The following is a 72,089-nucleotide window of genomic DNA, read 5'->3' on the forward strand; positions in this document are numbered from 1 at the left end:
CATGATATTCTTCACTTTAAGCTAGAACTTGAATTGAAAACAAGTGCTAAATAATGCAGAAATTTATAATTTGTTATATAGAAGATGTACTTTTTTATGGAAAATGCAAACGTCTCTTGAGACAAATTATTGGTTTGAAAGTCTCTTTATAAAATGGACTAGCATATCACCCGCTACTTCGTTAGCATATATTTTGATATTAAAAAAAAGTATATCAGTGTACAATTAAAAAATGTGTTATTTATGTAGCATGAAACATCTTAACATACCAAATTATTTGATTAGCAAATAACGTTTGTATATAATTTTCAAAATATCTAATAAAAGTAATGAAAAAGTTCTATAAACCCCCACTTGTGGATTCCCACTCGGTAAGGTACATAGCAGCTTTATTGCACTCGATCGAGTCCATATAAGCTTTATTTTATGTTACCGGGTTCGTTGGTGAAGAAAATACAGAAATAGAATAACGAAAAAGTACCAAACATTTTAAGAAAAATAAAAAATTACCGTTATAATAAACAAAAAGTTCCATATTGTCAATTCTTCTAGATTTGGGTCCATATAAACTAAGCATAATGTTTCTAAGTTCATTGGTGAAGAAAATATAAAAAGGACTATAAAGTCCCCCTTTAAATTCTCACTCATTTAGAACCATATATGCTTAATTTTATGTTTACAGGATCATTATTATAGAAAATTCAAAAAAATACCATTGAATAAAGAAAAAGTACTATGAAGTATCCACTTGAATTTTCACTCACATTGGGCCACATACGATTTATTTCATATTTATATGTCCATTGTTACGGAAAATGTTTCTAAGTCCATTGTTATAGAAAATCCAAAAAATACCATTGAATAAAAAAAGTACCATGAAGTATCCGCTGGAATTTTCACTCACATAGGACCATACGCTTAATTTCATATTTCTAGGTTCATTATTATAGAAAATTCAAAATGTACCATTAGAATATAAAATAAGTACCAAAAAGCAGCCACTTGTGGATTCCCACTCACTTGGGTCCAGCTTAATTTCATGTTTCTAGGTTCATTGGTGAAGAAATTATAAAAAGTACCATCCGAATAAAAAAAGGACCAAAAAGTCTCCACCTAGAATTCTCACTCACTTAGGTACAAATATGCGTAATTTCATGTTTCAAAGTCCATTGTTATAAAAAATTTAAAAAGTACCATAAAGTCCCCGCCTTGATTTCTCACTCACTTATGACCATATATGCTTAATTTCATGTTTCTAGGGCCATTATTATAGAAAAATCAAAAAGTACCATTCGAATAAGAAAAAGTACCAAAAAGTCTCTCCCTAGAATCCTCATGTTATTAATTTCATTGTTATAGAAAATTCAAAAAAGTACCATTCGAATAAAGAAAAAGTACCAAAAAGTCTCTCCCTAGAATCCTCACTCACTTAGGACCATATATGCTTACTTTCATGTTTCTAAGTCCATTGTTATAGAAAATTCAAAAAGTAACATTAGAAGAATAAAAAAGTACTAAATATTATCCCCTATTCCCAACACTAACTTCACTCAGATACATAATAGCTAACTTTAATGACGATAAGTGAAATAATTTAAAATATTAAAAATATACCATTAGGGGAAATGTACCAATTTCCATTTTCCTCCTTGAACACCCCTCAAGTTTGAAATTTTAAAATATTCTATTTCTCCAAAATTGCTTACGCTACAGACATGTCTCAAATCTAAAATCTGTGTTAATGTGCCCCAGAAAAAATATGTTTTAAAAAAGTACCAATCTGTTTACCCGGATTTGGCTTAATATACACCTTGGCACTCGAGTACCAAATAGCACCCTGTTAGTTAATTTTTGTATGAATCAAGGAACCAATGTTAAACAAATTATCAAAATTGGCTTAAAGTTTCAAATAAAAATTATTTTCCCGATTTTATCCTCTTTTTGGTACCTTTTTTATCCCCATTGCGGTGGTAAAATTTTATTCAAATAAATTTCTGTATCGTGGTGGGAGCTCATAATAAAATATTCGTATGTCTATGTCAAATTATAGAAAAACATGTTTTATGAAAAAGTACCAAAAATAAACACAATTTGTATCCCTTAAAAAATACATAGGGTGCCAAAAAAGTACCAAAATACAGTTTTTACCCGTTTTCTCCCCTAAAAGGTTCGAATTTCGAAAAAGTAGGAAACACCTAGCAGCTTATTTTTTAATTGGAGTAACATGCAATTTTAAGTTTTTTTGTATCTTTAATAGTTTTGAAGATATAAGGTTACCGAATTTACCCGTTTTTACTATTTATTACCCCCTAAACGATCGTATTTCCAAAAATCCCTACTTATCGGATCGTTTTGTGGAGGGAGGAACCCACTGTTAAAATTTCATAATTCTAGCTTCAGTCGTTTGGGCTGTGCGATGATGAATCAGTCAGTAAGTCAGTCAATCAGTAACGTTACTATTTTATATATATATAGATAATACTTCTAATGTTTATAAACCGATTAACCGAAATGTCGGGTTTTCTCAATAATTTTGGTTTTTCACCGGTTTTATTATTATTAACTTTACGCACTGCGATCCATAGGATCTTTTGTGCAGCCTTAGATTTTTCATTCTAACAGATTCAGGTTACATATAAATCCAACTATTATATTTGGTGAAAGATAAATTACGTCCTCCGGGGCCATAAATATCCTTCCGATCCATTTAGTTCTGCACATTGCCAGCATTGGGCACTCGCATAAAACATGTTCAGAAGTTTAGGCATGAAGTTTAAAAAACCGGCACTGTTCATTAAAATAAATTGGTGATACTTTAAACCACAGTGTCCGGTGAATAAACCAGTTAGTATTCTCAGGTCACCCTTTCCTAGCGAAAGCAATGACTGGGATCTACGTCTACTTCATGACCAGGTACACAGCACAGTGCGAGTCCATTGTGTGCATCGAGTTCATTCAAGCATCATTTTGGACATGCAAAATTGTCATTCAATATCTTTCGGCTTCAATGGTACCCAAATTCCCTCTTGTTGAGTTTTGCAACAATCTTCGTGGAGTAATGCCTCAAATTCTTGATCTTCAAACTTTTTTGGCCGGCCTAGGTGATCCTTGTCGTTCGTGTCAAAATAACTATTTCTGAACCACACATCTCGTACACTGACACCTATGAAAAATATTCACCATAAGCTTTAGGTTAGCAATCGGTGTATAAAGCTAAACTTCCCGCATATGATGATTCGTTGGAACATATGATGATTCGTTTTTCGAAGCAAAACCCTTCAAAATGAAATATAGGTTATTAAAAACAATAACCGCATTCAAAAGATACCGCATTTTTAAGTCATACACCTAATATTTCGGGTCCTTTAAACATTTTAAGACAATCTAGCGATGTCTGTCCGTAAATTTTTTGCACGATAGGACTTCGAGGATTGGACGAACAAAAAATGCAAATCCAATGTTATGGACCAACATATGAGACAGCTCCAATTTCCATTTGATATTTTTCAGCAATGTTTTGCAATTCTCTTTAAAGAGAGAAGATTCTATTCGTGCAATATCTACCTATCTAATGCCAGTAAATGAAAATTGGCGTATGGCCTTACACTGAGTAAATGAGAAAAAATATTTTTCTTTTAAAATTTGAATAATTTTTATTCGTGAGTGATCTTCGGATGTGAGCCATAGTATGGACCGATCGCTATGAGATTTGGCAGAAATTGTTCTTGAATTCTATGTCGATACCGACATTTTTAAGAGATTTATGCTCGTTAAATTGATTTTCGGAAGTGGGTCTATTGGAGTTGTGGCTAATTATGGATTGATCATCATTAAATTAGTCGACATGACTTCACTATATAAAAAACTTATTTTTAGCCAAATTTATGAAGGATAAAGTCCTATTTCGGGAGGACATTTATAAGGAGTCTAGGTGAAATAATAGACTGATTTTTAGCTATTTTCAATAGACTTTGTCTTTGGAAAGAAATGCCAATTTTGATCTCCTTAAAATTTATTTAATTCCTAGATTACATATAAAACTACTTTATTCATTGTCAAAAATTTGAATATCCTGCACACTTTAGTGTAAACACAATCTTCTTCCGAATATCAGCCGCAATGCTCAAAATATTTTAATTACTTTTTCCAATGAAACAATTTCAAATGACTATAGTTATTCATGTGTTCATGTACTAACATTCCGTTTCCAAGGAGCAACTTAAATTACATCCATAATCGGTGAAAGAAAAGAAGAAAAAAAAAAACGAAAACAAGTTGTCATCCAATTTGTACAAGTTTTAAGTATGTACTTCCTGGCAAAATATGTCAATAACAATAATAAAATATAATTTAAATATACTTTTATCTTTTTTGCTACATCTTCTTTTGAAATTTGACATATAAAATAAATTTTAAATACAAGTGCCGCAAACACTTACACTCAAACATTTTTAGGCCTAAACTTGTGTAGGTATGAAAATGATTATAACAAGTGTTTATGAACAGGAAGATAAAAAAAAACGCAAATAATTTAGAATTATTGCAAATACCTACATATACATACATATATACTTATGAACGTACATATGTAGGTACATAATAATTATGTATAAATCTAAAAGAGAGGGAAGTAAAAAAAAGTGGAAATACACACCAATTTTACAACTGCCGCGGATGCAATTAAGGAATTTACAAGTATGTGTGTCGCCACACTTGTAGTCGTACAGTAAGGGCCAAAAGAATTCACATGGTTGTAAATTAAATTTAGAGAATTTTCATTTGCTAAATTTTGCTATGCTGAAAATCGCACAGTCAGTTTTTGAAATATTTTCACTTTAAATTTTCACAAAATTATACAAAATAGATGTTTTGCATGAGGTGCCCTTTTTGGCTAAATCTTTAAATTTAAATAAAACTATTAAAAAAATAAAAAATATTAGATATCATAGACATATTTTATTCATTTCAAAGGCCTCTCGACGCCCTTTTATATATGGAATATAACATCCAAAATGTCAAATATTTCATGACTCTAGCGCATAAGTCAGGTTCAATTTGACAGATTGCATGCGTTATGTTTGCCACTGTGGTTTATGGCTTATTCGCATAGACCTGTGACTTATGAAATTTCACCAAGAAAAAATGTAGCTGCTCAAATCGCACGAAATCGGTTTGTTTGTTAACATATCCATCTAGCGAAAATGGCTCTCGCCATAAAATGCCAGAGGCTTCGGAACGTTGCCCGAAATGAACAAATATTTCAATAAAACAATTTTATCATTTGCATGCGTTACTGAACACTATATCCGTCCATAGTGATATAGCGAAAGAAACTGAATATATTACAGCCATATTGAAAAATTCTTTATAAAGCAGAATTGTTCTTAAAAATTTACCAAATTACCAAGAAGGTATCGTAATCTGTTTAACGAGACCATGAGCACAGAAAAAATATCATATCTCTCATTTATTACACTAGTTTACAAGGTTTTTGCTCATGAATTAAAGCATATGGGGATTTGTGTATTTAGGTCTTCTAACTTCGGAAAAAATATTAAAAAAATTCCAGGACGTCAAACTTTTGAGATATTTATTAAAAACGAAACATATAAAAATGTACATTAAATTAGGACAACAAAATTAAAAGTGAAGTGTTTAGTCCTCTTTTTATAATTATTTTCATTTGTCTCCCTCACGACACTTCAACAGTAGTCTCCTAGCATATTCTGATACCAAAAACCTTGATAATTCCTCTCGAAAAACTTCAAATCTTGATGGAAACGCTCTCCATGTTCGTCACTCATGTGTCCGAGGTTTTCCGAGAAAAAATCCACATGAGAATATAAAAAGTGAATTTTGAGGGATATATTTGCACCCATCAGTTCGAAATTATGTAATAAATTCGCAACAATATCTTTGTAATTTTGACTTTTCTTATTCCCCAAAAATTCTTGAACAACAAGTTTAAAAGAATTCCATGCTGCATTTTCAACATCGGTTAATAGGCACTCAAATTTGGTATCAACCAAATTTTTTCTTCTTTGAGGACCCGCAAATATCCCTTCTTTTAGTTTAGCCTCAGAAAGACTCGGAAACACGCTGCATAAATATTGAAATGCTGGTTTTGTCTTATTTAAAGCTTTTACGAAATTTTTTAATGTAAATAAGTGTTTTGCAGTGTTTGTGTTATAGGAAAACCTCGATTTGACTGAATAATTTTTCCGCAAATAACACAAAAATCGTCTGGGTTTATTTTACAATTCCTAGAAGACATTTTAAAATAGTTTTTACTTTAGAGTTTTGTATTTAATAGCGATTTATTAACCTTTATCTACAGGAAAGACGTACTTTTAAACAGTATTTATTTTTTTCCCGTTAATTTTTTGGAATTCGTCAAAAGAATACAACTCTGAAAGTATCTAGTAGCTTCGCCAGAGTGTTGAGTACCCAAAAACTATGTAAATACTTAATTACTACAATTCGGTACACTACAGTATGTATTAGTAGTACTCAGGGCAGGTGAAAAATAAAAACCTATATATCTCAAAATTTTGACGTATAGGTGGGAAACAAAAAATGGTCAATTAACTAGCATCCCTAGCTCTTCTCAAAAATATAAGTTTCATTCCATGAGCAAACAAAAATGTCTGATTTGTAAACTAGTGTTATCACTTAGTTATTGAACATTTTGGGAAGTTATACTTTACTTATTTAATTTGAAAAAAGTGCAGCTGAAGTGCCATACATTTCGAAGTTCGAAAGATGGTTTGTTTGTACGGTTCAGAAATGGTAATTTTGACACGGAATAAAAAAATCGCCGGGACCAGCCAAAAAAGTTTGAAGACAAAGAATTGGAGCACTACTCCACAAGGATTGTTGTAAAACTCAAAAAGAGCATACAAAATTATTGGAAGAAACTCAACCAGCAATTTTAAAATGTTTGCGAGCAGTAGGATTCATACAAAATCAAGAAAATTGTGTACCATACGAATTGAAACCGAGAGATCTTGAAAGACGACTTTGCATGTCCGAAATCAAGCTCGAACATTATAAACGTAAATCATTTTTGCACCGAATAATTACTTGCAATGAAAAATTGATCCATTGCAATAACCCGAATTGTAATAGATCTAGAGTATCCAAACCGAAACCGGTCAACCGGTTTTTTCATCTTTGTAAACTACACCGGTTTCGGTTTTTTTAATTTTTCGGTTTTTTGACAAACCGGTTAACTGGCTTTAATGAAATATATTTTCTAAAGCTCATTCAAATATATTTATGTATGTAAAACTTTGATACCATTTTGAAAAATATTGATTTATTTAATAGAAAATTATAGCATTTGACAATATTTCGTAAAAGATATAAAATAATTGCATAAAGATCCTTAGAATTAAAAAATGCAAAATTTCCGAAGATTTAGTACACATTTCCTATTAGCTTCCACAAATAAAAATAAATTTAAGGAGACATTTTCATTTTAAACAATAAAATTTATATAAACCGGTTAACCGGGTTTTTTGAAGACAAAAACCGAAACCGTTTAACCGTTTTTTATAAATACAATAATCAAAACCGGTTTTTTTAAAAACAAAAATTTTCGGTTAAATCGGAAACCGGTTTTTCACATTTGCCAGTTTTTTGGACACTCCGTGGCCATGGCGCTATGTATTTGATGGGAGCAAAGGGGTCATATCTATTATGAAGCTAGTATTGGCCGAACAACTCCCAGATTATGCTGCCAGATATGAAACCGTAATATTCCATCATGACAACATTCGGCCATATGTTGTAAAGTGATTGCTAAAAAGTATTTCCCAAATATCTAAGCTCTAATTCTTACATTTTATATGATAGGCATAAGTAACTGGATTAAAATTGGATTGATTTTCATGCATTTATTATTGGAAAATATGCGCCTAAAATATGCTTCAAAAAAATCAAAATATGACCTAAAAATTTAAAAAATATGCACTTATATTTTTGTGCAGAAACATAAAATAATTAAGTATGGATTTCGAAATATCCAAAAAATACACAACACTGTTGCCAGCAGTTAGAACTCTTCAAATTATACCATGAATTAAACAATTACAGTTCTAAAACTATTTTTAAAATAATGTTTGTTCTAAAAAAACGATGGATATTTTAATTGGTATGAAGACTTGTTTAAAGCCATAATCTTTAGAGCTTCTATATTGTGACTTTCCTTTTAAAATCATCAATATTTTGTTCGTACTGTAGAGTAGCATCCAACCTTAATATTTATCTCGTAATAACCCAGCAATTAATCAATTAGTAAATGTATCCCTTATAGATGGAAATTGTTAATAATACCTAATCACTTGGCTGACTCCAATTTATATATTTTGGTTCATTTGACGTGCTATTTGTAATGCAGATAGAAATCAATTGGTTACTTTATACATCCCATGTAATCTAGCATAAAGTTTGTCACTTACATAAGTGTCTCTATGTAATCTATAGTGTAGGGAATTTAAACGTTAATTGTGTAGTTCATTTGGGTCTAAGTTATCCAAAATCACTAGTTTACGACAGTCTAGTAGAACTGCTTGGAAATTACTGTCAGGAGCGGTAACTGTTTATGTGTTACAAAATCTCTTATAAATCGAATTTGCAATGAAAACAAATATGAATGTTTTTCGATACATTTAATAAATTTTTGATACTTAAAAAAACTAAACTTTTTTGAAGAAAAACGTTTTGAAATGATAATTTTCAATTACTGATAGAGAAATGAAGAACTTAATGCCAGTTTCTCGATGTCGAAAGAAGTTAGTCGATAACATTTACTGCAATTTCTATAACAAATTCGACAAACAATTTTTTGTCGAAACAATGTATGGCCCATTAACGACAAAAAATTATATTTTTATTAAAAATTGGCATTATATGCATATAAATATGCATTTTGAAGTAAAATATAACAAAATATGCATTATCAATAAAATATGCAAAAATATGCACTAACAAATCGATGCCATTTTGCAGCAAAATTTGCGATTCGGATAGATAATTATTCTACATTGTATTTGGACGTTCGAGAAAAAACATGCATTTGCATATAAATCCGCCCCCTAGTTATCAGTTAATTTGTATCTTTCAGAAATATATCATCTGAAATGATATGTATAGAAGCAGAAAGTTTTACAACCTAAAGTTTTGTTCATCCAGACATCCTTTATGTTTAGAGCTTCATGCATTTAAATGTTTCATCCATTTTTCCTTTCACTGTACATTTATTATAATATAATTGTAAAATCAAATTAAGAAAAAACACAAATTTTTCTCACTAAATATTCACTGTTCTTGATGTATATCATTCCAAATAACTACATAATCATGTTTAAAACTAGATACAATAGGGTGGCCCTATTTATACCCTACATCACCATAGGTGGGGAGGGTATAATGCGAATGTTTGTAACGCCCAAAAATTAGTCTAACACCCACCTTAAGGTATAGCGTCGCAATTTTGAAGATATTTCGATCATAGTTAGTACATATAATTTTTTTTTGGCACAAAGACAAAGCCTATTGACTCTGGCTGAAAGCGGTCCCATACAATTGTTATCCCGAAATTGTACTTTATCGGTCATAAATGTTCAATTTATATATGTATCTACAATAGTTTCGTTCCGAATAAGTTTTATATATACAAAATTCATATAAGCAAATTTTGTTGCAATCGGTCCATAATAAGTCATAGCTCCCATATAGAGCCGCTTCCGAAAATCACTTTAGCGTGCATAGATCTCTTAAAAATATTGGTATACATACAAAATTCAACATAAATAACTGTCATACAGACATAAATTATACGACTTAATGATCGGTCCATAATTGGTCATAGCTCCCATATAAGGCCCACTTCCGAAAATCACTCACTAATATTAATTACACTCTGCTACAAAATGACACTTTTTGTCTGAACTTGAAAAGCCACCTAGTGGAGGTTGTAGGCCTAGGTGAGGACATACTAAAACCGTTTTCAAAGATTTTGAAACACCCTCAAAATTTTTAGTTATTTTGAAAAAACTGTTTTAGGGTAGGTCGAAGTACTTTAGTACCTCTAACTCACACATTTTTAGACCGTTTTCAAAATTTTAAACAATTATAGTTAGGTAAAGAATTAGTCTTTCATAAAATGTATGTATAAGATCTATATTCCTAGAAATTGTTTAAGTTCTTATAAATAGTTTGGATTTTTTTTTTATTTTTTTTTCCAAATTTTTCAAATTCAACAATATTTATTTTAAATTTTGTCTATGAAACCCTATTTTTTTGCACAGTAATTTATAGACAATTTTATGTAGACAAAAACGGGATATTAGTTGTTAAAATCGGTTTATACTTGCAAAAGTTATTAAACTTTATCGAAAAAAGTTCCACAAAATTTACCTTGTAAATTAAAAATTGTAGAAAAAATTGTTTTATAGTTTTTTGTTTCTTTTTATTCATATGGGCTGGGGGCGAAAATACTAAAAAAGGTGTTAATGAAAAGTTGAATAACTTTTACAATTTTCACCCGATTTGAATTATTAAAACGATGGTTTGTTAAGAACTAAATTTCCTTAATACATTGGTATAAATTTGTATAAGCTTCCATATCAAAATAAGCAATGAAAAGCGATTAAAATCAAAAGAAGTTGATAAATTTTGTTTTTCTCCTCCATTTACGCGGTACTTTATTTACACGAATTCGATATAACGCGAACTCAAATTAGCAACGATTTTTTTAAATAACGACTTTTTTTTGCACGATTTTTATATAACGCGGCAACAATGATGAGTCTACCGAATATGAAAGCACAAATGTCACAACCGATACTTTTGATTCTACTAAATTAAGGCAACGTTTCAAATGGCTCAAGAGTTGATTGAATTTTCTGCTGAAAATGATCCTTAAGGATCAAATCAATAATAGTTCAAATTCATTTGAATATGCAGTTAAAAAATTCATTGCATTGTATGAAGAGCTTTTCAAACAACAAGAAGCGAAAAATAACAGAAACGAATAACAGATTTCTTTTTGAAAACTAAATGCACTTTTTTATTATTTTTAAATTACTTTGTTAATATTCATGAATTTTTTGTTAAGTTTTGATCTTTTTTATGTATTAGATAATATTTTGTTTTTTTAATAGACATTTTTTTCATAATTTTCGATAAAAAATTATTTTTTAGTTGCGTTTTTTAACTTTACTTTTGTTTTAAGTTTTTAAAATAAATTTACTTATTTACTAACTTACGATTTACAGCGACATTTAGGTCCCAATTTCTTTTTTGTTATGTGACTAAATTGTCCAGGGGTTCTGAGGAAGTGGCTGAGGAGGTAAACGCTGAAGCCACATAGTGCGGAGGAACTCGTCTTTGACACCACCGTTGGCTAGACTACGCATTTCTCGTAATAAAAAGCTTGGTTTCTTGTCACCAATTGGTAATTCATTTAGCAGAGTTTTTATGCGCTTCTTTTCAGAAATGGAGAAATGGTCAATGAGGCGCTGTTTTATTTTGGTGTAGGCATCGTTTGGGCGTTCAGTAATTATGTCACTGACTTGGGAGAGAACTTCTGGATCTAGTTCCGGTAAAACTGCAAAATACTTCGAGTTTTCATTGACTATGTTATGGTTCTCAAATTGTGCCTCCAACTGGGCAAACCAAATTGCTGGATTTTCTTTCCAAAATCGTGGAATACGGAGTGTTACCGTTGATGTAGTTACAACAGGTTCTGCTGCGGAATCTTGAGCATGTCTAGGCATCTTGCGTGAAGAATTCGGGGTCACCAATTTAAAAAAATGTTTTTTCTAAATTTTTTTTTAAAAACTAAAAATTTTTTTTTATTTTTTCATATTTTCTACAAAAAGTTATTAATAAATTCAATGAAACTATTTTTATATTTTATTTTTTAAAACAAGTAGTTTTATGGTAGAGTAGTAGTTGCTACAGATGTATTGTTTTACGCGAAATAAAAAATTATTGGCCCCACAGAAGCATTTCGTTCTAAATTAGAACCTCGTAAATGGAGGCTTAACTGTACTTATACCTAACAGCACGTCATTTTAAAGCGTAATCAGTTTTCTTTTTAAGCCCGTTAAAAAAATTAAAGTCGGACAGAGACTGACTGAGTTACAGATCGATAAGTTCACGGACATAACTGAAAACGGTTTTTTCAGAATAACTTCTGAATTTGAGGGTGTTTTGGGAATTTTTTGACACAATTTCTAATGTACTCAGCAAGCCCTATAACCTACAATATGGATATCTAATGATAGATATTTCAAAGAACTTTGCAATGACGTATATAAGACTTACAATGGATCAAAATCGGAAAAAATATTTTTTCGATTTTTTTCCCAAAAAAAAAAATTTTAAAAACAAAATAATTTTTTTATAAATTAAAAAAATAAAATTTAAATAACAATTCGAAAAAAAAATTTTCTAAAAAATTAAAAAAACTAATTTGGAAAATGCAAATTTGTTTACCTAAAAATATATAAAATTGGTTGTTTTTGAAAACAGTCTTCTGTTAATATTACGTTTTGCCTGCAGAAATTTGAACCAGTCTATTGCTCACATATACCTATATGCATATTCTAAACAGGAAACCATATGTTTTAAGTGTAATAAAATCAAAATGAGGATGATTATGATGTTATAAAAATACAAGTGTATACGGGAAATTAATTTTTGCGTAATGTTAACATTTGAGTACACAAATATACAAAGATAGATTTTGTTGACACACACTGCCATTAATATATGTGCACAAACGCCCATAAACATAGCTACAAAGTACCCAGCAGTTTTATGATACTGTCCTGAACTATCATTTAGGGTGACAACTAGTTACATTATTTTAAAATGCGCTTGACGGAAGTTTCATTGTAATACCCTTTTGGATTACAATGAGACCCTCCGATAGCTGGTCCAAAGTAGTCAACTTATTGAATTCACATTACGTTGCAGTTACCTTACTAGCAACGTAATTATTTACTTGGTCAGCTACATAATTAGTTTTTTTTAATATGTTCGGGTTCTAATTGACCCTAAATAGTCAGTTAAAAAGACATCTCATAGATAGTCTCTAATAGATTATTTCTGGTGGGTAAAATAACTACTTTCTAAACTACTTTAGATTACTTAGAGACATTAAATTTACAATTTATTTAATTCTAGGTTACATGGGATATCAGTATACTTAAGCAAAAAGAAAATAAACTGTATAAGAATTATATCAACACAATTGTATACAACCAGTTTGTACGAACTACTCACAAAAAAAGTGCAGTGAAAAATAAACGTTTAAAGTGACTACAATTGTCATAATGTCAGATTACATGGGATGTGTAAAGTAACCAATTAATTTTTCTCTGCACAACAAAGAGCATGTGCTTGTCAAATTACACAAAATATATAAATTGGAGTCAGCCAAGTGATCACATATTAGTGACAATTATTGTCTATAAGGGTCTATGTACTACTTGCTTAACTGCCGGGTATGTGGTAGAAAACTGATAAAGCCCTTACATATTTACGCCTGAATAAATGAAAATAATTAGAGATTTAATTATTAAAAATGATGCACATATACATATTTTGGAAATGATATACAAATGTTTTTAGTTTAGGAAATAAATATTAGAGTTGATTTTCATTAAAGGAAATAAGTACTTAGAAAATGTTCTTTATAAACGCAATAACTTTGAGTGTAAGCAGCCAAATGAAGTATAGGCTAAGAAAGTTATGCTATGATAGCATAAATGCATTTTAAAACGTCTATATACTTAAGAGTTCTTAGGCTTTTTTAAATGTGGGAACTTTGGAAATTTTGGCACCAAACAGAAACCAAGTTGAAACTGCCAAAACAATAAAATACAAATCGTATTTTTTAATTCATTGGAACCAGCCGGAGTGTCACCACATGTATTAACATTGAAGGTTGGATCACCGACTTTGTCCGACACTGTATATTAAAACAGAGATAAGGGCCAGCAACGCGGACTGGGTTCCGCTAGTGGTTTATAATAAAGAAAGCAAAATATGTTTCATTATAGAAACAATATATAGGAATTATTGCAAAATCAATCAAGTTTGAGTTTAAAAAAAAGTTTTTTTTTAGTCCTTATTTTGTAATTCAATTTTGAATGTCCTATATATCATCTTTTGAGGGAAGACAGAGTAGAATAAGAATCTCATCATTTAGAATGTGTATACAGGTCTTTTAAAAGGCATACAAAGTGAAGAACTAGCAACTTTTCCCGCGGAATAAAGTACTAATGGGATTGGCAAAACTTAATCATCTATTTTTCCACTAAGAATGAGATGTATTTAAAAAAATATTTTTTAAGTAAAGGTTCATAAAGCTCCAAATAAAATACTTTTTATTTAAATTGTTTTGACAAACTCATGTTAAATCCTTTTTGACGATTCAAAAAGATAATCATAATGATGCTTTCATGATGATGAAATGTGACTGTTGGTGCTAACATTACAAGTTACAATTTTGATTTGGTATACATATGAGAAAAATCAAAATTTTTTGTGGAATTGTTCAAACTGAATTCAGTTGGTTTGTATTTCTTTTCGGTTTCGAATTGAAAAATTCGGTGACACATATCGATGGACAATAGAAAAAAAAATTGGAAATCTTAATCGTTGACTTCTTAAAGTTATTCTCATTTAAAAGTTTAAAGTATAGTAATGTGCTTTCAGTCAATTTATATTTCAATTTTTAAAATTGCACAAAATTTGAAACATCTCACGCAAATTTACGCATTTGCACAATGCTTTCTGTATCTACATTTACCTTTAAATACTAAAATTAACTTTTAGTCGCTATAGTTTTCTCATCCTCTTTAAATGTTGTGGGTACTAATTAGTTATATGTTAAGAATTGTATAATAAATCCTCGAAAATTTTACATTTTGGAAAAATATTGTCAAATGCTATAATTTTCTATAATAAAAGTCAATATTTTTAAGAATGTATCAACGTATTTCAAAAATATGTTCAAATATGCTTTGAAAATATATTTCGTTTAAACCGGTTAGACATCCAAAAAAAAGGTTTGCAAAAAATCGACTAGCTAGGGAAAATCGAATTCGATCGATATTAAAGCAAAGAAATTTCGGTTTTCGGTTTTGGGTTTAACAAATTTGTCATTACATTTGTAATTTCTAAGGTTTTGATTTGCGACCCCATAAAGTATATACATTAGATAGCGGATTCGATATACATGGCTAAATAGAATCCGTCTGTCTTTTTAAAACAAAATAACTTTCATGCATGATTGATATATCAGTATATCTGCTGTTGTCCAACTTAGGCTGCTTTTTAAAATGTTTAAAATCAGCCCACAAATGGCTAAGATATAAACAAAAAAACTCGATTACCTCAATTTGTTTATAAATTTTTATACCCTACACCACCATAGTGGGGAGGGTATTATGCGTTTGTGCAGATGTTTGTAACGCCCAAAAATATTAGTCTAACACCCACCTTAAAGTATACCGATCGACTTAGAATCAATTTCTGAGTCGATTAAGCGATGTCCGTCCGTCCGTCTGGTCGGCTGGCTGCCTGGCTGGCTGGTTGTCCATGTAAACCTTGTGCGCAGAGTACAGGTCGCAATGTTCAAGATATTTCGATCAAATTTGGTACATATTATTTTTTCGGCTCAAGGACCAACCCTATTGAATCTGGCTGAAATCGGTCCACTATTTCACCTAGCCCCCATACAAATGTCCTCCCGAAATTGGACTTTATCGGTCATAAATGTTTAATTTATATATGTATCTCCACAAATTCCGCTCCAAATAAGTTTTATATACACAAAATTCATGTCACCAAATTACGATCGGTCCATAATTAGTCATAGCTCACATATAGACCCGCTTCCGAAAATCACTTTAACGTGCATAAATCGCTTAAAAATGTTGGTAAACACACAAAATTCAACATAGTTAACTTTAATATAGACATAAATCACACGACCTAATTTCATGGTGATCGGTCCATAATTGGTCATAGCCCCCATAAAACCCCACTTCCGAAAATCACTCAAAAATATAAATTATTGAAATTTTAAAAGAAAAATTTTTTTGCTCTTTTACTTAGTGTAGGGAATTATATGGTCGGGCTTGACCGACCATACTTTCGTACTTGTTTTCTATTGCGAACGAGTACTTTGAGTGAAAATTTAACATGTGTTTAGTTATTGTAACAAAAACAAAATACATGTGAAACGTCCACTCAAAGCGCTCGTTCGCTATAGAAAAACAGCACATTAGAATCACTTTCTGAGTCGATTAAGCGACGTCCGTCTGGTCGGCTGGCTGGTTGTCCATGTAAACCTTTTGCGCAGAGTATAGGTCGCAATTTTGAAGATATTTCGATGACATTTGATACATATTATTTTTTCGGCTCAAGGACCATGCCTATTGAAACTGGCTGAAATCGGTCCATTATTTCACCTAGCCCCCATACAAATGTCCTCCAGAAATTGGACTTTATCGGTCATAAATGTTTAATTTATATATGTATCTCCACAAATTCCGCTCCAAATAAGTTTTATATACACAAATTCATGTCACCAAATTTTGTTACGATCGATCCATAATTAGTCATAACTCCCATATAGACCCGCTTCCGAAAATCACTTTAACGTGCATAAATCGCTTAAAAATGTTGGTAATCACACAAAATTCAACATAGTTAACTTTAATATAGACATAAATCGCACGACCTAATTTCATGGTGATCGGTCCATAATTGGTCATAGCCCCCATATAAGGCCCACTTCCGAAAATCACTCAAAAATATAAATTAATGAAATTTTAAAAGAAAAATTTTTTTTGCTCTTTTACTTAGTGTAGGGTATTATATGGTCGGGCTTGACCGACCATACTTTCTTACTTGTTTACCAAGTTACGATATTTTTAATTCTGCATGCCCTCCAACCAAAGCAAAATATGCTATTTTATAGAAAGAAGAACACACAGGCATATGTATGATAAAACCGAAAAAGTCGAAAAACATATTATCACAACAAATAGGAATTTTTTAAATTTTTTAGCTTTTATTTTGAAAATTTTTTACAATATAAATTCAGTCAAGGTATTGGGCATTGTTAGCTATGACCTCTTCATATCTTTCTGGCACAATATGGATTCCGAACGAAAAGAACTGCTAATCGTTTAAGGCCAAGAAGGAATCAAGCCCCATACAATTGGCCTATTTGGAAATTGTTAAGTTCTCATAAATATCTTAATTATAAACATATTCAAACCAAATTCAGCACAATTAAGTTTTATGTAATCCGAACTCTCACGACCAAATTTCGTGACGATCGTTCAACAATATTCCATAGCTCCCATATAAGCAACATTTTCGAAAATGTCATTAATATACATAAATCTCTGAAATATGTCAGTATCCAAACAAAATTCAACTCAAATATATTTCATATATTCACAATTCATCTCACCAAATTTTGTGACGATCGGTCCATAATTAGTCATGGCTCCCATATAAGGCCCACTACCGAAAATGGTACCGTGAAATAGCTCCCAAATGAAATAACTCCCAATGAAATAACTTCCAATGAAATAATTCCCATAAAAAAAGAAATAATTCCCAAACTTGAAAAATGAAATAACTACCAAAGGGTAAAATGAAATTACTTCCAATAATCGGCGATTTCATAATTTTAAAAATATTACTCCCAAAAAAGCGAAATAACTCCCAATGAAATAATTCCCAACCCGAAGCAATTTATTTATGTAATCTAAAAAAAGGAACTACAAAAGTGAAATTATTATTCGCTTACCAAACATTTTTTACATTGCGGGCCTATAGCGTAGCGCAATGTTTTACTCCTCTGGGATGTATCAAAAACTGGCTTCATTCAAAAAATTTGTTTTGCATTGCTAAGGTTTTCTCCTTCGGGGTGTATCAAAATATGGCTTCGCTCAGAAAAGATTTCTTTCATTGCAGAAAGGTTTTATAAGCCGATTTTCATTTCGCACCATATTAAGAAATCGTTGCAACCCGACAAAGGCCGACGATGTAAAAAGAATCTTTTCTGAGCGAAGCCGGTTTTTGATACACCCCAGAGGAGAAAACCTTTGCTCCCGGCCGAAGGCGGGAATGCAAAAAACTTTTCTGAGTAAAGCCAGTTTTTGATAGTTACGGGTTCTGCTTTTGCAAAAGAAAATTAAATAACTCCCAATACAGTGAAATAACTCCTTATTTCCGAAAACAAAATGAAATAAAACCCAACAAACATTTCATTGGGAGTTGTTTCATTGGGAGTTATTGCATTATGAAATAAATCCCAACAAAAAATTATGAAATAACTCCCTATGCGTTAGGAGTTGTTTCATAATGAAATAAGTTCTAAGTTGTATGAAAAATTTGTTGGGTGTTATTTCATCTTTTCGTGGGGAGTTATTTCATTTGGCAGTTATTTCACGGTACCACCGAAAATGTGTGTATTCAAATAAGATTCAACACAAATAAGTTTCATATCAAAAGAAAACTCTTTATAATCATATTCCCGGTGTAGGGTATCATAAGGTCGGGCTTGCCCGACTATACCATTTTACTTGTTTATTAAAAAGTCTTCTTCGTTGCTTTTCGCATGAAATATTAAAATCAAATAATTCAAATTTAAACTATTTTTTAACACTTAAGTAGTTAAGATAGAGGGAAGAAATTTGTCATGTGGTATTCAATATCTGGATCTTTAACTCACTATTTTTAAAAAAAAAAATTATTGGAAATCTAAAAGGATATTCAAGGATAAAAATTTGAAAGGACATTTTTGAGCCTTACAGGATAAAATAAAAATAATACGATCTTCTTGATCATTTGACACCAAATTTGACATTGTAGGATGATCAGAAGTATTTTAAAACATTTTTTTAAAAAGTACTCCTCTGAAAATTTGAAGTCCTTTTAAAAGGAAACAGGATCACGAAATGAAAAACTGAAAACGCAGTATTTCTCCATTTAATTTATTGTTTCAGATGTATATCATCCGTTTCGTGTCTAATATTGAGTGTCGGAAGGGGGCGTTATATGGGAGCTATGACCAATTATGTACCGATCACCATGAAATTAGGTTGTGTGATTTATGTCTATATGAAAGTTTACTATGTTGAATTTTGTGTGTATACCAACATTTTAAGCGATTTATGCACGTTAAAGTGATTTTCGGAAGCGGGTCTATATGGGAGCTATGACTAATTATGGACCGATCGTAACAAAATTGTGAAATAATTGACCGATTTCAGCCAGTTTCAATAGGCTTGGTTTTTGTGCCGAAAAAATAATATGTACCAAATTTGATTGAAATATCTTCAAAATTGCGACCTGTACTCTGCGCACAAGGTTTACATGGACAGCCAGCCAGCCAAACAGATGGACGGACATCGTTTAATCGACTCAGAAAGTGATTCTAAGTCGATCGGTCTACTTTAAGGTGGGTGTTAGTCTAAAATTTTTGTTAGTTACAAACATCTGCACAAACGCATAATACCCCCCACACTATGGTGGTGTAGGGTATAAAAAGATAACTCAGTTTGCGAATAAAAAAAGTTAAATTAAGTTAAGTCAAATTTTCAAAAATTTTTGATTTTCCTCATATGCAACATACGCAGTATGTATATTAAAACATCTTCACATATATAGGTACATATGTATGGTAATCTGTTAAGATAACTTTCTTAATATTTTGTGTCATATGCACAAGCACAAAAGACACAAGGGTTTTTTCGGTTTTTTCTTATATGTAATCTCAAAAAGTCAAATATATAAAGTCAGTGCTAAACGATTATTGTGTATACTACAAATATGCTCACTTCAAATGTATTTCAAAGAATTAAAATTTCGATTCCAAACTATTAGAAGAATTTGGATTAAAATCGATTATAATGCTATAACTTCAATAAATTTGCAAATGCTTGCGGCTATTACAATGTTTGAGAGGCCCAATCTCACATAATACTTCCTAGGTACAATGGTGTAGGGTATATTTATTAAGTATTACTTGTCTCTTGTATTTCCTCACATACTTACATTTCCCACATGTATGTGGCATACAAACTTATATACTATCTTATTTAGTGCACTGCATTTTGAGTAGGTCTAGTGAAAACTGCATAAGAATTGACTTTAAAATATGTATGAGTATGAGCTTAAGTATGATGGCGCTGACGACATTGTCTGTGTGCGACTAACTTTAGTCAAACCAGCATAAAATGACAAGAAGATGAAAAGAACATGAAGATAAAGGGATTTCGTGGATATTAATGTTTAAAGATATTGTGATTTATATAAAAAGATTATGGAATATAAATGATAAAGAAAGGCATTCATTTCATTTCATACTTCATTCACACGCTCATTCATTTGAAGTGGTTACTTTTTACAATGCTTACACATAAGTATTAAAGGAGTTTTATTATAGCTGGCAGTGGTAAATTGCGAAAAACGGGCAAAATTTATACCATTTGTTCTAAATCGATAACTTCTTACATGAAATCGGCCAATATAAATTAGAGAAACTTGTAATTGCTTGTGTTCCTGTTGGAAATAGCGGCAAGGGAAAACCTTTGAGGAATCTATTAATATCTGAATCCCTGTCATATAAAGGAAGTGGCTCGTATAAATATATGTATCTTATTCTGCCTCTTATAGTGCGGGCAGTTCCATAGAATTTTCGACTCTCTGAGTGCTATTCACTGATCATATTCGATACTACAATTAAAGAGATATAAGTACTGCTACACATTCATTATCATATATTAGAGGAATCGTTATTCGATCTAGGAAAGTTAAAGATAATATACAAATAAAACAAGTAAGAAAGTAAGGTCGGTCAAGCCCGACCATATAATACCCTACACTAAGTAAAAGAGTAAAAACATTTTTCTTTTAAAATTTCAATAATTTGTATTTTTGAGTGATTTTCGGAAGTGGGCCTTATATGGGGGCTATGACCAATTATGGACCGATCACCATGAAATTAGGTCGTGTGATTTGTGTCTATATAAAAGTTAACTATGTCGAAGTTTGTGTGTATACCAAAATTTTTAAGCGATTTATGCACGTTAAAGTGATTTTCGGAAGCGGGTCTATATGGGAGCTATGACTAATTATGGACCGATCGTAACAAAATTTGGTGACATGAATTTTGTGTAAATAAAACTTATTTGTGGAGATACATATATAAATAAATTAAACATTTTTGACCGATGAAGTCCAATTTCGGGAGGACATTTGTATGGGGGCGAGGTGAAATAATGGACCGATTTCAGCCAGTTTCAATAGGTTTGGTCCTTGAGCCGAAAAAATTATATGTACCAAATTTCATTGAAATATCTTCAAAATTGCGACCTGTACTCTGCGCACAAGGTTTACATGGACAGCCAGCCGACCAGACGGACGGACGGACATCGTTTAATCGACCCAGAAAGTGATTCTAAGTCGATCGGTATACTCTAAGGTGGGTGTTACAAACATCTGTACAAACGCATTATACCCTCCCCACTATGGTGGTGTAGGGTATAACTATAGAGTGAATGGGAATTATAGACACTCAAAATTTACTTGTAAAATTAACACAACTTAGACAAACACCAGCACTCACAAATGGTGGGAAAAAAGAATATTAAAAGTAAACATATTTTGTTTGCATCTTAAACATATTTTGACTACATAATATAATATATTTACCTATTTATCATAATTTAGTTGTTGTAAACATATTATGTTTACATCTTAAACATATTATGACTACACGTATAGAAACCTAACATTTAAAGGTTGTTCATAACATAATATGTTTACCTATTTATCATTATTTAGTTGTCCGAACCATTCGGTGAACCATATTCATATTTATAATATTTAATGGTTACAGTAACAAAAATATTGTTTAAATTAAACTAAAGCAACAATTATATGTTTACGACAACAATATATTGTTACAACGAACATAGTATAGTTGTCGTAACCATGTCGAACCATGTTTTTTCTCTGCGTGTGGATACTATTTCAAAAAATCGTTAAGAAAATACATTGAGAAAACTAGGTTTTTAACATGACATAAATGTATCTACTAGGGTATTCATTCGAATAATGATCGTTCGATTAATCGAATAATTTCTTACGAAAAATTATTCGAACAATTTAAAAATGGCCATTTCTAATAACGAATAATTCGAAGAATTTTATGTAGAATAATCGAATAAAACAAATAAATGTTCATATATATTAAGATTTATTAAATTGCTTAAAATTTTCAATAATTTCAAATTTAAATAGGTAATAATGACTCACAAAAATTTTATTGTTTCTAAAATTCGACAAATAACTAAAGACAAAGGGACTTTCGATCGATGCAAAAAGTTAGAATTTTACAAAACAAATCTTTCAAAATTTTTAACTTAGGACTTGAACCAATGAAAATAAAAGGTTTAGCTTGCGAAATATTAGAAGAATCGCAATCAATAATCAAAATATTAACTTCGATTAAAGTAGAGTTGAATGTGATGGAGAATGTGATTTTGAAACGGTCGTCGAAAGTGATATTGAGGATGACATTTATAATGATTACATTGAAATAGATGAAGGCCATGATCTTAAAATATACATATGTATATAAGTGATGTTATTAACAGCGTACGTAAGTGATGCAAAATATTTAATAAATCGAATGATAAACACATAAATATTGCAAACTAACGTTTTGTTGCAAGAAAAGCATGGAGTTCGTCTTATACATGATTTTGAACATCATTGTAAATGAGTCAATTATGCACTGCCTGACTTCAAATTAGCAACGTTCACTGACAATGATATTAAACTTTGGACAGATTCCCTTTATTGTGTAATTCCCCAAGACCACTTTATTAAGCAAAGATTCGGCAACGTTGATAGAGCTTGATGTATAATAGAATTTGTTATAAATAATTTAGAAATAGTGAATAATTAATTTAGTAAAGAATTAGTTACTCAATTTAAAATCCGAAATAATGAACAACATAAACAAGTTCTTCATACGTTTATATTGTATGTATTTGAATTCAGGATCATGTCCAACTAGCTTAAATTTTTTAAAGCATAGCTCCAAAACGGAAACTAAAGTGTTTGCTAGTCAATTGTTTTGTAGATTGTTCGGAGGTTAATCTGATAAGAATACTTCTTTTGAAAATTTAATGATGGACTTTGTTTACGAATTTTTTTTTTAACATTATTAATACTTGAATTGTTAACTTTAATGTTATTTTTTGTTTTTCTTTAACAATAAAATATTGAAAAACCGACATCAAAACTTCATTCTTTAATTTTTTTAAAAAATTTAATTTATTCGAATAATTCGATTAATTTTAAACGTGTGATCGAATTATTCGAACAAGTTAAAATCTCTTATTCGAATTATTCGTTTTATTCGAACAAGAGAAAAATCGAATAATTCGAATACCATAGTATCTACTCAACTTAACACATGAGTTAAAAAATAGACGTCCAATTAAAGAAATATATGATATATTTCTTTAATTTAATTAATATATCTATAAAAAATCTGATTAAGTTTGTACCTTGAGAATATTGGTCCTTTTCCTTGCAACAGAGGACCAGGACATTATATTAAACACGAGACAATATTAGTCTAGCTATGCATCGACACTCTAAGTGCCCATTCATTGCTCATATTCAATATCGCAACTAAAAGGATGTTAGTGTTTCTCCGCGCTACTGATTCGTTTATTTATTAAGAGACTCATACCAATATATCCTAGGCTGTCCTCTTGCATAGCATGGCTGTACCATAGAAAGTGTTCCTCCTATTGGTTCAATAACTTCTTGGACATGACTACTTCATAGGTTGCAACATACGTTCAATCAAAAATTGAGCAATAAGAATAACTATAAAAAGGCTGATTGAGTTCATATCAAGTGGCCAAAAGTTTCGGCGATTTTTCTTGCCAAAAAGGGCAAGTTCGTTCTGAATATCACTTTGGTGACGTGATTTACAAAATTAGGGTCTAAAAGTTTTTTTTTTTAAATCCAATTACCTCGATTTAGGTAGTACTCGTATTTTGGGTTTCAATAGCCTTTTCATACTTTAGAGGAATCTGATTTCATCCATCGGCGACAAATTCATGCAACAGTATTGATGGAGCAATCTTGTAGAGCAGATAGCCACATAGAAGGTGTTGTAAAGATTCATCCGCCTTCGCACTTAGCTATTCCATAAGTTTTAATATATGTCCAATTAAACAGTGCCTGGTAAGTTTACCTATACAAAGTACTTACGAAGACAGCCTTGGTTCTTTCCCATTCCAAACAGGACCACAGCATTCTGGTTATTCCAAATGCGATAACCTTAGACCACCTGTTTGTTATCCATTCATCAGCTTTTTTTACCTTAGAGGAATCTGTTTTCATTCATCAGCGACAAAACTCAGTCTAGGCCAGACATGCGCAGCCCATACCACAATTGTGGAAAATCAAACCACACGTATTCTTACGCTCTTAATGCCCAACTATAATATGCATACACTAGCTTAAGTCAGCTTAAGCAAATGTGCGAATACATATAAAACGTATGTGACAAACTATAATGTACTTAAGAGAGTTTCGTCAAGTTTCGTCGAATTTTATTTGCTTAAGCGAAGTGTGAAGCTGGTCGCACATTCCGTACGGAATCAGCTGTTTATTTATTTTATACAAAGAAAATAAAGAAATAAATGAAAAGGATGAAGAAAATTTATATATTTTGATAAAATAATACGAAATACGTATTTTTTTAATTGCAAGTTGCACATAAATGTTCAAATGGGGCTAAATAGTTTTGAATGCACGTAAGTACATTATAGCCACCTAAAAGTTTCTTTGAATTTCCTTAAGCATTTGACAGACTTTTCGTTCGGTTTTGACATTACCTTAAGCTAGCTTATGCATATTATAGTTGGGCCTTTACATTTTAGTAGTCGTTGTTCACTTAACGAGACAACTAGAAATACCAATGAGCACTGGTGTATGACATTTTCTTTATTTTTTAGGGTTTGTATTTGTGTGTTTGTAGGTGCACTGAATAAAATAAAGAATTGAATGTGTTGGTGAGAGAAAGTGTATTGGTGAGAAAATTTATTTTTGCGCATCTCTGGTCTAGGCAATAAAAAAGGTTCAACTATGATTATCATAGTATGATATCATAGCCTGCTACTTGTAGAGCGGCTATGATATCATCTCTTTGTCGCTCTTGACAAAGAGAGTCTTGGTTCTTTGCCTTGTCAAAGAGTATTGTATTATTTTTGATATTCTGTATTTCACATTCATATTTAAAGTTCGATATCGCAACCAATGTGATATGAGATTGCCATGCAGACGTCTGCTGTACAGACGGAGACCCGTTTGTTATGTAATCTAGACATACCGAAATCGTGGACGAAAGGGCAATAAAGTTATAGCTGTTTTATCGATTAAAAACTTGTTTGCCAATATAAAGAGTGTTTTTTTATAGAGGCAAAGAATTTTAATTTCAAATAAAACAGAGACAATGTTTTGTATATCTATCCAATTAACATTATTAATTACACAATTTTTTGGAATAATGTTTAAATCTGCTTTCGGGCATGTGACCGCAGGGGCTAGCATATACGTAATGACGTAACCTGGAGGTCCAATATTCACACACCCTTCGCATCTGGCTGTATATTGGCAATAAAGCGTCAAATATTCGCTTCTAAGTGTTCTATCGTTTCTGGTTTAGCTGCATAGACCTTGGCGTTTTTAGGACAATGCTCGCTTCAAATGAATCAATTGCGTTCGGCACACGTTCCATGTGATGGTCTGGCCAGATTTCAGCAGCTCATAATAGATAGGACCGTTTACCTTATCTTAGCGCTTAATACAATTAGAAAGCCACAACTGGATTTTTTTCTTGTGGTTTGTATTAAAATGATGACAATAGTTTTATTAATAAGCAATCATGATTTTGATAGTATGATGGTTGTACTAGAAGTTATTAAGGCTTACTATAGCCTCATGTTTTATTATTAGAATAATATGTATCACTTAATAAATAAATATAATTAATTTTGTTATTCATGTATTTCCAAGAAAATAATAAATTATTAATACAATTAGTTTCTTTAAAACACTCAACCAATACAGCAATGATTTGTAAAATCTCTTTAATAATTTTAATAGTTTTTAGCTTCTTTTTCATAACTATATCAAGCCATAAGATTTATTTTATTTCACTTGATAGATTAAACTGGGATGCAGCCTTCAGTAATTGCAAAGCTAAGGGCATGAATTTGGTAAGCATAAAAACTAGGGAGGAAATGGAATACTTAAAGCAATTTCTTAAGGAAACTTATGGTAAATAAAATACTACTTTATAATACAAAACATTTTTAAAAATCAGTTCTTTTTTTAAAACAAGGTGGCGTTTCACCTTTATGGTTGGGAGCCTATCGTGAGAACGGTCAGTATGTATGGTTTGCAACTGGTGAGAAAATCAAAAATTTCTTTTGGCATGCGGGAGAACCCAATGATAAAAGTGGCAATGAGAACTGTATTCATACATGGGAGACGGATTTTGATTGGAATGACAATGATTGCGAACTAGAATTGGGTTTTATTTGTGATTTAGAAGTTTGATATAACTAATTAAGAGAGTTCATGTGCTAAGCAGTTGATTCGAAAATTTATTTTCTTAAATTCGTATACAATTTAGAAATTAGCACTGTTTACCCTAGGGTTTTGTGCGAAACAATGATAATGTAAGAATATCTTATAATTTATTAAACAAAATTTATTTAAAAGTTACATTTAAATTATTTTTTTTAATAAATTTAAAATAATAAAATTTCTTTTAGATTTTCATCATTAAGTTTTTAAAGTTTTTAAATATATAGGTTTTTAAAATATATTTTTTTTTATTTTACGAGCAGTTTTCTACAATTTTGCTATGCCTATAATGATTATATATATGGCTGAAATCAACTTCACGAAGGCCGAAGACATGTGACAGAGCCTAATCTTCTTATCAACAAATCGGATATGGTAAAATCCCAGAATTCTTTAATATATTGGCTATGAAAACATTTCAATGCACAGTGGGACCAAATCAAAATTTTTTGAAAATATATCTGGTATTTCTATAAAATTTGATATGGGCATAGCCAAGGACTATTCCAGTTTAAGTATTAAAATGGGGCCAACAACTGGTCCAGGGGCGGCGCTATGGTGACTCAAAGTAGGGTACCTTCGACATGTAAAATTTTCAATGCCATTCGATTTCAAAGATTTTTCGAAAGCAATCGGCTAGCGCACAGTGGGGGATCTGAAAAAAAAGTGGAAATAAATCTGTAACTTCTAAACGAGTTGCCCGATTTTAATAAAATTTACCATGGCCATAGAAAAAAAAGGTGTTGGTATGTTTAAGTTTTGAATTTGGGCTTATAACACCAAGGGGGGGCCGAGCCACAATGCCCCAAATTGGGTCACCTCGGATATATCATTAATTAAAAATGATGCCAAATTTTTGTTCGATCCGATTTGAAAGATTTTTATATATCTATATGGAATCTACTAGACGGGATCTAAAAAAAAACATTGCAAAAAACATTATCTCTTATAGTTTACGAGTTATTCGCATTTGAAAAGTAAAATTTTATTTTATTTACTTACCTTGGTCTGGTTTTTTGCTAATAACGGATCCAATTCTTTCCCGATTTTCTTGAAATATAATTTTTTTGAATTAACAAGATATGTAATAATCATATTAGGAAAGAATTGTTTAAAAATATCTACTGAGTCAAAAGTTATGTGTATTCAAACTTAAAAAAAATAAAAAAGTATTTTTTTCGCCATTTTTTTTTCGAAAAAAATACTTACATTAATTTTAAATTATACAGAAAATAAGAAAAACATAAATAGTGTGTTTATATTTTTCTGAAAGATAATATTTCGGGAAATATTATAAAAGCAAAATAATATCAATATTCGTATTATTTCGTGATCCAGAGCCTTCCGAAGTAGACCTATTTTTTATATAAATTTCAACTTAAGACAACATTTTCTCAAATCCCATAGCTGCTTTCAAAAAACTAAGACCTGTTTTGTATGTACCAATATGTTCTTCAATATTATGCAAAGGGATTTCATAGCCACGTGCTTGGTGCCTTCAATAAATCAAAAACTCTAAAAAATACCAATTTTGGGATTTTTGGAAAGTTTTTTGGGAATTGTGGGATTGTCTTTAACTATTCACAAATATCTTTTTCACTTTTGGATTTGGATCGAACGTTTCTATATAAATGTTCATTAAAAACGATTAATAAACAAAACTTTTATTGCATTTTAAAAATTAAAATTTTCCAAAAAAATCAGCTATAATTTTTTATTCCCATATTTTTTAAAAAAGTCTTCTATAATTTTTTCAATTCTTAAAAATTTTGTACCTTTGTGAAAAGAGGACATATACGTTGATATATAATATGTATATATTTTCTTTTCCACTAGTCAAATTTATGGATTCAAAATCAACAACAAACAGAAAATTATAAAATCTTACCATTTTGTGGGTGAAAGTAACTAACTGCCAATAGTTAATTCGACTATGGCAGGGCCATTTTGATATTTGCCCTATTGCATATATTATAATCAAAAGACTCTCGACAACAATTCTCACATCAATCAGAAATGAGCAAGCCGGCTTGCGCTCCGGAAAATCATGTGTTGACAAATTAAATAGATATCAAGATGTCATCGAAAAATTAACACAGCTAATCAAAGCCCTGTACAAGAATGTCACTTGCCGTGTGTTATATGAAAAACAGCTGAGCAACAAGATCGTAAGAAAAACTGGTGTTAGACAAGCCCTCTTGTCTCTTCTTTTAAACTGCGTCCTCGATAATGTGGGGCTATGTCCGCTTATATTAACCAAATTTTATTTTGCACGTTTATGCATTAAGTTCACTTTCTATTATATTTTAAATTACTGCTCATTAGGAACAAAAGTGGATTTTTTGATTTTTTTTAAATGTGATACCCAAGAGGTGTCACTGATTGGCCGCCATTCCGACTAAGAAGCCGAACTATTGTCAGACAACTCAAAAACACCTCAGCTCCAAATCTGTGAAATTTTAAATGAGAAAAAAAATTCTAAGCCACTGTGCAAGGCCTGATACAATAAAACAACATATATACAAACAGCGTCACCAGAGATTAATTTTAGGATTGCAAGTTACACAATTATTATTATATTTCATCAATAGTACAGTACTGCTTTAAAAAAAATTAAAAAAAAACCAAGTAAGAGTACTATTTTCGGCCGTGCCGAATCATAAATACCCTCCACCTAAATATGATGATATAACAATTGAAATAATATAACAATTGTTAGAAAGACTAGTTTACACAGAAGATATTTTATATGAAATGTAAACAAATTTTATATATTTAATTCAGTAATTTATAATTGAAGTAAATTCAGATTCTTACCATTCTCAACAGAGTTTGTCATTTATTCCTATTATAAACTATGAAATTTAACAATTTATATGGGGCATTTCACGTCAAGTGAACCAACTTTTGAAATCGATGTCTTCCGATCGCTGAAATTTGCACCAATGTTAGTTCTATTGGATAGTAATTCGGACACCATTTTTTAACAAGATCGGTCAAGAACTCTCTGAGTTATAGGAGGTCAAAATTTTGGCCAAACAGGTGTTTTTTTTATCCATATAACTTATTACCTATTGTTCTTAGTAAAATGTGTCCCAAATAGTTTAGATAGCTATTTATGCAATCTTTCGAAAAAAAAAATTAAAAAAATTTAATAAAATATTTTTGATTTTTTTTTTTAAATCAAAAATATTTTTGACTTTTTTTTCAAAATGGGCCCTTTTTATTTTTTTTAAGAAAGCTTAGGTCTTTTCCTAAGAGACCTATACGGTCGCTTAGTGGGATGCGAGTGGGATATCTATCAAAAAAAATATTTTGTAACTCAAGATTTAAAATTTTTGAATTTTTTTGCAAAATCAAAAACTTTGTTGACATTTTTTAAAAAAATGGACCCATTTTTTATTTTTTTTTTTGCTCAGAAGAAAGCTTATGTGTTTTCCTTTAACACCCTTTTTGTCGCTTAGTGGGATGCGAGTGGGATATCTATAAAAAAAATGTTTTGTAACTCAAGACAAATGTTTTTAAATTGATTTTTTTCATATTTGTGTGTAAGTGTTTCTAAAACCTTAAAAATAAAAACCACAACAACTGACCGATAATAGCCACTGGAGGGGTGCAATATGAGGCCGACCGCTATTAATTTTAAAATTTTAAATCTTGAGTTACAATATATTTTTTTTGATAGATATCCCACTCGCATCCCACTAAGCGACCATATCCATATCCAATAGAACTAACATTGGTGCAAATTTCAGCGATCGGAAGACATCGATTTCAAAAGTTGGTTCACTTGACGTGAAATGCCCCATATATGAGTATAATTTTTGTAGAATTTTAGCATGATAAATGTATTTATAAGAGATTTATGAGTACTTAACTGATTTTTGGAAGTGGACCTTATATGGGAGCTATGGTCAAATATGGACCGATATTCACAAAATCCAGTAGTATGATTTCTAAATATAAACTACGGATGTGTGTGAAATTTTGTTTTGATATTGATATTTTTTAAATATTTATGTAGGTTATTGTGTTTTTCGGAAGTGGTCCTTATATGGGAGCTATAATCAATTATCGGCCGATCTTCATAGAATTACGTACAGCGATTTTGGTATATATGGGGATTATTTATGTCGAATTTTAACTTGATAGCGACATTTATAAGACATTTATGCATATTTAAGAGATTTTCGGAAGTGTACTTTATATGGGGGCTATGGTCAAATATGGGCCGATCCACGAAACATTTTGTAATATAATTTTTTTTACCACGAGTCTTATTTTTGCTGAATTTTATAAGGATATTCCAATTCTGTAGGCATTTATAGACCATAGAACCATATTTTGGGAAGAAATTTCTATGGGAGCTAGGAGAAATCTTCGACCGATTCTTATAATTTTCACCAGAGTTACGCCTTTTATCATAAAAGTAACGAGTGCAAAATTGTATGATATTAGCTGCAATATATTTACAAAAAATATCCAAAAATATGTGAAAATTATAAATTTTTTTTTGAGGTTGTCCTACATTTTGATTCTTAACTTTGGTTCTGCTCCACCGATTTTGCTGATTTTCAATACCAAACTGCTTAGGACAATAACAAACATTCTTTTTGCAACTCTGCTATGTTTGTTTGCGTATTTTGGATGTGAACGTGTTTTACACAGACGGACGGACTGACAGACAGACGGACATAGCTCAATCGGCTTAGAATTTCATAAGGATCAATAATTACACATGATCAATGTTACACACGGAATGACAAACTTATATATACCCTCATTTGTATAAAAATAAGCTGAAAAATAAGGGTATTTGATGAATAGACTACTAATTATTCACCTGGAAGAAGTACTTATTTTTGTTCGCGCTGTCATAAAAATAATCCTTTACATTTTGGACGGAAATAAGTTGTTCTGTTAGTAGAGTTTTTTATAAAGTTATGTATTACAAAAAAAATAAATAAAAAAATGCAAGTCGCAGCCAAGTGCCGAACCAACAACCTTCCGATTGCTAGTCAACATTGTGTTCACTACACCACTGATTAATATTGCACTGTGTGTCAAATAATGATTTTCTGTTTTTCTCTTATTTTAAATTATTTGAATACAAAAATACAGCTGTAAATAATCGTTAAAAATAAATTACTGAATCACACTATCGTTACTGCAAGCGATTATTTATGTCGATAAACATTACGATTGTCGGTTCGTTAAAAGTTAGTGAATCGCACTACTGATGTCAATAAAAGCTCTTTGTTAAAATTAAATAAATAACTATTTGCAATAACTAAACTTACTAACTTTATTAATCATTAATACAATTAGTTCCTTTACAACAGTCAACTAATATAGCAATGAATTGTAAAATTTCTTTAATAATTTTAATAGTTTTTAGTAACTGTTTGATCGCTATATCAAGCCATAAGATTTATTTAATTTCACATGATAAATTAAACTGGGATGCAGCCAACAGATATTGCAAAGCTAAGGGCATGAATTTGGTAAGCATAAAAACTAGGGAGGAACAGGAATACTTAAGGGAATATATTAGTGAAACCTATGGTAAATAAAATACTACTTTACTAAAACTAAACATTTTTAAAAACAAGTAATTTATTTAAAACATTAAAACAGGTTATGATTCAGCTTATTGGTTGGGTGCCTATAATAAAAACGGTCAATTTGTATGGTCTGCAACTGGAGAAAAAATTAATAATTTTTTTTGGCATGCGGGTGAACCGAACGATAGAAGTGGCAAAGAGAAATGTGTTCATACATGGTGGCCGGCTTTTGATTGGAATGACAATGATTGCGAAAATGAAGGTCCTTTTATATGTGATTTAGAAGTTTGATATAACTAATTTGTAGAGTTCATTTGCTAAGGAGAAAAATTAAACAATTTCGCAGTAGGTTTGAAAATTTAATTTCTTAAACACATAGACAATTTTGAAACCAGCACTGTTTTTCGTGGGGTTTTTAGCGAAACACTGATGATGTAAGAATAAATTATTAATTATAATTAATAATTATTAATTGATTTTGATTTTATCTTTAAATAATGTAAGAACGTCCTAAATGATTAAAAATATTCTTTATCAGTATTGGCGAAAATTTAAGATTTTTGCAGATTTTCATATCTTTTTGAATTTAATAGATACATTTTAGTAAAAATGGAATAAATTTTGTATAATACTTATTGGTTATAATATTTAAGGCCTTTGCGACTCTGATGTTATTAAACCCTTTACGACAAGCCGTATAAAGAATATGTATTCTGGATTCTTATAGATAGGAATGTTTATAAACCGATATACATATGGACGTCTGTTCTTACCTTGCACAGTGGCTCGGAAACTAGTTAATTTTGAAAATAATGCGGTATCTAGTGAAAGATTTGAGATACCTAAATGAAAAAATAGTCAGTCCTGAGGTGTTTTTGAGTTGATTTGTATTTACATGGGTGCTAGCGAACAGCCCCTAAAATTGCTCACCTCGGGTCTACGAAACTATGCACATTTTGCACTAAAACTTTAAAAACTTCATGAGAAGGCAAGGTTTGTGAGTAGATTATCCAAAACCGAAAACCGATCAACCGGTTTTTCATCTTTTTAAATACCAGCGGTTTCGGTTTTTTTAACATATATATGAAAAACTTTGATACTATTTTTAAAATACATAAAATAATTGCATAAAAATAGAGCCTTAAGAATTAAAAAATGCTATATTTCCGAAGATGTACACAATTCTTAACACATTTCATATTAGCGTACACAAATAAAAACAAGTAAGAAAGTATGGTCGGTCAAGCCCGACCATATAATACCCTACACTAAGTAAAAGAGCAAAAACACTTTTCTTTTAAAATTTCAATAATTCATATTTTTGAGTGATTTTCGGAAGTTGGCTTTATATGGGGGCTATGACCAATTATGGACCGATCACCATGAAATTAGGTCGTGTGATTTATGGCTGAAAGTTTACTATGTAGAATTTTTGAGTATACCGACATTTTTAAGCGATTTATGTACGTTAAAGTGATTTTCGGAAGCGGGTCTATATGGGAGCTATGACTAATTATGGACCGATCGTAACAAAATTTGGTCACATGAATTTTGTATATATAAAACTTATTTGGAGCGCAACTTGTGGGGATACATTTATAAATTAAACATTTATGACCGATAAAGTCCAATTTTGGAAGGACATTTGTATGGGGGCTAGGTGAAATAATGGACAGATTTCAGCCATTTTCAACAGGCTTGGTCCCTTGGCCGAAAAAATTATATGTACCAAATTTTATCGAAATATCTTCAAAATTGCGACCTGTACTCTGCACACAAGGTTTATGTGGACAGCAAGCCAGACGGACGGACGGACATCGTTTAATCGACTCAGAAAGTGATTCTAAGTCGATCGGTATACTTTAAGGTATATATACTCATAATACCCTTCCCACTATGGTGGTGTAGGGTATAAAAAGTACCGCTGAAGCACCAAAATTATATTGGTCACCAAAACCTCCGGTGAATGTGTTACATTGCTTTCAACGAGCTAGATATGGTTTGTGCGGTTCAGAAGTGGTGATTTTGTCACGGAAGATAATGATAAAGTGTGCATACCATCAATCTGGAAAATACCAAACCGTTCCCGATGTTTAAGGTTGTTCTAAAGGAATGGCGATTAACGAACTTAAAAGAAACGTTAGTATAACACTTTTTGCATGCAATATATGAATAAACGTTAACATTTTTGAAAGGCGGCAAGGTTTGTGGAGCTTTTGAAGAGTAAATTATGACTTGAAGACTGATATTGCAGTGAGATTAAATAATTTTATAAATTTTTCGGACACTGTCCAAAATCAATTTTGGAACAAAATAGCGACCCGATAATTCTGAAAGTTCATGTTGAATAGATCATTTTTGTAGAGTGAACTTATAGTTCAAATGCTGTGAGTTTCTTTTTTATAGTGAGTCAAAGTTTAATTTCTTGATCTAAGGGAGCGTTACACAGAAAAAACAATTTTTTAAATTGTTTCAATTCAAATATATATCACATATTGAACTGGTTTCAATTATTTTATAATTGAATCAAGTATTCGTGTGCTCAAAAACAAAATTTTCTGATATTTTCTATTGAATTTTGTGTTTTGAATTTGATAATTTTGACAATTAAATATACAATTTTCGTTATTGGTTGAACTTTAAATACAAAAATTATTGAATAGATAATTTTCGCAATTTGACCCTCCAGAAAATCAAAAACAGTCCTTTCAAAATATTTATTTAAAGATTAAAATATTCTACGAAAATTTTTTACGGAAAATTTCAGTGGGGATCACCAAAGATACCAAAGTTGTAAATAAAGCTCTTTACGCTTGATTAGCATAATTGCACGCCACCTTGGATCTCATATTTTTTTAAAGAATCACCATATATCCATTTATATATTTAAATTATAGTCCTTAAGAACATCTACAAAAACTTGCATACATATATAAGTTATGTCTTTTAGTTCATGAGAAATTTAGGTTTATTTATTTTTTTTTAATTTGCTCGATTTGGTTTTCGGTTTTCGGAAATTTGGGATTTTTTAAAAGTTTTTTGGGAATTGTGGGATTGTCAAAAACAATTCAATAATTTCTTTTCCACTTTTCAATTTTGATTAAAAACGATTCATAAACAAAACTTTTATTGGATTTTAAATATTAAAATTTTCCAAAAAAAAACCAGCTAAGATTTTTCAGTCCAAGGAAGATAAAAAACCTGAAATTATAATTTTTAAATGTGAATATCTCATAAACTATAAAAGATAAAATATACAAAATATGTGTTCCTTCTACACATACACCAATCTTTCAAATATGATCGAGAGCAAACATTTGGCATTATTTTTAATTTTTCATATTCCCGAGATAACCCACTTTAAAGTCCAAATTCGAAATTTAAACTCGGCTGCACATCATCTATGGTTAAGAAGTTGCAGATTTATTTCCACTTTTTTTTAAATACCCCATTGTGCAGCGTCATCAGATATTATGTTATGGCGCAAATTAAAAAAATTGGAAAGCCACCACTGAATTTTTTCTTGTGGTTTCCAATAAAACAATAACACAATTTTAATATTATGATGGTTGCTCTAGAATTTATTAAGTCTATATTTATCTGTATTTATTTTTGAAGCGATTTATAGCTACTGTTGTCAATAAAAAACTCTTTGTAAAAATGAAATAAATCACTATTTGCAATAAATGAAATTATTAACTTAATTAATCATTAATACAATTAGTTTCTTTACAACAGTAAACCAATACAGCAATGATTTGTACACTTTCTTTAATAATTTTAATAGTTTTTAGTAACTTTTTGATCGCTATATCAAGCCATAAGATTTATTTTATTTCAATTGATAAATTAAACTGGGATGCAGCCAACAGAAATTGCAAAGCTAAGGGCATGAATTTGGTAAGCATAAAAACTAGGGAGGAACAGGAATACTTAAGGGAATATATTAGTGAAACCTATGGTAAATAAAATACTACTTTACTAAAACTAAACATTTTTTAAAAACAATTTATTTTTTATTTTAAAACATAAAAACAGGTTCTGATTCAGCTTATTGGTTGGGAGCCTATAATAAAGACGGTCAGTTTGTATGGTCTGCAACTGGAGAAAAAATCAATAATTTTTTTTGGCATGCGGGAGAACCCAACGATAGTAGCGGCAAAGAGAAATGTGTTCATACATGGTGGCCGGCTTTTGATTGGAATGACTATGATTGCGATGGTTCAGCCCTTTATATATGTGATTTAGAAGTTTGATATAACTAATTAAGTTCATTTGCTAAGGAGAAAAATGAAACAATTTTGCAGTAGGTTTCTTAAATACAATTTAAGAATTTATAAACCCGCTCTGTTTCCCTGGGGTTTGACATAAGAATACATTTGTTAATGATTAATTTTTTATGATTTTATTTAAATGATTTTATCTTTAAATAAAGTAAGAACGTCCTAAGTGATAAAAAAATATACACTATCAGTATTGGAAGATTTGAATAGCTCCGACTTACTCAATTATCTCTTGAGTTATTTTACATTTAGCTCTTCAAACTTCACGATCGCTCATTATTTTGATATCGAATTGTGATAACAACTGATATGTGTTTAGAAACGTAAATGTATTTATTTTCAATAAACCGTATTTTTTCCCAACGGGAAAAAATTCTTGGACTTCACTTTGTAGCCCTTCCAAAGACCTATTTACACATTCTAAAAGATGCAATACACATTCCACTCTGCCTGCTCTCAGTAGACGTTCTAGAAGGGCTTTGCTTCTCCTTTTTAAAAACCTTCACACACATTCAAAACTGCTTGCTTTTGCAATCATTCCTATATCGCTGGCTTAACATTGCAAAGGCTCTAAGTCCATATTTTAAAATTTTACAAAAGACACAAAAAACATTCAAACTTTTTTTGCGTAAATATTTTTGAATTCTTTAAATGCAATTTTTTTTGTATTTTTCTTTGTTTTCTATATGCGTACAAGCAAAATGTATTTGCCGAGATAAAAGGTTTTTTTGACTTATATTTTTCATTTGCGACCCCACAAAGTATATATATTCTGTATTGGTATAGATAGCGAAGTCGATATAGACATGTCTGTCTGTTCGTCTGTCAGTCTGTATGTTGAAATCAACTTTCCGTAGCCCCCAAAATAACTTATATACATGATTCATACAATGAATGGACCTACAATGGGTTAAAATCGGGAAAAATATCTTTTAACCGGAATTTTTTTTCATCAAAAAAATAGTTTTCCCATAAATTCTTTTTTTTTAATTTATTAAAAACTAAAAAAAAATTTAAAAAAAAATTTGGAAAACATATTTTTAAAAGGCCTTTTACAGCATCTTTTTCCCGCTGGGTTCTGTCGCAAATAAAAGCGAAAAGTATAGTTTAAGACAACGGCTTAAATTGCCATTCTCTGTTTGGAAACTAATACACTTTTACACTAATACAATTTTACAATCACACTGGTATTATTAGAATCTGATATTGACTCAATAAATTTCTCCTTAAACTGCTGCTCGCTGTCTCTCTTTATATACCAGCGTCATCTTCTGGAAATTTCCAGCATAATCAAGCACAAACACTCGAGAATGTTCCATTTATAGAATGATCATGCAAGGCTTTTAAAACAATTTTCGTAAAAATATGTAAGTAATATTAAAATAATATATATTACTTAATTTATAAAGATTTACTAACTCAGATTAACTTCAAAGACTTTCTACAGATGTCAATAAATAGTCTTTGAAAAAAACCCAAATAAACCACTGATTGCAATTATTTATGTTATTCAAGCATTTAAAAGAAAATATAACACTAGCGGTTTCTTTTACACAATTAATTTTGTTATTCTAGTATTTCAAAGAAAAATAACTTAGTAAATCATTACTACAATTAGTTTCCTTACAACAGTCAACCAATTTAGCAATGAACTGTAAAATCTCTATAATAATTTTAATATTTTTAAGCACTTCTTTGTTATCTATATCATGCCATAAGATATATTTTATTCAAAATCGTAAATCTTTAAACTGGACTGCAGCCAGCAGTGATTGTAAAGCTAAGGGCATGAATTTGGTAAGCATAAAAACTAGGGAGGAACTAGAATACTTAAAGGAATATATTAAACAAACCGATGGTAAATATAACTCTACCTTGTATTTAACATTGTAAAAAACTATATATATTTTTTTTTAAATTTAAATACAGATCTCATTTATCCTTACTGGTTGGGAGCCTACCGTGTAAACGGTCAATATGAGTGGACTGCAACTGGTGAAAAAATCTAACAGTACTTTTGGCATATGGCAGAACCCAACGATAAAAGTGGCAATGAGAATTGTATTCATACATGGGATAAAAATTTTTATTGGTTTGGTAATGATTGCGAAAGAGAATTTCCATTTATATGTGATTTGGAAGTTTGATAATGGCAATAAATTTAATCAAACTGTTGTTATATATACTAATTAAGAGATTTCATTTGCTAAAGAGAAACATTAAATAATTTTTCAGTTTAATTAATAGTGCAGTTGAATTAAATACATATACATACATATGTATTTAAGTAAACTAAAGTTTTCTTTTGAATTTTAACAAACAAAAAATATATGAAGTTGGAATCGAATAACAAATTATTAACCCTTAAATGTACTTTATATTTTATTTTAAAAGGTTTTGTTTAAGGTTTTATATCCATATATAAGGCGTGTTTTCTTAAGCCCTATAGAACTTGAAATTGTAAAAATAACACAAAAAGTATAAAAGTACAAACCAAAAAAAAATTTTAATTCGAAATGTCATACATGATTTTAACATTTGAGAATGATTTCGGGCACTGCTGGCAGTATGTCACGAATAATACGACCAAAGATTGCCTTTTCAAATGTGCTTTGTCAATGTTTATAGCAAAGGCAAGACGAAACGGTAACTACAGCCGCTTGAATTCAAATTTGAATCTACATTTGAATCAGCTACTAAAAATCTCTTAAAGGAATAGACTAACCCATCTCCTGTCAAAAACCTAAGTGGTGAGAACGTATTAGTAATAACAAGTAACAGAGCTATATTCGGCTGTGCCGAGTCTTATATACCCTTCACCAAAGTATACTATACCGAAGGTTTGTGTATTGAAAAAAAAACAACAACAAACAAATGTATTTATAAATATTTACTCATGAAAAACACTTCATATACCAACAACATGAAGAAAGTCATAAAACCGGACAATCATACGTATTTACACTACGAATGCTCAGTCAAAACTAACCAAATAAACAAAACAAGTCTTCCACAATTGTATGTTGAAAAAAAATAACAACAACAAAAATAAAAAAATAAACGAAACACACTCAACCACATATTAAGCTAAGTACACACGGTTGTCATATTCTTACAATATTGTCAGAAAATGTTCAATAATTGGTTAACACCCATATGTTTCAACATAAGTTCTCATGGTTGTGTTAACCATTTTCTGAGCATGTTCCTGACAATCTGACAACCGTGTGTACGTAGCTTTATAAACAACTCTCTCTAGTTGGGTATTTATATTTCATATAAACACACAACTAAACTTGTGTTTTCTTTTTATGTTATTATATACATATCTACATGATTTCATGAAACACTAACAAAATACATGGTCTATTTTGTTTTTTCCTTATATCTCGGCCATTTGTGGACCGATTTTCTCGATTTTAAATAGCAACCGAGCCGGAAGAATTCTGGAGATTGATGTATCAATCATGTTTGTAAGTTATTTAGGGGATTTGGAAAGTTGATTTCAACATACAGACGGACATGGCTATATCGACTCCGCTATCTATAAGGATCCAAAATATATATACTTTATAGGATCGGAAATGAAAAATGTAGAAATTACAAACGGAATGACAAACTTATATATACCCTTCTCACGAATCTTTTATACCCACCATCAATGTTTTGGTCTTCTATGGGGACCTGAATCAGTATTTATGAATGAATGAAATTTATGTCAATATCATTATATACAAATTATTTATTGACAATAAAATATTTTCTGATATAGAGGTTATATTATTATGGACTGGTCCTCACAAGAGTTGGTAGAAAGATTAATTTTCATATACAACTTGTTTATTCAATTTTATCACTATACTAGCTAAACCCGGTCCGCGTTGCTGGCCCTTAGGAAACATTTTATATTGCACATCTAATTTAATATACAGTGTCGGACAAAGTCGTTGATACAACCTTCAATGTTAATACATGTGGTGGCATTCGGGCTGGTTCCAATGAATTCAAAAATTCAGTAGGATATTCGAAGGCTTGTTCTTCGTTTATTTTACTGTGCCAATCTATTTGTACTGTATTGTTTCGCCAGGTAGTTTCAAATGTATTTGCTTATTGAGCTTGCTAGCATCATAATTTGTTGGTGCCACAATTGCATGTTCCCACAGCCAATCCGAATTGTTGTAGTTGGTTGTAGGACTTGGGAATATTTTGACGACAACGTCTTGAATATTCATTTGAATTTGGCAGAAGTCCGGGAATGAAATCTCATTTGTGGAGAGATCAATTGGAATTTTTCCATTTCCGATGTCCAACAATTGTTTTGAGAAAGTTTCTGCAGAAGGGTATTGCTGCGCATTTTTGTTGATAGCGTTCGGCTTCTGTAGCTTCATTTCCAGTGAAATAAATTTGAAGCAACTTCGTACTTGGGAAGCGGGATCAAATTCTGTGGTACATTTGGCTTTGAACTTTAAAGGTGGGCATGAAACCGACGCACAGTGGTATGAGAATAAAAAAAGATGGAAATAAATATGTAACTTCTAAACCCTTACGCCGATTTTAATGCGCAAAGAGGAAGTGTAGTCGAGTTTAAGTTTTGAATTTGGATCTCATGAGTCCACCAGGAGCGGGACCAGGGGTTCCCAAAGTAGGACACCTCGGGTATGTTCAATTTTTAAAATGATCCTATTTCTTCGTTTGTGTTCCGATTTAAAAAATACACATAGAGAATCTCCTCGTCGAGCACTATATAAAACCTCGTCGTAGCTATCAATTATCTCTTATAGCTTAGGAGATATTCGCATTTGAAAATTTAATTTTCAACATTTTTACCCACGTTTAGAAATATTCCCCGATTTTATCCATTTTTCTTTTATAGGATTAACAATAGATCTATATATCAAATAAAGAAAGAAGTTTTTAAAAATCATGACTGAGTCCAAAGTGACATGCATTTGAATTTAAAAAATTTAAAAAAGCGATTTTTCGCAATTTTTTTGGGAAAAAAGTACTTTTATTCTTTTTAAGTTATCTAATAATTTTCTAGGAGGATGTATAATGAATTTGTACTTTTTGAAAAGATAACTTTACGCGAAATATTATAAATAAAAAAAACACTTATAATTTTTGATTATGGATATTATAACCAAAAAACGAAAAAATCACATTTTTGGGATTTTTCAAGAATTTTTTTGGGAATTGCGGGATACTTGATAACAAATTTCAAAATTTGTTTTTATTTTTCCATTTTAAATAGAAAAATTTACATAACTGTAAAAGTTCATTAAGAAATATTCATAAATAAAAATTTTATTTCAATTTGAAAAATGTGTATCTATGCAAAATTCAATAAAAAGCATTTTTTGTCATATTTTTCAAAAAAGTATTCCATGAATATTTTAATTGTCAAAAGTTATATACATTTTTGAAAAGTAGACAAAATCCTCTATCCATTGATATATAACATGTCTACCTTATGTTTTTTACGTGTTAAATAAATTTTGGAAAACTTAACAACTCGCTGAGAATTTACCTAGCACTGTTATTTACATTCATAAAAATGTTATTATGTAGGCAACATGATTTTTTATGAAATTATATGTTAGGTAAATTCTCAGCGAGTTGTTTAGTTTTCCCTAATTTATTTGACACGTAAAAAACATAAGGTAGACATGTTATATATCAATGGATAGAGAATTTTGTCTACTTTTCAAAAATGTATATAACATTTGACAATTAAAAAATTCATGGAATACTTTTTTGAAAGATATTACAAAAAATGCTTTTTATTGAATTTTGCATAGATACAAATTTTTCAAATTGAAATAAAATTTTTATTTATAAATATTTTTTAATGAAATTTCATAGTTATGTAGAGGAGATTCTATTTGTGTAATTTTTTTAAATCGGAACACAAACGAAGAAATAGGATCATTTTAAATATTGAACATACCCGAGGTGTCCTACTTTGGGAACACCTGGTCCCGCTCCTGGTGGGGTCATGAGGTCCAAATTCTTAAAGTTAAACTCGACTACACTTCCTCTTTCCTCAAATCGGCGTAAGGATTTAGAAGTTACAGATTTATTTCCCTCTTTTTTTATTCTCATACCACTGTGCGACGTCATTTGAAAGCATGAGTTGTTCTTTTGGATAATTTGAAAGAAATGTAACTTAGAAACAGCGCATACGGCTCAATAACTGGTGGCAGAATAACTTTACCGTTCGAACAGCACATTCCCGGGGATTCCTTAGGGAACTTCAAAATGCTGCAATGTAAGTAATATTTGTTCATTGTGCCAATCAGTACATCCCTGTGATTTCTGTAGTCATCATAGTTATTGTAATAAAAGTATGATTTACAGTGTTACCCGCTATGCTTTTCTGAAGATTCCGTAAAATTTTATCAAAATCGATCCAGCCGTTTTTGAATCCATATGGAACATATATACACACATCTGTTTTTATACATAGATGGCATTAGCGGTATAATGTAAAAATTTGATTTTTACACACCTCTCCAACCACAGACCGAATATCAAAAATCTGACTATACGGTGTTACCCCCTGGGCTATTCTGAAGATTCCCTGAAAATTTCATCAAAATCGGTCCAGAAGTTTTTTATATATATAGATGGTATTAGCGGTATAATGTAAAAATTTGATTTTGCCACGCCCCTCCGCCCACATACCGAAAATCAAAAATCTGACTCTACAGTGTTACCCGCCAGGTTATTCTGAAGATTCGCTGAAAATTTCATTTAAATCGGTCCAGCCGTTTTTGAGTTCATTCGGAACATACATACATACCCACATACAAACATCCATTTTTATATATATAGATTATGAATGTTAAAGTCATTTTCTGAAGGGGACCATGTATGGGGACTAGGGACAAATGTAGCCCGGTTTCCGCAATACTTTATATATATTTTAATTCAATGCATTAGTTTTTGCTTTGTTATATTTCTACTTAGTGTATTAACGAAATAAATAGTTTTTATTGTTGAAGTTGATGTTTTTTGACATTTAATTAAAATCCCGAAGTCCCGAAAAATATCGAAATCCCGGGATCCCGGGATTTACATTTCTAAAATCCTGAATCCCGGGATTTGTAAAACCCAGTCCCGTTTGGCATCCCTAGTATATATAAGTTTGTCATTCCGTTTGTAATTTCTACATTTTTCATTTCCGTATATATATTCTGGATCCATTAAGCCATGTCGATTAAGCCATGTCCGTCTGTCTGTTGAAATCAATTTTCTGAAGACCCCTGATATCTTCGGAATCCAAGTCTTCAATAATTCTGTCAGACATGCTTTCGAGAATTTTGCTATTTAAAATCAGCAAAGCGGTCCACAAATGACGGAGATATAAGGAAATACCAGGACAACCTCGATTTTTGACCTACATATATCTGGATTACTAAGTCATTAATATAGACAATATGGATATCTAATGACAGATTTTTCAAAGACCTTTGCAACGATGTATATAAGACCATAGTAAGTTGGACCACCAATGGGTCAAAATGGGAAAAAATATTTTTTAGCCCGCATTTTTCAAAAAAAAAATTTTATATTTAAAAAAAAACAATTCGAAATTGTTTTTTTTTCCAAAAACTGAAAAAAAATTTTGTTCACCTAAAAATATTTAAATTTTTTATTTTGAAGTATAATTTGGTGAAGGGTATATAAGATTCGGCACAGCCGAATATAGCTCTCTTACTTGTTTTATAATAAAACTAGCTTTTCAAAACGCTCCGTTTACACTAATCTGCTTCTTCTTACGAATATTAGTTTCTGATATATCATAAAAAAACAAATCAACTTATTTGGAGTTGTTGTTGATTTGTTTTTGACAAAACAACTTAATTCGCAGAGACTGTTGAATTTATCGATAATTATATTATTATTTATCCTTCGTACAATTATTTGAGACAAATAATAAAGTTCTTCAAGGACAAATAATAAAACATTGATCGATTCAACAGTTATTGCGCTCTCCTGAAAAATTTTAAAATTCGACTTAAGTTGTTTTGTCAAAAGTTCACAGATATGTATCATCTACATATAACTTTTGGGATTCTAATTAAAATAAAAACAATACCGATTGTAAAATAGAATGTTTAAAAACACTAAGAAAATCAAGAGAGCCTTCTCATATTAAAATAACATATTGCTCTCTTACTATGTAAAAGCTGAAAAACACTTAAATTAGTTTAATAAATAAATATTTAATCTTACTAATTAAGACGTAATTCCTTTGTAGTGCATCCCATTCAATTCAAACACTTATGTCAATAAAAATACTCTGTGTAAAAACCCAAATAATTTAAAAGAAAATATCTTATCAGCAGTTGTATATAAAAACTTAATAACTCATTGATGCAATTAGTTTCATTGCAACAGTCTATCAAATTAACAATGAATTGTAAAATATCTATAATCATTTTAGTAGTTTTTAGTACTATTTTCGCAACTACAGCTTATCCCCGTAAATGTTGTAGTACATCCCGTAAAATTTATTATGTCGAAAATAATAAATTTTTAAATTGGGATGCAGCCAGCAGTGCTTGTGAAGCTAAGGGCATGCATTTGGTAAGCATAGCAAATAAGGACGAACTGAATTACTTAAAGACATATATTAAAACAATCTATGGTAAGTAAAATAGTACCTTATACCAAACAATTTAATAAACCATATATTTTTTAAAATTAAAATATAGGTCGCATTTATCCTTATTGGTTAGGAGCCTATAAGATAAATGGTCAGTTTGAATGGACTTCAACTGGTAAACAAATCAAAAATTTCTTTTGGCATGAGGGAGAACCCAACAATAAAAGTGGCAATGAGAATTGTATTCATACATGGGAGGAAGATTTTGATTGGAATGATAATGATTGCGAATTAAAATTACCGTTTATATGTGAATTGGAGTATAATAATGAAAAGAGATTTATTGAAACTTAGAATACTAATTAAAATATAAAATAAATTCGCAGTACCATAAAAATGTACACTATTTTTAGCGAAATTAAGAATATTAAATACATAACTATACAATAAAGCAGCATAAAAATACCGTTTGATTTTAAAATATTAATAAGGGACGATTCATTTAAAGTTTTTATTTTTCATTTTATGCATTGATAACAGTTGACAGATTCAGAACTAACCGGACTAAGTATTGTTAAACATTTTTTTAAAACTGTTAAATTTGGGACTTGTGATATTCATGCAATTTTATGATATTTTCGACGTCGGAAAATATGAAATACAAAAAATATTTTTTAATTAATTTTTGTGTTAACATTTAATGTTTCAATTTTTTTTTTTTGAAAATTATTGATACATTATTCCAGAATATCAAATAATTAAACATTATCTGTTTTGGCTCAAATTGTTAGCAACGCAAAAAGTGCAAAATAAATGTCAAACTAATGTACACTTTTATAAAGTTTTGCAGCTATTTGTGCCCTATACCTACATAGTGGGGAGGGTATTCCGCATTTGTGCTGATGTTTGTAATACCCAATAATCCCATCTGAAAGTTTACCGATTGATCCCGAATCGCTTTCTGAGTAAACCTTGTAGGCAAAGTACAGGTCGCAATTTTGAAGAAATTTCGATCAAATTTGGCACATGTCTATTGAAACTAGCTGAAATTGGTCCATTATTTCACATAGCCCCCATACAAATGTCTTCCCTAAATAGAAATTTATTGCTCATAAATGTTTCAGAAATATATAGTAGAGTGTCCCTAAGAATTAAATTTTTTGAAATGTTGAGACGGTACCCCCAGAAAACTTTCGTAATGACATAAAATACTACCAAACATTTTTTTTAGCTTGTTCTAATTTAGTTTTGAGGTGCATTTACAAGGGGAAAAAATGCATTTTTTTCAGTTTTTTGTAAAAATTTTGCCATTAAATAATTACTTTTGCAATTTAATTTAAAAGAATCGAAATGTGTACTTAATTGTCGTTCTAATAAGACATAAATGAATAGAAAATATTTAAAATTACCTGGACTATATTCTTCTGAATAGTTTTTACTTAAAAATCATAACAGTAAGGAAATTCGGCTCATTCGCCAAAATATGGCCAAAATATTAGTTTTTCTCGATAATCGCAAAATTTAAATCGCAGGTACGGAAAAACTATAGGAGGTATTGTCATATTATTTCACACTTTTATTCCCTATTATGTTGTCAATAAATCCCCATGTGATGATCAAAAAATTCTGAAATTTGTTTAACAAAATTTTTAAAAATTTGAAATTGGAGTTTTGAAACTGCCGTTAAAAAAAATATTTTTTTTGGTTATACTGCGAATAGGTTAACGGTATTCTATGAAGACAAAAACTCATATACTAGTTAATATGGATATATACTAAGTAAAAATAGGCTTTTATTTTAATATTTCTCAAAATATGTTAATTTTGTTCCTAAATTTCATGTTCTAATGGCCTGGCGATTTTTTAATAACTTTAACATTTATGAACCAATTTTTGTCTTTTATATCTTATTAGAACGACAATTACGTACACATTTGATTCTTTTAAACTAAATTGCAAAAGTAATTATTTAATGGCAAAATTACAAAAAACTGAAAAATGCATTTTTTCCCCTTGTAAATGCACCTCAAAACTAAATCGCTAAGTCGTCACGGGTTGCCCTTCTTAGAACAAGCTAACATTTTTTTTGGTAGTATTTTATGTCATTACGAAAGTTTTACGTAATGACATAGTTTATGTCATTACGTCTCAACATTTCAAAAAATTTAATTCTAAGGGATACTCTAATATATATGTACATATGTATCTAAATATATCCTGTATATACAGTAAATCCCACCCAGTTGGCGATTTTGGTTACCATTTTTTTACGAAAATTAGTGGGACCTCAAAAAAACGTATCATCAGTTTTTGTCCAACAGCTAATTTAGACTTGGTGATACCGCTTAACTGTATATGACAATAATATAGCTAAGACTCCACCAAACAATTTTTGTTAACATTTTTCCCAAAAAAATTGTTTTTTCGTGCACTTCTTTTGAAAAATTATAGGAAAATTTTTAAGGTACAAAGTGGTTTTTGTGAGCTATATAGAGTGCATATAGATGTTCAGAATGCATTGATATGTTCACAAGAATTGTAGAACTTTACCGTAGCTACAATTCAGATAAATATTGTTAGTTAAAAATAAGTAAGAACGCTATATCCAGCTGTGCCAAAAAAATAAAAAATCGGGTTAAAAAATATTTTTTCCGATTTTTAAAATTTTATTTTTTAAATTAAATTTTTTTTTAATTTTTTTAAACTTTAATATAATTTTTTTTTGTTTTTTAAATTTTTTTTGGTGAAAAAAAAATTCGGGTTAAAAAATATTTTTTCCGATTTTGACCCATTGTAGGTCCTACTTACTATGATCTTATATACGTCGTTGCAAAGGTCTTTGAAATATCTATCATTAGATATACATATTGTGTATATTAATGACTTGGTAATCCATATATATAGGTCATATTATATATATAGGTTAAATCATATACATATATAGGCCATCCATAGATATAGGTCAAAAATCGAGGTTGTTCTGGTTTTTTCCTCATATATCAGCCATTTGTGGACCGATTTTGCAGATTTTAAATAGGAAACTTCTCGAAAGCATTTCTGACAGAATTATTGAAGATTTGGATCCCGAAGATATCTGGGGTTTTCAGAAAATTGATTTCAACAAACAGACGGACAGACAGATGGACATTGCTTAATCGACTCCGCTATCTATAAGGATTCAGAATATATATACTTTATTGGATCGGAAAATTATATTGTGGAAATTACAAACGGAATGACAAACTTATATATACCCTTCTCACGAAGGTGAAGGGTATAATTCAGAGTCCCTGGAAGTTATTCTAAAGAAGTACAAAAAAAATTTCTTTCGAATTTTTGTCAATAAAAGTATACGAAAAAGCTAATAGAATTTGTCTGGCAAACTCTTAGCTATATTATTGTCATATATAGTTAAGCCGTATCACCAAGTCTGAATTGGCTGTTGTCCAAAAACTGATGACACATTTTTTCGAGGGCCCACTGATTTTCGTGATTTTTGGAGGCCGTAAAAATAAATTGATCACCAAAATCGCCAAACTGAGTATAGAGTATTAACACCCTTTGGTACTAGAATCAGGCTTATACTGTCATGACCTTGTGTTTTTTGCACTGTGTAATTAGTCATAGCTACCATGCACACTTCCGCAAACACTTTATCGACCATAAATCTCTTAAAAATTTTGGAATCCAAATATAATTTAACAAAAATAAATTTTATATAGAAATAAATCACACGGTCTAGTCTAGTCTCATGTCGATCGGTTCATAATTGCTCATAGCTCCCATATGAGGCCCATTTCCGAAAATCACTCACGAATGTAAATGATTGAAATTTTAAAAGATACATTTTTGCTCATTTTCTCAGTGTAGCTTATTACTTTTAAACTTGTTTTTATTTATTATTTAGATTAATTTTATCACAAATAAATTAATTAAATAAATATTTACTAACTGCATCTGTTTAAATGGGCAAAGTCCAGAAAAAATACATAACAATTAATTTTCTGACGTAAAATAAAATAAGTATCATCATTTCTGTACTCTTTTATTGGGTAAGTGGTATAATTAAATTTCAGCATACAAGAAAAATTAAAAGTGACTGTAACTTATATTTAAATATATCCAAAAATGGAAACTGTAGTGTTAAAGTTGAAATCAAGAAGTTGATTGTTCGAATAAAACGAATAATTCGAATAAGAGATTTTAACTTGTTCGAATAATTCGATCACACGTTTAAAATTAATCAAATTATTCGAATAATTTAATTTTTTTTTAAAAAGTAAAGAATGAAGTTTTGATGTTTCTTTTTTTTTATTTTTAAGTATGTATGTACGTCGTAATTATTTTTATTAATGTTTTGTTTATGTTTCGAAAAATTTGTTTGAAAAATATGTACGACATACAACACTACAACATCAATTGTGAATTGGGCAATTAAGAACTTTTTTATGTTGTTCATTAATTCGGGTTTTAAATTGTGTAACTAATTCTTTAGTAAATTAATTATTCACTTTTTCTAAATTATTTATAACAAATTCTATTATACATCAAGCTCTATCAACGTTGCCGAATCTTTGCTTAATAAAGTGGTCTTGGGGAACTACACAATAAAGGGAATCTGTCCAAAGTTTGATATCATTGTCAGTGAACGTGAATTTCAGAAACAATACAATTTTTGTGAGTCATTATTACTAATTTAAATTTGAAATTATGATAAATTTTAAGCAATTTAATAAATCTATATAGAGTAACTTCGGGTATTGTGGACTATGCGTCTAATGTGGACCAGTGTCTTTTTTCAGAAACTATTGAAGGTATGATAAAACTGATTTGTCGTACATTTTACAATTTGTTTGAAACGACAATTGCACATTTGCTTTCATGAGTTATTGATATGTTGACTTTTTATTCTTGTATTGAAATTAATGCGCCTGCTCAACATTTTTTTCGGTTCAAGTAAGAAACAAAATTTGGTACAGTTACTTGGTAGAATTTAATGTTTGGTTGTTTTATATAGTTAAAGTGGACACGTAGTTTTGCATATATTTGGTAAGAATTTAAGCACATTTAGATTATTAGGTAAAAATAACTTTTTACCACTGTAACCCAAGTTCGTGTAATGTGGACCACTTAAATTACTTGATTATGTACTACTGGTCCATATTACCCGACAATAACTATGTACTTTGTAAACAATCTATCTAAGCCAAGAACGCGACTTTTTAGTTTGTATTAATAAAAATATATTGAAATTAAATTTTTTAATCATTCATGATTAGCTGGTTCATGAATTTTATGTATTAAATACTAGTCCACATTACCCTCATATAGTGGTCCATATTACCCAATTTTTTTAATGCTGATTTTTGGGTTCCTTACAATATTTTCACATAAATTTTTTATCCTTTAACGGAAAAAATATTCAACTGCAAAAACCATTAGAGAATACATTAGCTAATTTATTGCTTCACAACTCTTTTAATATCCATATATATTGTGGCCAAAATTTAGAAAAAACAAAACGGTAGTCCACATTACCCGAAGTTACTCTATATAAAAGAGTAACGTTACTGACTGACTGACTGACTGATTCATCATCGCACAGCCTAAACGGCTGAAGCTAGAATCACGAAATTTTAACTGTGGGTTCCAAACGACCCAAAACGATCCGATAAGAAGGGATTTTTGGAAATTCGAACGTTTAGGGGGTAAAAAAGGGTAAAAACGGGTAAATTCGGTAACCTTATATCTTCAAAACTAATAAAGATACAAAAAAACTTAAAATAGCATGTTACTCCATTTAAAAAATAAGCTGACAGGTGTTTCGTACTTTTTGGAAATTCGAAACTTTTAGGGGAGAAAACGGGTAAAAACTGTATTTTGGTACTTTTTTTTGCACCCTATGTATCTTTTAAACCAATAAACATAGAAACAAATTTTAAATCGTATTCTTTAATTAACAAAAAATAAAAAATATAAGTTTGGTACTTTTTGGAAATTCGAACCCTTAAGGGATAAAAATTGTGTTAATTTTTGGTACTTTTTCATAAAATATGTTTTTCAATAATTTGACATAGACATACGAATATTTTATTATGAGCTCCCACCACGTTACAGAAATTTATTTGAATGAAATTGTACCACCTCAATGGGGATATAAAAGGTACCAAAAAGGGGATAAAATCGGGAAAATACATTATATTTGAAATTATTAAGCCAATTTTGATAACTTTTTTAACGTTGGTTCCTGGATTCATACAAAAATTAACTAACAGGGTGTTATTTGGAACTCGAGTACCAAGGTGTATATTGGGCCAAATCCGGGTAATCAGTTTGGTACTTTTTTAAAACATATTTATTCTTGGGCACATTACCACAGATTTTAATATTTTGATACATGCCTTAGCATAAACAATTTTGGCAAAATGGAATATTTTTAAATTTCAAACTTGAGGGGTGTTCAAGTAAGAAAAGGGAAATTGGTACTTTTCTCCTAATGGTACTTTTTTAACATTTTAAATTATTTCAGTTATCGACATTAAAGTTAGCTGATATGTATTTGAGTGAAGTTAGTGTTAGGAATAGGGGATAATATTTAGGTACTAAAATGTGTGAACTGTACTATAGGTACTTTTTTGTTCTTCTAAAGGTACTTTTTTGAAATTTCTATAATAATGAACTTAGAAACATGAAATTAAACATATATGGTCCTAAGTGAGTGAGAATTCTAGGGGGAGACTTTTTGGTACTTTTTCTTTATTGGAATGGTACTTTTTGTAATTTCTTCACCAATGAACCTAGAAACATGAAATAAAGCTTATATATAAACCGAGTGAGTGGGAAACCACAAGTGTGGTTTTTTGGTACTTTTTCTATATTCTAATGGTACTTTTTTGAATTTTCTATAACTATGGACTTAGAAACATGAAATTAAGCATATATGGTCATAAGTGAGTGAGAATTCTGGGGGGAGACTTTGGTAGTTTTTCTTTATTCTAATGGTACTTTTTGAATTTTCTATAACTATGGACTTAGAAACATGAAATTTTTTTTTTTTTTTTTAATACAATTATTATTATTATTATTTGGCTTTTGTTTTTTTTTTTATTATTATTAAATTTATTTTTTCAAATAATTCATTACAATTTGTGTTGCTCCAGCGCCTAATAGGCATTGTTGGAGCGAGTTGGCATTATTTAAATCATCTTACATTTTATATAATTATAAAAAAAAAGAGTGATACAAGTTATCTAAATCAGAAGTTCTTCTATCTGTTGCAATATATATTGTTTCAATTTAGTTTTAAAGGTTGAAATTATATTTAAACATTTTAAATCTTGAGACAAATTATTAAATTCACGACTACCCATGTACTCTATTCGTTGCAATTTATTATAAATTATTCTAATGGTACTTTTTGAATTTTCTGTGATAATGGACAGAGAAATATGAAGTTAAGCATATATGGTCCTAAGTGAGTGAGAATTCTAGGGGGAGACTTTTTGGTACTTTTTGTTTATTCTAATAGTACTTTTTTGAATTTTCTATAACAATGAACTTAGAAACATGAAATTAAGCATATATGGTCCTAAGTAAGTGAGAATTCTATGGGGAGACTTTGTGGTACTTTTTCTTTATTCGATTGGTACTTTTTGTAATTTCTTCACCAATGAACCTAGAAACATGAAATAAAGCTTTTATGGAACCGAGTCAGTGGGAAACTACAAGTGGGTGCTTTTTGGTACTTTTTCTATATTCTAATGGTACTTTTTGAATTTTCTATAATATAATAGACCTAGAAATATGAAATTAAGCATATATGGTCCAAAGTGATTGACAATTCAAGCGGATACTTCATGGTACTTTTTATTTATTCTAATGATACTTTTTTTAATTTTCTATAGCAATGGACTTAAAAACATGAAATTAAGCATACATGGTCCTAAGTGAGTTAGAATTCTAGGGGGCGACTTTTTCTTTATTCGAATGGTACTTTTTGTAATTTATTCACCAATGAACCTAGAATCATGAAATAAAACTTATATGAACCCGAGTGACTGGAAAACCACAAGTGTATACTTTTTAGTACTTTTTCTATATTATAATAGTACTTTTTTGAATTTTCTATAACAATGGACTTAGAAACACGAAATTAAACATATATGGTCCTAAGTGAGTGAGAAGTCTAGGGGGAGACTTTTTGGTACTTTTTCTTTATTCGAATGGTACTTTTTGTAATTTCTTCACCAATGAACCTAAAGCCATGAAATTAAGCTTATATGGACCCGAGTGAGTGGGAAACCACAAGTGGGGGATTTTTGGTACTTTTTATATATTCTAATGGTACTTTTTTGAATTTCCTATAATAATGGACCTAGAGTTTCCAAAAAATCGAAGAATTTCAAAACCGCGGTTTCGGTTTTAAAAAATCGGTTTTGTGATAATTTATTAAATCTTAAGTATTATAGAAACAAAATTAGTTGATAATATAGAGAATGATATACAAATCTAAAATTCAAACTTGACGGGTTATGGATTAGTGAATGCGAATTTAAAAGTGATAATCAATGGTACTATTTCCTTATTGATATGGTACTTTTTGAATATTTTATAATAATAAACCTAAAAATTTAAAATTAGAAACACATTTTGCATGTTCTATAATAATGGACCCAGAAATATGAAATTAGACATTTACAATTAGATTCACAAAGTGAGACTTGATAGTACTATTTCTTTCTTCTAATTGGGGTGGCGAAGCGCACCGGGTCAGCTAGTTCTACATAAAATTGTTCGAATTATTCGTTATTCGAAAATGGCCATTTTTAAATTGTTCGAATAATTATTCGTAAGATATTATTCGATTAATCGAACGATCGTTAGTCGAATGAATACCGTAGTATATATATTTTTTTGTGAAACCACTATAATAAAGTTATGAGTCCATTATATAATAATTTACAAAAATAAACTGAATGTTTTCAAGTTTATTTGAATAGAAGAAAAATATACATCATGCATTACTAGGGTGATCTGCCCGGTTTTTAATAACCGGTTTTTTTTGGTATGGTCGGTTTCGGTTTTTTTGAAAAGCTCACATTTCGAATATGGAAGAAACCGGGGTTTTCTCCCCGAATAGCCGATTTTTTCTAAAAGTTTGTTTTTATGGGTTCTAATGTATTAAAACTTATAAAAAATATTCAAAATGCAAAAAAAAAATTAAAACAAGTAAGAAAGTATGGTCGGTCAACTCAACCATATAATTTCCTACACTAAGTAAAAGAGCAAAAACCTTTTTCTTTTAAAGTTTCAATAATTTATATTTTTGAGTGATTTTCGGAAGTGGGCCTTATATGGGGGCTATGACCAATTATGGACCGATCACCATGAAATTAGGTCGTGTCATTTATGTCTATATTAAAGTTAACTATGTTGAATTTTGTGTGTTTACCAACATTTTTAAGCGATTTATGCACGTTAAAGTGATTTTCGGAAGCGGGTATATATGGGAGCTATGACTAATTATGGACCGATCGTAACAAACTTTGGTGACATGAATTTTGTGTATATAAAAATTATTTGGAGCGGAATTTGTGGATATACATATATAATTTAAACATTTGTGACCGATAAAGTCCAATTTCGGGAGGACATTTGTATGGGGGCTAGGTGAAATAATGGACCGATTTCAGCCAGTTTCAATAGGCTTGGTCCTTGATAGGCTATGTATCAAATTTCATCGAAATATCTTCAAAATTGCGACCTGTACTCTGCGCACAAGGTTTACATGGACAGCCAGCCGACCAGACGGACGGACGGATGTCGTTTAATCGACTCAGAATATGATTCTAAGTCGATCAGTATACTTTAATGTGGGTGTCAGACTAATATTTTTTGTAGTGTAAAAAATATGTTAAATTCCGATGGGAGTATTTATGACAAAATATTCTCCATAAAGATAACTTAGAGAAAAACTTAAAATTGTTATATTTTCTTAAAGAAATTTTCTTTTTAACAAAAAAAGAGTTGAGACAACTTTTCGACCAAAAAACTAGTAATTTTTTTAATTTTTAAATTGAGAATGGTTTATTTTTGGATCAATAATTGATATTACTCTGAAATATTTTGTATATTATTGGCAATTTACTTGCCTTACTAATAAAATAAATTCGAGTCCATTAGGTCCAAAAGTATGACGTATATTTTTTTAAAAAAAATCGGACCAAGGTATGGCCAAATTTTAAAATTTCAATTTTGAAATGCCTATAACTCGGAAATTAAAAGTGCTTTCCAAAAATATAAATAAAAGTCTTTGAAATCAGATGGGAAACAATAAAATGACACGTGTTTAAAAATTTTACATGTCAAAGGTACGCTACCACCCGCATACCGCCGCCAGTGGAGCATTTGTAGGGCCCATTTTAATAACTTAAACTCGAATACTCCTTAACTAAGCAGGCGTTTAGAAATGCCAGATTTATTTCCAAGAAATTTTGATTCTGATCCACTATGCGTTGTCATGATGGAATATTACGGTTTCATACCTGGCCGCATATTCTGAATCAGTTACGTTCGGTACATGTATCTTGTGATGGTCAGATTCCATAGATTTTGGATATTTGGCTTTGTTGTCGATTCAGCTGGCTGGCCGGGCTTCACTTATTGTCTCTTACGCTTGGGGTTATTGTAATGGGTCCATTTTTCATTGCAAGTAACGATTAGGTACAAAACTCTTATAGCGTTCAATCATGATTTTGCACATACAAAATCGTCTGCAATATAAGTATCTCGGCTTCAATTCGTATGTTACCCGATTTCCCTGCTTTTGGATTAATCCTGCTGCTTGCAAACGATTTAAAATTGCTGACTGAGTAGCTCCCAATGGTTTTACAAGATCTTGTTGAGTTTGACAACAATATTCATGGATTAGTGGCTCCAATTCTTGGTCTTCAAACTTATTAAGCTATGAAAAGTTATCCTAACCGGAGGTGGTAAAATTATACACCCTATATATCTCCTTGTGTTCTAACAGAATGGTCACAAATTTCATATTCTTAAAGCCTATTTCCTCCATTACGATTTGTTCATACAACATTTTGCAATCGGGTAGTTTCAATGTACATAAGCTCTCAATGTACATAACTTCTTACTAGAGATTCCCTTGATTTTATTTAAATTTTAAATACTTTTGATTAAACATTTTTTTTGCAAAAATCCAATTCAAATACATTGAACAATTTTAAATTATTGAACAAAAATTATTGCATTATAAATTTAAAATGTGTCATAGACATGCAAGTAAACTCTCATACAATTTAAGCAATATTTTATTTATAAAAAGTACTTGTATGTTTTCAAAAAAAAAAAACAAAATGTGAATGTGAAACAAATCATAAGAGAACCTTTTGTTGTGACTTTATTGGAAATACATACAATAAAAGTTAAATATTTGAAAGAAAAAAAATGAAAACCTAAAGTGATAAATTTTGTCAATTGCATAACATTGTAAAACTGTCCTGGATATTTATTTTTTATATTTTTTTTTTTTGCCACAACAAATTTTTTATGTTTAACACATGTATTTCTGTTGCCTACAAACAGCCTGTCGTTTGTATAGTTTGGTTACTCTACTTTCAAGTAGGATGTGATATGTGTTTCAGCGAAATTTTTGTAAATAATTAAGAGTCACATAATGTATTTTGTTTTGTTGTCTCAGTTATTAACTTCCTAAATAAGTTTCTCATTTGGGGGATTTTTCATATGCTTTAGATTTTCTGTCTAACCATTTGAACCTCATCAAATGGTGGTAGATAGAAAGAACCCCTTGGGCTAAAACTCCTTATTGTTAAAGCGTCATATAGTCGGTGCGGCTTTCGCAGCAATAAAAATAACTTATTTTTATTGCACAGCTCATAATATGTATATTTATATAGCAAAATTTATACTACTGTCAACAGCAACGAAAATCAAAAGCAACACAATAAAAATATATAAAAAACAAGACAAAACATTTAAGTAACATGAACAAAACTATAATAAGTGTGCATTAGGGTGGAACCTATTGTGCACTTTTGCGTTTGCTCCCAAGCCTAAAATTCGTCATCTAAAAATAAAATCGGATAACGTTTATAGTTTGTACATTTACCTTGATGTTTCATGTTTTGGATTAAAGTAGAAATATTTTAAAAAAAGTACATAGACAACAGCAGACTACCGACCAGAATCTGTCAAAATTAAAATACATACGTCGATTATTTTAACGTTATCACAGCTACTTGGCTACACAACCACCCTTGTCGCTTTCTCATAACCAAAGTTATCATTCAAAATTTAAACGACTAAAGGTAGGGTCACACATGAAAAAGACGTAACCACTAAATAAAATACATTTGAATTATTTTATTTATTTCAAAAACTTATTTTACTTAGGATGATTCAAAACACAAAATTTAGTTTTATTTTTATTTTATTTATACAAAACACTTGTAAGATTAAACACGTCAAACAAATTTCTAATAAAAAAAGTGGTTACGCTTTTTTGAGCAAATATTTGCCATGTGTGACTCTGCCTTAAGTCATGTGAGACGTTTATGACTTCCACAATCTCTCGCACTTTCAATTTTCCATCGGCCAACACCAAAGTAAATTAATAAAGTAGACTCAGTAGAACAGCTGACTATTTTTTTTATTCAGTCTGAACTGTCAATTCACTTGTGGTTGTTGTGGCGAAAAATACAACAAGCCCAAAAGCAAAAACAACAACAGGCAACTTTGACAGCTCAGACCTTAAACCAAAAACAAAATTGCTTGTTGTTTTTGTTGTAGTACTGTCGCTAATTTGTTAATTTACTTTGGCCAACACCATATCTGATTTTGTTCAATTGTTTCGGGTGTAGACGGCTCAACTGGGCGTCCAGGATGTTCGGAATCTTTCGTTCTTGTACGGCCGCAACGAAATTGAGTTATCCACTTTTTAACCATTAAATTTGATGGTGCAGAGTTCCTATAGTATATATCAAGTTTAGCCTTTATTTATATATACGAAATTCAACTCATCAAATTTTGTTAGGATCGGTCCATAATTACTCATAGCCCCCATATAGACCCGCTTCCAAAAATCACTTTAATGTGCATAAATCTCTTATATAGACACAAATTACACTACTTAATTTCATGGTGATCGGTCCATAATAGGCCATAGCTCCCATATAAGACCCACTTCCGAAAATCAGTCACGAATATAAATTATTGATATTTTAAAGGAAACATGATTTTGCTCATTTAATCAGTGTAGGGTATTATATGGTCGGGCTTGACCAACCATACTTTCTTACTTTAAATTAAATTGTTATTTATTTTGGAAAATTTACCCAATTTGATGGAGAACAACTTTTTTATACCTCGAGAACATCGAAATTTGCAAAAGTGCAAACTAAGGGCCACCCTAGTCTGTGTGTATAAGTTCTTGTAAACAAAGCAATAAACTTAAATATTTACGTACTTTTTTCTTTTACATTGAAAAAGAGTAAAAAAGAAGTATTTGTTTAGTAAATGTTTTTACATACAATACAAACAACTACAACAACAATAAGAAAATAAAGTCTTTATGCACATTACATTTGTTTACACAGGCCTACTTGCACTACAAAATGAAGAGGGGAGAAGAAAAATATTATAACAAATGTTACTAAACGAGGGCTATCTATAAAGGCATTATGAAATGCTGGCGAAATTTTATGAATTACACTACCTTCGACGTTCAACTTAATGTTAAAACTAGGATAATAGATTTGTCTCCAAAACAGGCAGAATTGAAATTGTTTGGAAATAAATCTAGCATTTTTAAACGGCTGGTCCGATCGGGATAAGATTTTGCGTAGCCAAGGATCATTGGAGTTTAAGTTATTAAAATGGATCATATAAATTGAGATATTGACTTGAAATTTTTTTTGTAAGACCAAAAATTAACTGATCTAAACTAAAAAAATATAGCTAGGAATAAATGTGGATCAAATTGTTCCTAATATTTGCAATCCTATTAAAATTTTGATATACATTTTAGTTTTATAAACTCAATGAATATGTAATATGTAATAAAATCTTTATTTATTAACGAAACTCAATGAAATTTTTAACGTTTTTTACTTTTGTCATTCTAAATAACAAGGTGTAAAAAACTTGTAAAAAGGTCAAAGGAAATCCCGGAATTCCTAAAAATTGGAGCAAAAATCCCAAAAATGGTATTTTTTACAATTTTCGTGACTGGGAAAATACTTTGGCGATAAATAGGGAACACATCAATTTTCCAAAGCTGCTTTTTGTTTTCTGATCCCAGTTTTGGAAATTTAGAATATGTGGCCCAAAGTTGAATTTTTGATAAAAAATTGGTCTAATTCCGAAAGGCGTAGGGGCGACATATTTAAAGAATAGGACATGTTTTTATATCAAAATGTTCTCCGTAAAGATATCTTTCAGATAAGCATAAAGTTGTTATATGTTCTTAAACATTTTTTTTTTAATTAAAAAAGAGTTAAGTCACCTTTTCGCCCAAAAAACAGCAAAGATCAAACAATTAAAGACCCTTTATAATAATGGAACTCTTAAAATCCACATCAAAGAGTGACTTTTTCTTTGATCTTATGTGAATTAGTATCGAAACAAATTCGATAATTTTTTGTTGGAGTACCCCTTCATCCAGAAATGGTCCTCACTGAACAGAACACCCATTTTGATAAAACAATTTCATTATTTGCAGGTGGTGTTGAACGCTATATCCCTTCATGGAGATTTGACAGTCAATTCGACATATCGCTACCTTAATATAGAAATGCCCTAACTAAAATTTTCCTTTGTTTACAGGAGGAGGAGTCAGCTTAAACTTTAAGTTATGTAGTTGCGATTTTTTTTAACACAGATTTTTATGAAGGTCTTCAACCAATTTAATGTTGTGACATTTTATTTTATTAATGGTGTATTACGGGATTATTATCTATCAAAGTATGCAAAAAACTAAATTTTGGAAAAAGAAAAACGAGTTAGGGCGTCTCCATATTAAGGTAACGATATGTGTATTCAACAATATTGCAGCCATCAACTGTCGAAGTTCAAAAATTCCTACTAAAATACCCTTGATATGATTTACATGCTTCACTACTTCATACAACCTTCATTACATATAAGTAGTTTAGTAATGTCTGGTATATAATCTGATACATAAGCATTTTTTATGAGCTGATTTACGAAATTCAAAATTATTTCATAATAAATCGCTTTTAACATTTTATTGATTAAATTTTGGTTGTTTAAAATCTAATATGGCTTCTTGAAAACTTTCAAATATTTAAAAATAAATGGACATGTGATCTGAATGAAATGAAATAATAATATTTTGTATGTTACACTTATTTAAGTCCATATTTGTAAGCGAATGTGGTAATGAATTATTTAACTCCCTTTTTGTAAGCGAACGTGGTAATGACTTCTTTAACTCCCTATTTGTAAGCGAAGGTGGTAAGTACTTGCCTCCAATGACATCACCATGGTAAAACAAGTAAGAAAGTATGGTCGGTCAAGCCCGACCATATAATACCCTACACTAAGTAATAGAGCAAAAAAAATGTTTTTTTTTTAAATATCAATAATTTATATTTTTGAGTGATTTTTGGAAGTGGGCCTTATATGGGGGCTATGACCAATTATGGACCGATCACCATGAAATTTGGTCGTGTGATTTATGTCTATATTAAAGTTAACTATGTTGAATTTTGTGTGTTTACCAACATTTTTAAGCGATTTACGCACGTTAAAGTGATTTTCGGAAGCGGGTCTATATGGGAGCTATGACTAATTACCGATCGTAACAAAATTTGGTGACATCAATTTTGTGTATATAAAACTTATTTGGAGCGGAATTTGTGGAGATACATATATAAATTAAACATTTATGACCGATAAAGTCCAATTTCGGGAGGACATTTGTATGGGGGCTAGGTGAAATAATGGACCGATTTTCAATAGGCTTGGTCCTTGAGCCGAAAAAATAATATGTGTCAAATTTCATCGAAATATCTTCAAAATTGCGACCTGTACTCTGCGCACAAGGTTTACATGGACAGCCAGCCAGCCAGCCAGCCAGCCGACCAGACGGACGGAAAGTGATTCTAAGTCGATCGGTATACTTTAAGGTGGGTATCAGACTAATATTTTTGGGCGTTACAAACATCTGCACAAACGCATAATACCCTCCCCACTATGGTGGTGTAGGGTATAATGATGTATTAAAATGCCAATGTATAAGTGGTGAAGAGTAGTTATATTAGCTTTTTAACTCATTACTTTTCAATGTAAGTTATTGCTGGGTACATCACGATAAGTAGTTTAACATACATAGATTTTATTATATGGAATCGCCGTCAATTTCAGCAAATATTAATGCTATGAAAAATATCGCACTTGTTCCTCTAAAGGGAGTCAACTCAAAATTTACAAATTTTCAGTAGAGGCAAAAAACTGTTTTTTTTGGAATATTTACAATGAAAGTTGAAAACAATTATGGCATTGTAAAGAAATATGAGTAAGAAGTATACAACGGTAGTTGTTTTTGTAATTTTTTCAGGGATTATTGAAAAATAACAAGTTTTTTGAGTTGTTCCCCTTTATGTGAAATTTGTTCATTTATATAGTGGTGTCATTTCATGTTGTGCCAGTTTAACTGAGAATTCTGTTTAATTCTAATAAACATGTCACTTATGGTTAGAAATATCAAACTTATGTATCCTAAAGTAAATCAAATTTATATTATTCAGTTTAAAATGGTTTAATTAATGTTTATTCACATACATACATAACAAAAAATAGTAATTAAATTTAAAAATGAATGAAAATTAGATATCTATTATGTTTTTGTAGTACGATTCGTAATACTCTTTTGGAATGATGTTTTTTTTTACCAGTTCACTTATGTCTACTTTTTTAATTTTCGATAATGGTAACTTTTCGGAATAAGCAGAACAAAGCCTGAAAGGAGAAAAATGGTTAATTTTTTTACAACTTGTATTGCTAATTTTAATTAATAAAAACTTACTTAAGATTATTCCAATCGTCAGAAGACTTTAAGTTTTTTTTTTTTACATACACCTTGTCAAATTTTGTTTCTTTATAAGATGTTTTGTATAAAAACGAATCTAAGTTATCCTTTTCTACTCGTAGAACTTTAATGTTATTCCATTTAACTTTTTGGTTGCCCTCATTTTTAACAAAATTTTGGCCCCATTCTTCTTGTAGTGACTTAAGGTCGTAAAATGCATCATGCGATAATTGGTGAACTGCATATGGAGTTCCGGTCTTTTTAGCGGCTGTTATTAAGGTGGTATATTGATCTGGCGTATATATTGGTTTGCTACCTAGATATCTCTTCACTTGTTTTTCTATTACGCTATGTACGTTGTCTCCTTCGTTTTGAGAGTGGCCTTGGATCAAATACTTGTGTGTAATGCTTCGTAAATTATACTTTTGAACTGCATAAAAGTACATTGAAAGTAAATACTTATTTTTTTGCTGTCCACAGCAGTTGTCTGAATAAAATATTAAATCTAAATCTTGGACGTTATCTGTTTTTTGTACAAGATTATTAATATACAAAAGTACACAAGTTCCAATCTCATTGGAGCCACGCTTTCCTTCCACTTCGGTCCAAAAAAAGCAATCAACATTTTTAACATAAAGGTCGCTGATGGTAAAATTATAGCAGTTTATTTTAAATTAAATTCTCTGATTCGCGATTCTCTTTGTAGTCCCTGTATAGATCTGCAATACTTTTACCACTTTCAATATATTCACGTGTCGTTTGAGCTCGCAAATAATGAGACTCAATTTTAGGTATATTTTTTATAAATTCCCGTATACTATTCCTAATTTCAGAGCTTAATTTCAGATGATTGTTATGCTTTCCACGAAGGTCACCCTCTACAAATCCTTCTTCATTCTTTTTTTTAACTGCTGTATCTATAACTTTGTTGGTTATATCAATGGTTGCTTTAAAAAATGTCTTACATACCCTTATTGATTTTGAGTCGACTTTCAAGGAAAAACTGTTATTTAGTCTACGAAAATCTTGTGTGCAGACGTACCTATATTTTGGTTTAATTGGCTTTGTATGGCTAGCTATAAACTCCCTTTGTCTTTGTAGGTCACCAAATGACCAATATTTGTGGAAAATTTGCATTTAGCAGTCTATAGAGTTCAGACATACATGCATACAAATGTACAAGCGCACATTCAGTTTTTTGTATATAGTTTAAAATGTCACAATAATTTCATAAATATAGAAACAAAACGAAATATAACAGCACAATAAACTTACCTATAACAACTAAAAAGAGACAACACAAAATCGAACATTATCAAAGTAAACCGCTGTGACATAAACACTAGCACAACTTAAAATATTTCTCTTTAGTTGAAACACAACTGATATGAATTCAGCTTACATTTGGGGACAACTCAAAATATTTCTCTTTAGTTGACTCTGGAGAAGCTACTTTTATATCAAGAAGAGGGATACAACTGTATTTTTTTGGCGAAAGAGTAGAGAAAATGATGTAAGATTTTTACAGCGGGTAGATATGACCACTGTACATCGATTTCCTGCAAAAAGTGAAAATTGAAAAATTTTGAGTTGACGCTCTTTAGAGGAACCAGTGCGAATATGTAAAATTCTCAATGCAATTATTAAACAAAATAAAGATACGTTGTTCATTGGAGTACTATGCGACTTTGTCATTTTGAACCACTTTAAACAACATGTTTAACATGACTACAAATAGAATTAACAATACCCTATTGAGAGCAATTGATTCTTATCTGAACAACTTTTGAGCAACAAGTATTTTAGAAAATACTATGTATTTTTGTATTAAACATTGATGACATTTTTACAAAATATATGGATTGGAAATTTAAAAACTTTGAACCAAGGGTGGCTACCGTTAATGATAAGCTACTATTGTCGAAACAACTACAATTACCGTTGTCGTAAATGTCGTAACCGATATTATATAAATAATTTAAATTATTGGGGGTATGACTTAGAAATGCTGAATTTTTCCAAATTTTTGAATTATATTTTAACACAATTGTATAATATAAATTTATGCAAAGTATTGGCCATTGTTAGCTATGAAGTTTTCCCATATTTCTAGCAATATATGGATTCCGAGACAAAAGATCTGCTCATCTTTGGAGGCCAAGAACGAATCAAACCGAAATCGGATACCCTGTGCTGAAGTAAAGCTTATCCCAGAGAGAGCATTATGCATTGATACAAACAAATAGTAGTCGAACGGGGCATGGTGTGGATTATAAAGATGGTGAAACAAAAGTTCGCAAACACTTCATTCGAAATTACGCCAATTACGGTCAATGCTCGCCCCAAACGAATCAGTTCGGCACAGCTTCCATATGATGGCCTGGCCAGATTTCAGCCGATCATAATATATAGGACCCTTTTTCTACCGCTAAATACAGAGCATTACCTTAGTGCAATGGATATTTGCCTTTGGTATCGATTCGGCGAGTTGGCCGGGCTTCACATACCATTTTTTATAATGTTCAAACATCATTTCTTTCAACGTCTCTTGGCTTCAATATTGCTGATCGCATCCGTTTTGAAATCGCTGCTTGAGTAGCTCCCAATGAATGTGCAAGCTCTAATTGAATTTGATAACAATCTTCATGGAGTCATGCCACCAATTCTTGGTCTTTGCACTTTTTTGGTTGGCCTGGGCGATCTTTGTCTTCCGAGTCAAACTCACTCATCTCTCGCACGTCGAAACCTATGGAACACAATCACCATAAGCATTGGTAAGCAATGAGTGTGCTTCAGCGGCAGCTTTTTTCAAATTAAAGACATAAAGAAAACCCTAAGTAAAAGAGCAAAAATATTTTTCTTTTAAAATTTCAATAATTTATATTTTATATTGAGTGATTTTCGGAAGTATGCCTTATGGGGGCTATGACCAATTATGGACCGATCACCATGAAATTAGGTCGTATGATTTATGTCTATATTAAAGTTATCTGTGTTGAATTTTGTGTGTATACCAACATTTTTAAGCGATTTATACACGTTAAAGTGATTATCGGAAGCGGGCATATATGGGAGTTATGACTAATTATGGACCGATCTTAAAAAACTTTGGTGACATGAATTTTGTGTATATAAAACCTATTTGGAGCGGAATTTGTGGAGATACATATATAAATTAAACATTTATGACCGATAAAGTCCAATTTCGGGAGGACATTTGTATGGGGGCTAGGTGAAATAATGGACCGATTTCAGCCAGTTTCAATAGGCTTGGTCCTTGAGATGAAAAAATAACATGTACCAAATTTCATCGAAATATATCCAAATTTCATCGAAAATTGCGACCTGTACTCTGCGCACAAGGTTTAATCGACTCAGAAAGTGATTCTAAGTCGATCGGTATACTTTAAGGTGAGTGTTAGACTAATATTTTTGGGCGTTACAAACATCTGCACAAACGCATTATACCCTCCCCACTATGGTGGGGTAGGGTAATATAAGAAAATAAATATGTACACAGAGAAAACAGATTCGTGATAGCAACCGAATTTGTTGCCAATCGAATGATTCGGTTGCACACATAGAATTTTTCGGTTTCATCAACAGAAAGTCAGTTGATAAAGAAGAATTTCGGTTGAAGCAACCACAATTTTGTTACCGCTTCTAAAATATTGTAGCTACAACTATAAAATTCGGTTACTAAGGTAGAATCATTCGATTGGCAACAAATTCGGTTGCTATCACGAATCTGTTTTCTATGTGTATCTTCTAAACGGTTATACCGGTTTAATTGAAATTTCATATGTGTAAAGAGGAAGTATTGTCGAGTTTAAGTTTTGAATTTTGACCTCATGGGCATACCAGGGGCGTGGCTAGATGTCCCCAAATTTTATGTTAAATTTTTAAAAGAAGAAATAGTATCGTTTTAAAAGTGTAGCATACCAGATGTCTTCTAATTTTGGGACCCTAGGCCACTCCCCTAATGAGGTCCAAATTCAAAACTTAAACTCAACAACATCTCCTCTTTGCGCATGTGAGTTAATTGTGTTCTTGTATGATAAATTGAGCTCAATAAAAGCCTTAATTGTGCAAATGTTCCTAATTGCTCAATTGAGGTGCATGTCTGAACATAGTATTAGAAGTTAGAGATTTATTTCCCTATTTTTGTTTCAATGTGCGATGCTTTGTTCACACAAAATTCGACATTTTGGAAGCAAAGAAAAACATTGTTATTTGCATTATAATGTTCAATAACTAAGTGGGACTAAATGACAAAAAACGCGTTCAAAAGATATGCCAGCTATTGTAAATCTAGCATTTTTATATCGTACACTCAATAAGTAACAAACAGCCTATAATTTTGGAAAATTACTTTAATAGCTGAAGTTTAGTGACAATGAAGTCTGACTTTATGCAATTCTAAAGGAATGAATTGGTTTTAAATAAATGATATCAGACTTCATGTTGTAAAACTATATGTTATTCTAAAGAAATGAAATCAGACTTTATGTATTCCAAAGAAGTTAACTAACGATATTGTTAAAAAATTGACTCAAACTTTTTGCTATTCCGATACGTAGAAAAAATTTCGTTATATTCTAAGATATGAGGTCAAACTTCATGATATTCTATAGAAATGAAGTCAAACTTCATGCTATTATATAGAAATAAAGTTTGAATTCATGTTATTCTAAATAAATAGGGTCAGATTTTATGATTTTCTAAAGATACAAAGTCAGTCTTCATGCTATTCCACAGATATAATATCAGATTTCATGTTATTCTATGGAAATGAAGTCAGACTTCATGCTATTTTAAAGAAATGAAGTCAGATTTCAAGCTATTCCAGTGACATAAAGTCAGACTTTCCTCCAATGCACTATAGGTTAAACGGCTACAAAAACTGTGCTAAAGTCCAATTTTTCAAATGCAAATATTGCACTTTTTTTAATGCCATTTTGTAACCAATACTCCAAATTAACTAAGTCAGCTTTTTGTTTTTGGTAAATATTAAATTCCATTTGACAACACGCAGTCAAAGACATTGCATCGTAATTACTTAATACATTTTGTTGAAAAGCCTGTATTGATTTCAAATTTTCCATTGCATGTTTAAATAATTTCGCGAATTATAAACAAGAAAGTGAAAATGGAGAACAATAAACTAAGTAGTGAATAATGTTTTTTGTTAAAAAATGTGATAAAATTGTTTAACTTGCTTGAAATAAATCCACTTTTTTAACATAACCTTAAAAGTGCTGCGATTGTTTTCAAAATGTAACTTCGTGGAAGCTTTTAAAATTTCGGCAAAGTTCGGCAGATTAAATGAAATCAGAAATGAATATATTGAAATGTTATAAACCAATTTTCATTTACATATAATAGCCATTTTTAGCCGTTTTCGAATAATACGATCTTTTTTAGGTTATTGTTTGAAATTTGGCTTAACGAAAATTCAAAAAAATAAAAATTTTATGCCGTTTTCAAACATGTAGTGGACAAAATTGAAGTAAACATATTTTCAGATGAAGTGGAGAAGCATATAACGAAAACAATAAATTTGTTATACCCTACACCACCATACTGGGGAGGGTATAATGCGTATGTGCAGATGTTTGTAATGTCCAAGAATATTAGTCTAACACCCACCTTAATATGGTACATATAATTTTTTCGGCCAAGGACGAAGCCTATTTAAATTTGGTGAAATCGGTCCATTATACCACCTAGCCCCCATACAAATTTCCTCCCGTAATTGGACTTTATCGGTCATAAATGTTTAATTTATATAGGTATCTACACAAATTTTGCTTCAAATAAATTTTATATATACGGAATTCATGTCAGCTAATTTTATGATGAACGGTCCTTAATTATCATAATCATAGCTCCCATATAATACCCGCTTCCGAAAATAACATTAACGTGCATAAATCTCTTAAAAATTTTGGTATACACATAAAATTCAACAGAAAATTCAACTCTTATAAAGAAAATAATCACACGACCTAATTTCATGACGATCGGTCCATAATTGGTCATAGCTCCCATATAACCCACTTCCGAAAATCACTCACGAATATAAATTATTGAAATTTTGAAAGCAAATGAGACTCTTGCCAAAGTTTCTTTGCAATCTATTTTACTTCATATAGCTGAAAAATTTTTGAGATGCAAAAAGACGCTGTAATGGAAGCGGAGAAGACATATTTTTATTCATTTTATTTTTATTAATATTAAGCTGTACCTCAGATCCATTAATTTCCACATCATTTTTAGATAGGCGCTTACAAAACCGGAAACATTCCACACTTCTACAACAAGTAATTCAACTGTTATGTTGCAGTGAACCCATGGAAGAATTTCACTTTAGCCACCAAGATAATGAAATAAATGAAATCGAAGAGGACCTTTTTGATTTAAATTTACAAAATGAATTAGATTTAAGTAATTACTAAAAGTTTTAGTATAATTAAAATAAATTAATATATTAAGTTTACATTAATGATTGTAAATGGGTTAATTTTTGGCCGTTAGTGGGTTAAATTCCATTTTTTTAATAGAATTATTCTTACTTATGCAATTCTTTAAGGTTTTGGTTTGAATACCATGATTTTGTAGTCGTTATTAATTTAGCACTGAAAAAGTAGTCATTTAACCTATAGTGCAATGGTTTGTTCGTACCTTTGATTAAAATTTTGCTTATTTCGAAAAAACTAACCCCAATTTCTTAAATAAACCCTATTCTGAATATTATAGTCCAGATAAGTTTTAATATACCCCGAAAATTTTACAAAAGTCGGACAAAGTTAATCCTAAAATCGTGAAGGTCAAATTTAGCAATATTAAGAATTTGTAGTAGAAACATATCGATTATATAGATATTTTTGGTCTCATTAGGTCTCCAGCAACAGGGCGTATAATAATTTGTGTTGAATTCAATATCGATATCAGCATATATGAAAAATGTGATACACTAGCGGATACCCGGCATGTGCTACTACTCGAATTTTCCATACAAATTTTTTCCCAATTTTAAACTTTTGAAAAGTTGTATATCATGAATTCCATGTCACGCACTGTTACAGCGTGCGAATAATTGCAACTGATTTTGTTAAGAAAATAATTTTTTTTAAAGCAGATTTGTCATTTTTATTATTCAATTTTATACTCTTTCCAAAATGTGTAAAGCTAATCTGAATTTATGCAAAAAATTAGTGGTTCTTTTTGTTTTTTGTATGTTTGCATTTTGGCTTTTTTTAAAACATAATGGTCCCTGTAGTGCGATTCACTATGCTTTTTAAACCAGAATTGTTTCGTTTAAAAATGTTAACCACAAAATTAACCATTTTGCTATTCACTAACACTTTAAACGATATCTGCTGGCGTTTAAATACAGCTGTTTCAGTCAGCTGTTATTTTTAGCAAAACAAATTGTGGTTTATTAACACCAGCATTTTTGGTGTGGTTTAATAAGTTTAGAAAAGTGATTATGGTTATAATCGTGTAATATAATGGCTTCGAAGTATATAGCCTATAATTTATTTGATAATGAGCCTGCCACTGGTTGGCCGCTTTAACCGCCCCGCCAAGACAATTAAGGGCATTCGACAATTCGCTCCACTTCTTGTCGCACACCAATTTTCCGAGGAGCTTTTTAAATTTGCCGCCAGCAAGTACCGGGTTGTTTATCATGAAGTCAACTACGTGACTTAGCTGCACGGCAGACGCTCGGCTTCTTTTAGTGGAAGTACTAGCCATTCTAAAATCATTTTATTTTAGAATGGCAACGAAATTTTACAAAAAAGTTATTTGTTTTGTTTTTTTTTATTCTTCTTTGTTCTTTTCTCCTATTTTTACATTTCGCTTGGCACAGTTGCCACGTAATATCAATTTGAAAACAGAGAAATATAAAACTGTTTACCATGGTTAAAAATAAGTTAGTGAATCACAAAGTGGTTAGTGCAAACATCTGAATGTGTGGTTAAAGTTAACACCTGATAAAGTGTTAAAAGTTAGTGAATCGCACTACTGGACTAATTGGGACTAATTCGAAAATGGATTTTTTTTTAAACTATCAATTTTGAAAAATCATCTTAAAGTCCACACATCCCAATATTATTTGTAAGAGATTTATGAGTGTTAAAAATATTATCGAAAATGGGTCATATAATTAAGCTTTGGAAAAGTTTGAGCTGTTTCGAAAGGTACCGTGAAATAGCTCCCAAATGAAATAACTCCCAAATGAAATAACTCCCCATGAAATAACTTCCAATGAAATAAAATATTAGTCCCAAAAAAGCGAAATAACTCCTAATGAAATAAATCCCAATAGAAATGAAATAATTCCCAATCCAAAGCAATTTATTTATGTAATCTAAAAACAAGTAAGAAAGTATGGTCGGTCAAGCCCGACCATATAATACCCTACACTAAGTAAAAGAACAAAAAAAAATTTTGTTTTAAAATTTCAATAATTTATATTTTTGAGTGATTTTCGGAAGTGGGGTTATATGGGGGCTATGACCAATTATGGACCGATCATCATGAAATTAGGTCGTGTGATTTATGTCTATATTAAAGTTAACTATGTTGAATTTTGTGTGTTTACCAACATTTTTAAGCGATTTATGCACGGTTAATTGATTTTCGGAAGCGGAATTATTTGGAGCGGAATTTGTGGAGATACATATATAAATTAAACATTTATGACCGATAAAGTCCAATTTCGGGAGGACATTTGTATGGGGGCTAGGTGAAATAGTGGACCGATTTCAGCCAGTTTCAATAGGCTTGGTCCTTGAGCCGAAAAAATAATATGTACCAAATTGATCGAAATATCTTCAAAATTGCGACCTGTACTCTGCACACAAGGTTTACATGGACAGCCAGCCAGCCAGCCGACCAGACGGACGGACGGACATCGCTTAATCGACTCAGAAAGTGATTCTAAGTCGATCGGTATACTTTAAGGTGGGTGTTAGACTAATATTTTTGGGCGTTACAAACATCTGCACAAACGCATAATAGGGTATAAAAAGGAACTACAAAAGTGAAATTATTCTTCGCTTACCAAACATATTTTGCATTGCGGGCCTATGGCGTAGCGCAAAGGTTTACTCCTCTGGGATGTGTCAAAAACTGGCTTCACTCAGAAAATTTGTTTTGCATTTTGATAAAACCTAATGCAAAAAACTTTTCTGAGCGAAGCCAATTTTTGATATTTATGGTTTCTGCTTTTGCAAAGTAGAACCCAATACAGTGAAATAACTCCTAATTCCCAAAATAAAATGAAATAAAACCCAACAAAAATTTCATTGGGTGTTGTTTCATTGGGAGTTATTGCATTATGAAATAACTCCCAACAAAAAATTATGAAATTACTCCCTATGCGATAGGAGTTGTTTCATAATGAAATAAGTCCTAAGTTGTATGAAAAAGTTGTTGGGTATTATTTAATTTTTTCCTGGGGAGTTATTTCATTTGGGAGCTATTTCACGGTACCGTTTCGAAAGCCCTTTTTAAGTAGCCCTTTTATATGAAATAACTTGTTGTCGTACCGCTTCATATCGTATCCTTACGTTTTATATATTTTACAATACAAGAGACTGATAACCAAAGAAAGAGGAATAGAGCCACTATAAACACACACAGATACGCATATAAACTTATACAAATACATAATAATAGCTCAGTATGATATAAAAGTTACTTAACTTAAAAGCTCAAGGCTATCACACTTCAATACAATTTCAAGTAGTTGTTTATATATAAGTGTAGGTAGTGTGTATTTCCTCCTTATGCAAGTATTT

At 30.6% G+C, this 72,089-nt stretch overlaps 2 protein-coding genes and 1 long non-coding RNA gene across 3 annotated transcripts; 2 read left to right on the forward strand and 1 right to left on the reverse strand.

Moving 5' to 3' along the window:
• Positions 1–11,318: 11,318 nt before the first annotated feature.
• On the reverse strand, positions 11,319–11,783 carry LOC135950793 (uncharacterized). The gene has a single exon (XM_065500321.1). It carries the CDS (start codon positions 11,781–11,783, stop codon positions 11,319–11,321), a length of 465 nt encoding a protein of 154 aa, XP_065356393.1.
• A 14,422-nt stretch (positions 11,784–26,205) lies between these two features.
• LOC135952481 (C-type lectin 37Db-like) lies at positions 26,206–26,911 on the forward strand. The gene is made up of 2 exons (XM_065502435.1): positions 26,206–26,421; positions 26,486–26,911. Exons 1-2 carry the CDS (start codon positions 26,214–26,216, stop codon positions 26,701–26,703), a joined length of 426 nt encoding a protein of 141 aa, XP_065358507.1. The 5' UTR covers positions 26,206–26,213; the 3' UTR covers positions 26,704–26,911.
• Positions 26,912–44,875: 17,964 nt separating this feature from the next.
• On the forward strand, positions 44,876–45,656 carry LOC135952136 (uncharacterized). Its single transcript, XR_010576018.1, has 2 exons — positions 44,876–45,233; positions 45,301–45,656. It is a non-coding gene; the product is annotated as an uncharacterized LOC135952136 (long non-coding RNA).
• The last annotated feature ends 26,433 nt before the right edge of the window (positions 45,657–72,089 follow it).

Source organism: Calliphora vicina, chromosome 2 (genome assembly GCF_958450345.1).
Source record: "Calliphora vicina chromosome 2, idCalVici1.1, whole genome shotgun sequence".
Taxonomy (NCBI): Eukaryota; Metazoa; Arthropoda; class Insecta; order Diptera; family Calliphoridae; genus Calliphora; species Calliphora vicina.

What these genes read in the sequence shown, in the direction of transcription:
- LOC135950793 (XM_065500321.1), bottom strand. Translation starts at nt 11,783, where the DNA reads ATGCCTAGACATGCTCAAGATTCCGCAGCAGAACCTGTTGTAACTACA.
- LOC135952481 (XM_065502435.1), top strand. Translation starts at nt 26,214, where the DNA reads ATGATTTGTAAAATCTCTTTAATAATTTTAATAGTTTTTAGCTTCTTT. An exon ending in ATTTCTTAAGGAAACTTATG is followed by an intron (nt 26,422 to 26,485) that starts GTAAATAAAATA and finishes TTTTAAAACAAG; the next exon opens with GTGGCGTTTCACCTTTATGG.